At 38.9% G+C, this 72,089-nt stretch overlaps 1 protein-coding gene across 50 annotated transcripts; it reads right to left on the bottom strand.

Annotated features, from left to right (window-relative positions):
- Nucleotides 1–17,867: 17,867 nt before the first annotated feature.
- ptprc (protein tyrosine phosphatase receptor type C) lies at nucleotides 17,868–57,221 on the bottom strand. Of its 50 annotated transcripts, none has more exons than XM_047810080.1 (53): nucleotides 57,062–57,221; nucleotides 56,842–56,938; nucleotides 50,305–50,370; nucleotides 49,465–49,500; nucleotides 48,342–48,407; nucleotides 48,120–48,203; nucleotides 47,865–47,981; nucleotides 40,891–40,926; nucleotides 39,766–39,831; nucleotides 38,178–38,213; nucleotides 37,051–37,116; nucleotides 36,829–36,912; nucleotides 36,607–36,690; nucleotides 35,018–35,053; nucleotides 33,891–33,956; nucleotides 33,669–33,752; nucleotides 33,447–33,530; nucleotides 33,224–33,307; nucleotides 33,002–33,085; nucleotides 32,780–32,863; nucleotides 32,557–32,640; nucleotides 32,272–32,349; nucleotides 32,113–32,193; nucleotides 31,175–31,246; nucleotides 30,963–31,034; nucleotides 30,558–30,644; nucleotides 30,320–30,334; nucleotides 29,980–30,231; nucleotides 29,648–29,827; nucleotides 29,253–29,351; nucleotides 29,016–29,132; nucleotides 27,580–27,723; nucleotides 27,351–27,482; nucleotides 26,446–26,666; nucleotides 26,275–26,338; nucleotides 26,055–26,163; nucleotides 25,896–25,933; nucleotides 25,722–25,822; nucleotides 23,797–23,887; nucleotides 23,602–23,669; nucleotides 23,466–23,502; nucleotides 23,278–23,375; nucleotides 22,940–23,065; nucleotides 22,628–22,785; nucleotides 22,407–22,542; nucleotides 21,986–22,132; nucleotides 21,745–21,832; nucleotides 20,553–20,686; nucleotides 20,329–20,463; nucleotides 20,119–20,241; nucleotides 19,810–19,970; nucleotides 19,471–19,606; nucleotides 17,868–19,229 (listed from the first exon to the last, which is right to left on the bottom strand). In XM_047810080.1, exons 2-53 carry the CDS (start codon nucleotides 56,897–56,899, stop codon nucleotides 18,942–18,944), a joined length of 5,193 nt encoding a protein of 1,730 aa, XP_047666036.1. In that variant the 5' UTR covers nucleotides 56,900–56,938; nucleotides 57,062–57,221; the 3' UTR covers nucleotides 17,868–18,941. The 50 variants fall into 50 exon arrangements, with proteins under 50 accessions (XP_047666036.1, XP_047666037.1, XP_047666038.1 ...); XM_047810081.1 differs by having other exon boundaries at nucleotides 25,896–25,930; XM_047810082.1 differs by having other exon boundaries at nucleotides 30,963–31,031.
- Nucleotides 57,222–72,089: the final 14,868 nt, after the last annotated feature.

The raw sequence follows: 72,089 nt of genomic DNA, 5'->3' as shown, positions 1-72,089 counted from the left end.
ATGTCATTTATTTGTGCAACGTTTGACAATTCATTTGGTTCTGTCTCGCAAAATATAAACAATTTCAAAATGAAAAGCCTGAATTTAAACCACTGTCTGAGACCTTGACTAAGGATGCTGCTGTACATGGTGATGGTGATGAAGACTTACAAGAAAAAGTATGTGTCAGAGTTTTTGTCTGTTAATAACACATCACATAATGTGTCCTTATTTGGTAACATCGCTAATGAGAACATCGCGTTTAATACATAACCATAACATATTTATTTACAGAGACATATTTTTGGAAAGATTTCTGCTCAGTGAATAAAATAAAATTAAATAAAATAATCTCATGTAAGGCTTTATTCTGTTTTAACTTTATATGCACATTTTATAAACATTAAATTAAGGTTTTGGCTTCACAAGTTTTTTTTCCATTCTGTCCTTATTGGTATTTGGTGTAATTCTTAATTTCAGTTTCATGTGGGAGAAAATGGTAAATGGATTTATGTTGAAAACGAGTCAAAAACGAGTAAACATTATGCATGAGAGGTGTAAAATTGGGGCAGAGCTTAATTTATCTGACCTCAGCACCCTCTTGGCATTCATATTTGGATTTGTAGGTTTCTGAAGTTGTTTTTTTTTTCCTAACAGGGCCTGCTGTGTCTTGCATTTCCTCTCAGGAGAAGCAAAAATACATTTTCTACACAGCATCCCTTTATAAACCTGTGTGTGCTTGTTAAAACTTGTCGCACAAGCGTTCCAGACTGCAGCAGGTGGGCTCACATTCCCAAGACGGAGGTCTGTGACGAGATGTTGCTTAAGAAAACACGGTTATTTATTCGCTATGTTGACTACAGCTCATTGAAGCTCGAGATAGACGTGTGTTTGATTAAACTCTCAGGACCTGTCATATGGTCCAGATGTAGCTCCGTCTTAGTAAAAATCATCCCTTATCACTAGAAATGATCACATACAGTATACAGAGTACCATGTAGTCAGAGTATAAGGAGTTATAATGTGTTCTAATGCTTATACGTCGAATAAAGATCCTTGTCTCAAGCCGTTCTTCTAAATATATAGTAGGACAAACCTTTCACTCAGGCGAAGAGAAATCTTTGGTACGTTTAGGCACTACCAGGCTACACACTTATATCTGTATGTGCTAAGGAGGATAATTTTTGTTATCATGCTCAGCCTCATCTGTGGTTAACACAAGCTGTAATTACCTGTCATCGCATCAGGGTAAGCAATTGTTGCTTGCTTATTTTAATGAGAACGACTGCAGAGACATGCTGCAATGCATCTCTTGTATTGCATGTACAGAATTACTGTACATACATACATTTTTTTTTATTATTATTATTCTTATCTTATAGCTTGGCCCAACTACTTCGATCTGCTTCCCCATAACAATGAGATAAAGTCCAGAGGAAAAGGTGGATTCATGGTTTCAGAAAAAGGAAAGATTTGCTGGCAGGGCAATACACCAAACAGCTGTGTTTGCTCAAGCCAGCGCTCAGCAGTGTATTAGATTGCATGGTGAAGATAGCTGTTATCATCCAGTGGCTAATTCTGTTCTGTCTGCCACTTCCACTCAAAGCTGCTCACATTTGGTGTCACTCAATGGCCATTATTCAGATTTTACTCATCCTTTATGGCTGACTATACATATAATTCACTCGAATTCACTTGAAAATCTGAAACACCACCCACATAAGAAATGCACGCAAAACATGCGCAGATCAAGAAATAATAAAGAGTAAACTGAAGAGAATTTGATTTACAGTACGACACGAGGGATGTGTTTCAAAGTTCCGCCTGAACACTTGATGATTCACCAACACTACACTGTATTCTATGATGAGACTAAAGGAAACATTTACCTGAAACACATATCTTTTCATCAGCTATTAAATGTTCTACCAATTTAATGCGGCTGCCTCTTTCATTATGTTCCAGTGGCACTTCATTTGGCTGAATTGCTTTTAAACAGAACATTTGAGTTATTTCACAATTTTCTTTGATATTTCCCCATGCTCACATTACTGGCTTTCCATTGAAAATAGTTCCACACAAGCAGGTAAATGAAGTTAACCCTCTCTAGATTCCATCAAACAAGTGCTTGAAGCTACAAAGCTTCCTCACTTTGTTCTGATAAGGAGAAATATTTATTGAACAACCTACAAAATCTGTGGATGCGAACTTAATTTTCTCTAGAATTTAGGTCACTGAGCAGACAATGAATTTTAAGCATAAAGGGCAATTTGAACTCAGTGAACGTTCATTTTTCAGGCAGAATGGTAGAAATGACATATGGTAAAAGATGCCATCTGTCATGCTGTGGTTCAGTTGCTGTCTTTATAGGTCACTGAACATTAAATTGTTGTGACATAAACTAGATTGTGGTCATTGCATATTTTTTTTTAAACTAAATTCACTTTCAATAGACAGTAAAAATACAGTATCTATAAAAAGTCCACACACCCCTGTGTGTTAAAATAGCAGGGTTTTGTGATGAAAAATGTGAAACCATTATAAATCATGTCATATTGTTTCCCAACTTTAATGTAATGTAATGTTATAGTACAAGCAACAGACGGTGAAAAGAAAAGAAAAAAGTCCTAAAATAAACTGGGTGCTGAAGTGTATATGTTATAATGTGGCCATGTGACTGTGCTAAATGTTAACAAATCACATTCAAACTCAAGTTTATTAGTTATTATCATACACTTCTCATCAGTAAAGTCTTTCTGATTAATCAGACAAAAAAGATCAGATGCTTCTTTGATCTCTCATATTATGGTGAGTTCAGACTTTGTTAAGTCTGGGAAGTCATGGCCTAATGGTTAGAGAGTTTGACTCCTAACCCTAAGGTTGTGGGTTTGATTCTCAGGCCGGCAATACCACGACTGAGGTTCCCCCCACCCCCCCCCTCCAACTGCTCCCCGAGCGCCGCAGCATAAATGTCTGCCCACTGCTCCGTGTATGTGTTCACGGTGTGTGTGTGTGTGTGTGTGTGTGTGTGTGTTCACTGTTGTGTGGGTGCACTTTGGATGGGTTAAATGCAGAGAACGAATTCTGAGTATGGGTCACCGTACTTAGCCGTATGTCATGTCACTTTAATGTTAGGCAAAATTTTAAAGAAGATGATAGCATATGACCCAAGGCGAAACATGGTGGTGGTAGCATCCTACAATCCCTGCTATGCTGCTTCCCTTTAGTTTGAACTGGGGCTCGAGTCAAGACTGAGAGAACCACAGATAGCTCTGAATAGCACTCTATTTTAGCACAAAGCCACTTGGCCCTTTGTTAGACAGCTGAAGAAATGATTACAACCGAAAGTGCAAATCCAAGTCAACAAAAGAATAAAAGATCAATGGCCCAGTCAGAGCCAAGATCTAAATCCTATCGAAAACCTGTGGAACGAATAGAAGAAGAGAGAATTAAGAAGTGAGATCCCCTCTCAAATTAATAGATCTTGAGCATTTATTTTTTTTCAAAACCCTGCTATGTTAACAGGGGTGTGTAGACTTTTATTTACCACGATAGTATAGACCACTACATTATGACCAGGTGAGACATTTACTATGTGTTGAAACTTTTATTTCTATGCAAATCTTAATACTTTATTTCGCATCTTGTTTTTGAAAAAAATCCCCCAATATATAGTTCTTCCCTACAAAGAGTGCAGAAGTTCGGTTCGGTTCGCATGAACAATTTTGGGGCAGATGAATGGGATGATGTAGTGATTAGCATCACTACACTCTCTCTCTACCAATCATTAGATTTCTTTTTGACTGTGAACAAGTGGGCGTGAGTTTCTGTTTCAGTCTAAAACTGATCTCTCATCACTCAGATACTCGTTGTTATTACAGGCATTAGCATCCGAACCCATTAAAACCCGAGCGCTGTGGCATGTCTTCAACAAAAGTGTTGTCACTAGACGTGAAATGGTGTGAAAAATGCATGGCATGTTAACAGTCTGACATAATACTACATGTGCTTCCAACATGACATTTTTAAAGAAAGCCACATTAAATGAGTCATAACACTTCAACTCAACAGTCAACTACATAGAATAGAGAGAATAAAATTAGATTGCTAATTATAAATATAAAAGAAATATCAAATATAAACAAAGAAATAGTGAATGATGAAGAGGGACAGACTGCTGAAGGGCAGCTCCTCAGGTGCAGTTGGTTTGGGATGTGTCTCTGTAGAGAGCAGAGGAACTGCAGAAGGCACATGGAGATTTTCAGATGGTGCATCTCCATTTTGCCTTGTATGACCCCCTCTAAGTACAGGCCTTGAGGTTTTCTGGGGTTTAAAAATATACACCGCCACGTTCTTCATTTGCAGCGGGTTCAGACACCGGGAGAATTTCCACAACTAGGTTTCCACATAAACGTTGACGTTTTTTTCCTCTCCTCCTTTTTCTGTCACAAGTTGGATTCCAAAAATATAAGGTGTGAACAAAGTGTCCCTGTATGTTCACCCACCCTTCAGTGGATGGTTTGCCAGCGGTGTTTTTCTTTTCTGACACATTAGCATTAATTACGCTAGGTAAATTTACAGGCGTCATGCACTGTGGATGGAGGATACAGTGTGTGGGTAAAAAGGGCCCTACAGTACGGCCAAGTCAAGTCAAGTCACATGAGTTTTATTATAATTCCACCCTATAACATGTAAAATGTAAGGTATAAAATAAATCTGAAGCAATATTTAGACAGTAACAATCCGTAGTGCATCAGAAAACAATGCAGCATATACATATAGGATAGCATAAATACATATAACCATTAATCATGCTAGTCATTAAATATTTACATCTTGTTAACTCATTCTGTTCATTTACAGACTTGTGCAGTATTAAGAAAGATCAATCACATTCTCCTTTTATTTTTTTTTTTAATTCCATGTAAGTTGTTGCTATTTAAGTAACATGGGACAATTTGTAGAGCCAACACTACTAACATGCTTCATTGTTAAGGATTTATGCAGAATTGTACAGACATCATTTAAAACACACTATTATAAACTGTATGTTTCATACCACAGGCAAAGATTTTAAAAGTCTCTATGTTTCTTTTTTAATTTTTAATTTTTTTTTATTTCGATAAATCCTGTGTTAGGGTTTAGTTTAAAATTTGGGCTGCCGGTAAATAAACATCCAAAACGATCACAGAATGTTAATATTTATTAACGTACGTTTAGTCATTATACTAATTAACAGAATAAAACTGCAATATGTTGATACTTCATTATTACTGTTATTAATAAATGCATATTCTGTATGTGACTCAGGTGGCTGTTAATGTCACATACAATGCACTAAGGATTAGTGGATGTATTAATTAACTATTACAGATTACTAGAGATGGCACTGATACATATTTAATATTTTTGCCCGATCTTGCAGGATTAAAAAAAAAAAAAAAGTCCACATAATTAGTAATTAATACCTGATTATTTGCAATGTATGTGATTTTTGTGTAAATTGTGTTTAAGCCATTTTTTTTTTTACTGGGATTGTAATTGTACTTTAATCATCTCTCAGTCATCGTTAATATGAATATATTATTTATAGTAAACGATCTCCATATAGACTGTAAGGATGTGTAGAGTATTTTAACAAGTGTTTTTTTTTTTTTTACTAGCTTTAATTATTTCCTCTTGAATATACTTAGTTATTTATACAGCGTATTTTATTACACAATGTATACATAGCCCTGGATGTTTTAACACAACCAGATAGTGTAGGCAAAACCGGACAAGTTTCACTGACATACAGTACATCATCAATGCATATATATTTTAATTTTTATTAACTTTCATCATTTAAGTCCCGAAATTATGAAATGACTTCAGTATAAGAGTCTATTGAGCTTTGACTAAAAACAAAACAAAAAACATGATGCTTATATGTTTTACAGTATCTTACAAAACAGTGTTGCGTATCTTTGTTAGTCTTTTTTCTTTTGTCGACTGTATTATACAATCCCAATCTGTGCCTTTGGCTCAGTTTAGAATTGGTTCCATTAAAAGCATCAACATGATGCTTGTCTCATGCCAGTGAGAGGATCTGCGTTAAAGCAGAATTAATAAAACACTAAAATCAGCATGCAGTACCAAAGTGCAGCTGTAGCATCTAATGAGATTTAAAAGTGCTCCCATAAAGCCTCATAAATGGCGCCTACACGGGGAATTATATTCTTTCTAGGTGGAACCCGATTGGTGTTTTAGTGAGCGGAGGCAGCAGTTGTCGCTGCACTGCCTGATCACACACATAATGAGGGGTGTGTGATCAAATCTTCACACTTATTTAGGACAGTCGTCCTGCCAGGCACATCTATTCACCATCCACACAAGCATGAATTAGACCAGTACCATGTACCATTCAGTGCAGCTGAATCTGAAAGTCATTGTACACAAGAATGGCGCTTTAAGAATAAATCATTCTTCAGATTCATTTCTTTATTTATTTAATTCTGGCAAATTACAATGCCAAGCTGAAACGAGCATTTGGGGCAATAGGAGTCTGGTCTGATTTCCAAGTGATGCGTGTGATATTTTATTTTAAAAGACTGCACTTGTGTGGAAGCAAAGATTTGCTACTTAGATGTTAAATATTAGTTGTTGTGACAGGATCTGTCATAAAATTATAACCACTATTTAAATTGTAAAAAATATAAAGTAAAACAGAGACATGTAATACAGAACAAGCAGAACAGAATTTTGACCACAGGCTTTAGGTCAGGGATGTGAAAGTTTTTGAGTAAGCCATGTATTAGATATGTGTGTGAATGGTTATGAAAAAGGGAAGTGAAAAAGAGAGGGAGGGAGTGAGAGAAAAAGAGAGAAACGCATCTGTGAGAACCAAGACAGACAATACTTGACTGTATAGAGGCATGAAGTCTGGGCCTGCACTGTGTGGGCTCTGTCCAAGTTGAAAACATGTTTTGTATTAGATATGTAGCCTCTTTGTGTTTGGGAGGAAAAAAAACACTTTTTTGCATGATAATACTATGACTGGAGCTTCTCAGGAGTCACATGAAGACTTTCTCTCATAGATAGCAGACCCACACATACAGCCTGTGTATGAACGAGGGAGTGTCAGTCACGTACTGTGGAGTTCAGCAAAGTCAGTTAAAGCCTGGATTGTAAAAAGAAACAACTGAGAATAAGCAGGCTTTTATTTCACTCGACTGTCAGAACATATAGCTTTCATATACAAGTGAGATAGTGTTTAGTGTTTAAGAATTAACACTGTATCAATACTTAATCTGAGGTATTCAGCTGTGAATATAATGCTATTGATAATCCCCTGATATTCAATCTACTGCAAAATATTGGAGAAGAATTCCAATTCATTTGTTTTTGCTACACACTGAAATAATTTTGTTTGAAATCTAAAAATAAAGGTGGGATGATGGATCAGAAGTTCTGCTTTTATTTCTTCTTATTTAAAGCCAGATGTTCTAAGCATCTTAGAACATGGCGATTGTTGTTTAAACCTTTAATCGAGTGATCAAAATATACGAACACGTGACTTACAGGTGTTTCTTGACCCTGTTTAATTGCTTGTTTAAACAGTTAATAAGTCTGAAGGACTATGTATGGTTTAAACCTTGAGTTTCACCTGTGAAGACTGCATATTGGATTTAAAAGGATAAACCAACATGAAGACCAGGGAGATGTACTGTCAAAAGCCCCTAGTCTTTTGAAGACTGAAAACATTTTACACCACAAATAAAGTACAAGATTTACCAGTACAACGAACCCGTCTGTCAGTTAGCGTAAATGTTATTTTTTATAAATATTTTTATACAATATTTTATAGTTTTTATAAAACCTACGTGTCAACCTGTGAAAATAACTGTATCTATTCCAGGCAGTTGGTGGCACTGTTGTTAGTATACGGCCATCGGACAGTCATCGTTCATTCATTCATTCATTCATTCATTCATTCATTCATTCATTCATTGGAAGAGTTGTTGAGAGACTAATAATGCAACTGGTCCGCCAAATTTAACAGTTAACAAATTTAACAGAAAATTTGTAGTTCTGATGAAATGTGATAACTTTAAACAGTAAAACGTAGGTTTACGTCATAAAAATGTTAATGCACTATGTTGTTATGTTGTTTTTTTTTTTTTTATTTGTTATAGTCTCAGGAGGCTAAACCTCTCATCCCTTTCAACTCTAGCAATGCCCCTGGGTCATAAAATAGAAATCATTTATCTGGAGCAAGAAACAGAAAACCAGATTAGAATTTGAGATCAGACAGGAAAAGTTCTGGAACCAACATAAACCTTTATCCGAGTGATGGAAGTGTAGAGAAAGAAAGATATGTCAAGCTCATCTGTGGAACACGGCGGTCATGGCTTAGGCTTGCATTAAGTGGAATTTATTTAAATTTACTTTAAGACCACCATTGTTTAATACATCTATATGATACATTTTTTATCTCAAACCCAAATATCTCCGATACTTTCAGCAGCGTCTGGACAGTCATTTTAAAATCAGTGTTTGGTAGGAAAGTAAAAACACTTAATAACTGAGCTTACACGCTGCCTCGGCTCTTCTGAGGTAACATAGGTTAAGTATTTGATATATCACTAACTAAATACTTTTACAAAAAAAAAATTGTGTTCCATTAATGCAGGAATGAAATACAGCTCACTGGAAAACTAATAAAAATGATCATATTTTGTTTATTTAATTATTTTACAAATGGGTTTAAATACCGCTACAACATTTCAATAGCCTGGACTTTGACTTGTCCAAAGCCTTGATTGAGTTGTGCTTTTGCTGGTATGTTTAGGATTACTGTCCTGTTGCCTGACCCAGTTATGACCAAGCTTTAGCTGCTGGACAGATGGCGTCACATTTGCTTCTATAATTCTTTGGTTTAACAAATAGTTCACGTCAACACAATGACCTTAAGCTGTGGCAGAAAGACATGCCCAATTAATCACCCCTCGATGGCTATGTTGGATATTGGGCATGAGATATTTGCGGTGAAATGCCTGTGCATTACGGTAACAAAGAGAACCCAGAGGAGTGGCTGTGAAAAAAAAATGACATTAATATTGAGACGTGAACAGAATGCATGCCAGACTTGTGAGGTGAACCCCTGACACAATGATCTCACAGAGGCCACATTAGCTAAACATCGCCTTAAATCTAATTTCAGAGGTTTACATGGCAGTTAGGTGTTTTGGCAGAGGCACCAGAGACGCAATCAATTATCGAGAAGGGTCTGCATGGGATATTTAGTCAAATGCTCTCCTAGGTTCTGGAAAGTTCAAATGGCTTCCTGTGACTACTTAAGATTTCTGTGTTTGCTCTTTTAAGAATGATGTTAGATGGTTGGCACTGAGCTGAAACCTCTGATGAACTGGTACTAAATATTGCAGACCCTAGGTAATTTCTTTGTTCTTTGATTAGGGGTGAGGATTAAAGGTTAAAGCAAAGTGTACAATTTAGCACACAATCAGGTATATAAACACAAAAAACAGATCCGAAGAACATAGTCAACAGTATAACAGGAACAAGGACAGTCCAGAGCAGGAAACCTCATGGGCAAAGCAAATTTAAACACAATATAAAGAACAAAACCAAATAGGAAGAATTCAAAATTCAGAGAAGGCTGCCTTCTAGTGGCATGGCAGTGAATTGTCCTTAGCAAGGAGTGACGGTTATAACCAAGCATCCTGAATCTATGCTTTCTCCATGCACATTTTCCATAAAAGCTGTATTTTTATATGTTTTTTCTGAGAGTAGTGTCTAAAACATCAACATTTAATACCCAAACTGAGGCCTGCAGATCCCAGATGTAATACTGAGGGTACATGCAATAATTCAGACAGCCTGACCTTGGTATGAATCCGTTTCTTAATAATCATTCAAACAACCCTCCCCATGCAGAAATAATTTATTCTCTGAGATCATTTCTGATGTCCCTATGGCATGAACACCATCAGTCTTGTCCAACAGATTTGACTTTTACTAAACTGGCTACACATCGAATAGAATTGAATTGAAACCTTTATTGCCCCGAAGGGAATTTCTTTTGCACTCAAGGAAGCCACATTAACATCCAACATTAACTTTACAAACATAGAAGACACACAAAAAAAAAAACATAAACAACACAAACACAACAATGATAGTGACATACAATAATCAGTCCAATATCTAAAAATGAATCAATAGCTAATTAAAAACATTCTATGTACCTGTGTCTGATCTGTTCAGTAAATGAATGCTCCTCGGTACAAACAATGTAATAGCACGTTTAGTTTTTGTTGGTGGCATTCGAAATCTACATCCAGATGGGAGTAAGGAGAACTCTAGGAAAAGTGGGTGGGATGGATCATCCAGTATCCTCAATGCCAGATTGAGCGTATACTGATCTGTAAGATTGGAGATGCTTTTAACATTAGATCCAGTAATTTTTCTGCCCATTTTAGTCACCTTATCCAGCATATTCCTGTTCTGGACAGAAAGACCTCCCCCCCAAGCACTGAATGGAAAAAGTCACCACACTCTGAATAAAAGTTAAGTAAAACAATGTCAAGGTCTTTGTGTCTGCATTAAAACTACACAGTTTCCATAAGAAATAGAGCCGTTGCTGTGCTTTTGAGTATCTTGCTAGTGTGTTGGCAGACCAGTTGAGTTTATAATCAATAATAGTGCCCAGATACTTATATTCCATCACAGTCTCAATAACAGTCCCTTGAATAGTAACAGGTTGCAGTGGATGGTACTTTTTTCTAAAGTCGAACACCATTTCTTTTGATTTAGAAACCGACTGAAGCAGCATCGTCTGCAAACTTAATCAGTGAACAGTTAGAATGGTGACTGACACAATCATGTCACATAATATCATGGTAATAACTCATTCAAAATTTAGCTGTGAACTGTTTCAGTTCAAAATCTTAGAAGTTGGGTATATTTTGTATCGGTTGGTACACAAGCTTACAGTAACACTATCTGTCTTCATAAAGATAAATTCTACACATCTTTGAACAATCAGTCCAAAATCTCTCATGGTGTTTGACCAGGTTGATATCTGAGATTGAAGACATCATGATCCTCTCCTATGGGTGGTGATATTATCAGGGTTCAGAAGCCCATGGACATCCTGAATCATCATCATAGAGTAAAAATGATCAAGCAGGATACAGAACTTGTTTGTAAAAAAAAAAAATGTAGTATTCTATGTATGGTGATGTTTTTATGGTGTGCTGTAGAATACTGTACTCTCGTTACACCAGATTCAAAAGAGTCGCCTCACAGATATCCATAAACTATAGATATGTGCGATTGAGATTTAAAAGATGAATTTGAGATGAGAGATCATGAGAATTTAAGCTTTTATTTCCTGATATTTACATCTAGATGTTTTTAAATAACTTTGCACTTTTTGTGACAGACGGCAAAAGTATAGGAGCGGATAATCTTAAGGTACTTTACAGCAAGTCTCCTTTCACTGCCATCAACTGATGCGCTATTCCTTCGTCAGCCTGTTTTGTGTATGATTAATAGTATGCCGGTGGATTCTTTTTTTTTCAGGACATTCCACAGTTTTATTGGCTATGCCCAATGCGTGTGCAATGGCTCCCTCTTTTCCATCTTTTCAGCTTCAAAATGTCTGCTTTTCCCCCATAGACATCTCTCTGGTCTTCACGGTGTTTTGTCCATTTTATCAACAAATGCGGTTTTCATGCATGAAGCTCAGAGTTCAAACCATTACTAGACCTTCAGAGCTTTTCATTACCTTAAAGATCAGAATAACACGGTGCATAAGGTCAATAAAAAACACCTGTCAGTCACACGTTCTAGTATTTTTGACCATATGGAAAATCAAATCAAATGTGCCATGTGCTTTTAGTTATTTAAAGGTGGGGTCTCCGTTGTTTGAGAAATGCTTCAGAAAAAAGAGTCGGGACGACAAACTACACAAAAATCGAAACTATTTAAATAATGTGTAGCCAATGAGCAGAAAGGGGCGGGGCTTGTCAATATGGGTGGAGAGAGTGTTCAGTGTGCATGTGTGACATTAGCAGAAATCGGTTTTAACATTGACATGGAGGATAAAAACAAAGAAAGAAAGAGAAGAAAGGCTTACGATAAGGCAAGAAGTAGGACGTGTTAATATAGGATCAGCTTTCCAGCGCTGGAGAGAACTGAAGGAGCAGGAAGTTGGCCACATATTCACAGGTTGGAGTTTCCCGAGTCAATAACTCCTGAGCTAAACGCTGTTTGCTTTATTACACAGAACTAATATATGCCTTTGTCCTTTACATGATTATGCTTGTGTGTCATTTTTGCTTGTTTGTTTATCTACAATCGTATGGTTCTTCCCTTCAGCTATGATAAAGACACATTTCTTTCCATTTGTTGCCTGGGTTACGTATGTATGTGTGGGTGGAGCTATCAGTACAGGGGTGGGACCCATTTGAGTTTTTGTTTTGAGGGAGTGTTTGTTTTGGTGATTTCAAATGTCAACATTGGCTTTCAAACATCGGAGACCCCACCTTTAATCAGGAAAACAACCATCTCATCTTTGGATCTCAAACCCAAAGCTCTTCACTGTGTCACCAACAACAAAAGTATTGCCCTTGCCAATTGAATTCTTTAGGAGGGAAATGTTTATTTATATGTATGTTAATGAATGTTCAGTATTTATGCAGGATCAGCACACACAACGGAAACACAATGTTATGAAGAAGAGAGTAGAAAAAACTCGAAGTTCCTTATGAATCCTTGTAGTATCAATGATTCTCCCAGTGATTATCATACAGTACTGTACATAAAGTGGACTTCACTGGAGCCCAGTGTGCTTAACTATGTCTTACTATGAAAAACCTAGTAACCCTGTTAGCATCTTTCGTTTTTACATTGCGTAACGCTTCCCACGTGCAGTGTATAATCCATGTATCCCATGCTATCTCTGTGTGTATGTAATACTGCATGAAGGAACACGATTTCAAAACAGTAATATTCTACACTTACACTACACAAAGTTTACACAATACAACAAAAATTTGCATCTGCACAGATTATTACTTACTAAAGTTAGAGTTGAGATGAAACTGCTCAGTAATGACTAAACCCCTCCCAAAGCTGGAGCTATAATTACTGTATATAAACCTGCTGTGGGTAATTCATGCCACATATATACGTATGTATATATACACAGAGTAGAACATTTATAGACTTCAGTCACTAGCCGTATATAACTGCTGATGTATGTTTATCTGTGTCTGAGTGACCGGGCTACACCTACTGCACATACCGCTCACACAAAGCCTGGAGAGAAAGATGATATGATAATTGTATTCCTGGGTGGAGTTGAATGTGGTCTCTGAGGCCACAGATTTTTCACTGAATTACACTTGATTTATTAAAGGGAATTTCCTGCATATCTTTGGTGTTTTTTATGTACAGTGCATACTTTGTTCATAGATGCAGAAACCACAGAAGCTTAAAAGGAAAATTTACATATCTCTATGTATAAAAACGTGGAAAGGTATAAAAAGTTTCCAGTTATTTTACAAGTTTTCATTTTTGTTTTAATAGCTTTAGTAATACATGACAGGGAGTGTGGAAAAGAGGTGGGTTGGAGTGGGTGGAGAAAAGCGTCAGGAAGAATCAAAGGTACATACAGTAAGGTGTAGAAGACAGTAGTGAGAGCAGCTCTGCTGTATGGCGTAGAGTCTGTAGCAGTAAGGAAAAGACATGAGGCAGAGATGAAGATGTTGAGGTTCTCTCTAGGAGTGACGAGGATGGACAGGATTAGGAACGAGGACATCACAGTTACAGCTCAGGTTGGCTGTTTTGGGGACAAAGTGGGAAAGGATAGATTGAGATGGTTTGGACATGTACAGAGGAAGGAGATGGTTATATTGGTAGAAGGATATTGGAGATGGAGCTGCCAGGTAAGAGGTCAAGAGGAAGACCAAAGATGAGGATAGAGTTAGGTGGAAACAGATGAATTGCTGTGGTGACCTATAACGGTAAAAGCCCAAAGTAGAAGAAGAAGTAATGCATTACTTTGAACAGTATTTAAGATAGTCCAAAAACATTCACAAGTTTTTTGTGTAGAGCTTGTGTGCGGCTAAAGTAGCTTTACGTCTTAGTACTAGGTCTTAGTTTACTAGATGTATGTATTATTGTTCTCTTTAATAGTCCAGTCTTAGACAAAAAGCCAATTTTACTAACATATGAAATAAGAGACCACTTTTCAGTTTAAACCCATCACAGGGACTGCCAAAGACCCGCCCAGACGCAAGCAAGTGAGCAAGTCAGCAGAAAACTGCTCAACAGTGTACCTTAGAGAATGTATTATTATATATAATCAATATACACACTGTACAGATTTAGATGGACTGAACCCTTGCAAAGGAAGTATGGTTTACCATTTCACTGGCAGGAAAGAACCTCAGTTAATGTGTATGATGGAATGGGATGGACTAGATCCAAACATAGGTCAATCTCCTTTTTCACAGTTCCCACAGCTGAGGTACCTGAGCACAGGTAAAGGGAAAAACTCCAGGAAGGAAAACATTGTTTTTGTGCATTTGTGTGTAGATCAGGTTATTCAGTCTTTTTGAGAAGGTGTTGCAGGTCACTATATTAACTAGAGTACCTTTCATGATTGTGGGAAAACCATATGATTTGAACACAGGTTAGGAAAAGGGGAAAGTTATAAACTGTAAATTCCTCTTACAACCATGCTGACCAGGTCTACTTGGTAAACCTAATAGAGCTTCCTGGTTGTTCTGGAGCTTCTAAACAAAGCTTTGGAGAGTATATTTAACTCCCTACTTCCAAAATGGACTTATAAATAGACCATGTTCAACTCACCAAGCTCTGCTGAACAAGTTCATTTTTTTGAGAAGCTGCTTAGTCTTGTAGAAATGCCATATCTTCTGGAGGCAGTGCCAGAAATCTCTAGTGCTTTAGAGTCTCTGTGGCAAGGATGCAGGGGTGGATGTGATTTGTCCAGAGAGGCACTGGTCAAGCTTGGGGTTATGTGGTTAACTTTTTCGGAGCTCTAGAGCAATGCTTTTGGACTTGTACAATTCCCTATTTTTAAATAAAGGAGACCAAAGGGTGTGCTCCAATAACAGAAACATAGCTCTCAACCTCCTGGGAAAAAGAGTACTAAAGAGGAAGCTCAGATTCAGGAGAAACAAAATGGGTTCCACCCAGACTGTGGAACAGTGGGTGGATGTCAGCCTCCAAAAAGGGTACGTGTTGAAAATCAGCACCTCAAAATGAGTCGAGTAGTATCAAAAAAGAGCAGAGGGTAAGAATTTTAACCTAAAAAAAAAAAACAGAACAGAATTCTATATATACATACAACAAAACTGATATTCGGAGATACTTTAGAATGACACACGGACTTGTGGTCAATGAAGAGTATTTAAATTATTACATATACATAAAATCTTACAGAAACAAACATTCAGTAATATAAGTGACAGCAGGAATTCAAGCGTAACATATTCAACCATTTTACCAACACACAAGAGGATCTTGTTCTCTCTTTCTTGTCCTCAGGAGCCACCTAGTGTGTGTTGTTTGTATTACACTTATCTCCTCTGTGTAATAAATTAACCTTAATATTTGTTATTTCTATTCCTGGTCTTGTATTGGCCTAATAATATAAATTAAAGTGAATATCGTCCTCAACAGTCAGCAATCCCTTGCATTTAAATTGTAGAGGTGTTGCTTGACCAATAAGGGTTTATAGTTAAGGCTAGTTTAAAAACTGTGAGGTGACAATACAGCTTTATAGACATTTACATTCACATTTACGGCATTTAGCAGATGCTCTTATCCAGAGCGGCGTACAACAGTGCTTTTAGGTCTCCAGTGATGAAAACATTAACACTGGTTCACAGGGAAAAGTTCTAGTGTTTCAGGAAGAGGAAGTTCACCCATCGTTTGAAGATAGCCAGTGACTCAGCTGTTCAGACGTCTAGAGGAAGTTCATTCCACCACCACGGTGCCAGAACAGAGATGAGTCTTGTTGTAGACCTCCATCTTACCCTGAGAGATGGTGGGACAGGTGGAGCAGTGCTGGTAGATCTGAGGGAGCGAGGTGCGGTGTGATGAGTGATAAGATAAACATTAAAGTTACGTGCATTGTGTTTACATGAAAGAGAAATGAATGATTTTATCACCATGAGTCTGATGTAACAATTCACATTGTCTAAAAGCAGCTTTACATAATAGAAACAGAATAAAATAATTACAATTTTGAAGTTTGAAATTAAGTTTGTATTTATCTCTAACAACTTTGCCTAATGATCAAGCCTGAGGTGACGGTGGCGAGGACCTGCTCCCTGAGATGATATGAGGAAGAAACCTTGAGAGGAACCAGACTCAGAAGTGAACCTCATCCTCATTTGGGTGACACGGGACAGGAAACAATGTCAATGTAAATAATGTCATTTCTACAGTACAACGGTTTGTTTGTTGGCTTTCAGTGTGAGAAGTTTCTCTCAGAGTTTCTTACTCAGAATTACACAGAATTGTATGTGACGAAAGATACTGTAATACCTTCAGATTTTAGATGCTTATGAGCTTGGGGCATCTCAAAGAGCTGGCATGGATATAAACATTTATGGGTAGAAACTAACGTTTGGGTTAAAAACAGAAAAAAAAACAGAAATACTTATAAAAATTAACTTCCCTAAAATACCGTTCCAACATGGCAACGAAATGTTTACGTCTACTGTATCTATCTTATTCATAACTCTTATTGAAATATCTGATATCACATACTGTCTGTTTATTTAAAGCCAGTTTTTTTTCACTGGAATCTTTTCAAATCCAGTAGACACACAGTTGAAAGACTGCTACTGAAACACAGCTTTTCTGGTTTCAGACTGTCACACCGTCTCCGAGCTAGTGTTGCATCAGTCAGTTTTCATCAGCAATCATCCGACTTCGGCAGGAAGGGATTAGTGTTGGGTTTGTGGTGAACTTGGAAACGACTCTGACCTGTTAGTTCCTCAGGAGCTCTCGGGTTGCTTTATTCTACTATAAACTGTTGAGTTAAAAGGACATTATTTACATTTACATTGACATTGACATTGTTTCCTGTCCCGTGTCACCCAAATGAGGATGAGGTTCACTTCTGAGTCTGGTTCCTCTCAGGGTTTCTTCATCATATCATCTCAGGGAGTTTTTCCTCACCACCGTCACCTCAGACTCGATCATTAAAGATAGATGTTAAAGATAAATAGTAACTTAATTTTAAGCTTTAACTTTCATATTTTTATTTTATTTATCTTATGTAAAGCTGCTTTGAGACAATGTGAATTTCTTGAACCGAATTGAAAGGGACCTTTAATATGAGTGGCTGCACGACATCACCGGGTGTTGTGAGTTCTACACAATAGCTCAGTGTTTATTGGACAGTTGAGCAGATGTCCATGTGATGATCATGACGGTTCTCCATGGGGTTAAAGTTCTGTAACCAACTGACAATCACTGAAAAGGAAATGAACATGACTGACAGCTGAAACGAGTCAGATGCACCGCTACAGTAGTGTTCAGTAGTCTAATCCACGTTTAATACACTTATGGTTACTGTGTCTTTATAAATGGTAAAATATTGTAATAATTTGGACGTCTAAAATTAAATGATATTATTTGTGTTTGTATCAGACTTATACTGTACACATACGCATAAGTCACTACAGTACGTTCTTCAGTAAAATACGACTAGTTTTAAACACTAATCATGTTGCTGACCTGGATTTTGCAAAAGTCTTTGATGTTCTTACTTATGAGGAGACACTGAGAAGTAATGCAGAAAAAAAGAGATAAAAACAGAACACACAGATGTGCATATATTTCGGTAAAAGTCCCCCGTGCCACTGCATGACAGGTAGACACTTTATTTATGAATGTACTATTAATACAGACGAACCGACAATGAGTTTGTTATTGAAATAAGACGAAACACTGACAGCCATCAACTTGTTACAGTAAAATCTTCACTATACACTTTGTGTGTTTGATCACATCTGCACAGGATGTTGTCACAGCCCAAATTGAATGTTTCTGGGTTTTTCCTTTTCTTTGAAGAGAAACAAAATTGTGAGGTTCTGCATCTGGAGTGTCCTACAAACCCACATAAGCAGTACTTACATGCTAACGGTCCTGAGCTGGTTTAAAATGGTATTTTTCAATGCAAGATCGTTACATAGCGACATGTTTAACTCCTTTATTCAATTTATTCAGAAATAAAAAAAAAAAAAAAAAGAAACAAGACCATATGTATATAACATCGATATATGAATGCAATATAACAATAATATACGAATGAAAATCATACCAACCGGATAGTTTGAAGACACTATTGTAGTGCAAAGAAATCTTTGCATGACATAACTCTACATTCGCCACTTTATAACTTAGACCTGTTAACAAAATATCTCTAGATTATATATAGATATACAGTGAACATTAGCAAACTTTCCATTTACATTACATTCATGAATGCAGTTTAAAGTCAAACAAGGAACAACTAAAGCAAACTCTGAGAAACTGGTTCATAACAAAACAGTATATTTTGAATTAAATACAGACTTAATGTTAATACAGCCTAAATGTTATGCTAAACTACACCACTGCAAAGTAAAAGAAAACATGAGGTTGTTGTTTCTCACAACTGGGAATCAGCATCTTAAAGAAATCTTCGTTAATTCAATTATACTGAGTTATAGTGGAAAAACAACAAATCTCTGAAATGTAAAGTTGCATTAGGATGTTTTTACAGGGACCAGATAAGCAGTCTTAAATAGTTTTTTTTTTTTTTTTTTTTAATATTATTATTATATTTTTTAATTAATTAATTTATTTATTTATGTATTTTTTGTGGAATAAAAAGCAAGCTGCAGAAATGGCACTATGAGCAATTATAGTTAAACAGATTCGGCCTCTGCTGTAGCAGTCGGACCGTTAGGGGTGCTCTCACTAAGGCTTTTCTCTGGCTCTGTGCTGGCCTCAGTGGCTCCCTCTTCAGGCGATACTGAGCCGGTACCTTCCTTGGTACTCTCTTCGGTGTCGGTGCCTGTGCTGGGACTGATCAGTGCTGTGGATTCGTTAATAACCTGCACAGTGTCAGCAGGGGCTTCGCTGGGCTTCTTCACCTCACCGTTCTGCACCGGATACGCAACCTCCAGGGCAGCATACAGGAAATTGTACTGCTCCTGTTTTACAGAAGGACAAAGTGTTACAAACATGTAACGGTCGTACGTGTCAGTCAGCTAGTGTTCCTGCTGAATGTCATCTCTCTTTGTGAAACTAAACGAGTTCAGAATATTTATGACAAAGATTTAATTTAATATTTTAATGTGATAGGTTACAGAAATAAACAAGTTCATAGGTTAATGAGATTCTTTTAAATATGTTATGACAGACATGTGTTATTATTTAAATAAAGTTACTCACAAAGCTGGTGAGCATGCCCATGCGAGCCTTGCGCATGTCCTTGGCCACCTGGAAGATGTCCACCAGTTTCTCTGTGTCCGCACTGTCCAGAAGCTTCCACAAGGCGCAGAATATTCCAGAACGTGAGGAGCCATCACTGTGGAGGAAACATGTGAAACATATAAACACTCTATACTGAGTACTCAGTTCTGTACATGCTCATGCGATGATGTGCAAGCTCCCGAAGACCATGTTTGTGCAATACGGAAGCAGCAGAGTGGTACGTGTAAGGACGTGTGGACGCAGGAAAGCATTATCAAGCAGAGCGTTACGTACCAAACCAGTGTGTCAAACACTCACTTGCAGTGTGCCAGAATGGGCAAATTCTTGTTTTTGTTGTTGTTGTCACCGCTCTGTCTGACACTCCTCATCATGTCAACCAAATCGAGAGGGTTGTCTGGAAGCTCCTGACCCGCCCATTTCAGGAACTGGTACTGCTGCAGTGTGTGGCTGTCTTTCCTCTGCATGAGTGATGAGTAAGTCTGAGTGCATGACTGCATGACTATATCTTATACAGACTGTAGATATTTGCACTCTCATACTGTATGAGCATCAGAATGAAGAGTCCTAATAATCAGTGCAAACATAAACAACAGTAAAGCTACGCACCTTGGTGTGCTGTATTTCTAGGCACCGTCTGATGTATGTAGGGGTGTTTTCAGTCTCTTTAACCTCCACCACCATCTCCTCAAATGTTTTCTTCTCATCATGCCAATACTGGGTGCAGAACTCCTGTTAGATAACACAGTGGTCATGAGAAAGGCCCAGGTTCATTTTGAGACCTCCTCAGAGAATGTGCTTGGATTCAGTGAGACTCACCTTGTCATTCTCAGTGCAATTCGAGAGCATGAAGACAGTTTGAACCTGCTTCTGATACAGCATGTGCAGAAAGTCAGCAACCGTATCCTCCATGGGTCCCTGTGCCACAATGAAGCTACTCGGCATCCAGTATCCCTAGAAGAAGACAGACATAACACATCGTACGTGAACGTGCAGGAAAACAACTGTAGATTCTTAAGCTTTGCACATTGGAAGGTGTTTACATCCAAATAGGAGGCGTTGATGTATTTGGTGGGGACTTCATCTTCCTCATCTGAGGAATAATCCTGCTCATCGTCAGCATCACTGTCATGGCTGACTTCATCGTCCACTTTAATTGGGACTCTGTTAAAGTCGTCTGTAAAAGATAATAAAAAGAGAAATGGTGATGACCAAAAACATTCGGACAGTAGGGTTACTGTATGTTCTACGGTGTGGAGCTATAGGGGGTGGGGCATTTTACTGAATATAGGGGGTGGGGCATTTTACTGAATATAGGGGGTGGGGCATTTTAATGAATATAGGGGGTGGGGCATTTTACTGAATATAGGGGGTGGGGCATTTTACTGAATATAGGGGGTGGGGCATTTTACTGAATATAGTGGGTGGGATACTTTACTGAATATAGGGTTGGGGCATTTTTCTGAATATAGGGGGTGGGGCATTTTACTGAATATAGGGGTGGGACAATTACCTGAATATAGGGGGTGGGGCACTTTCCTGAATATAGGGGTGGGGCATTTTACTGAATATAGTGGGTGGGATACTTTACTGAATATAGGGTTGGGGCATTTTACTGAATATAGGGGGTGGGGCATTTTACTGAATATGGGGGTGGGGCACTTTACTGAATATAGGGGGTGGGGCACTTTACTGAATATAGGGGTGGGGCATTTTACTGAATATAGGGGGTGGGGCACTTTATTGACTATAGGGGGTGGGGCATTTTACTGAATATAGGAGTGGGGCACATGACTGAATATAGGGAGTGGGGCACATCACTGAATATAGGGGTGGAGCAAATCACTGAATGTAGTGGGTGGGGCAAATCACTGAATATAGTGGGTGGGGCAAATCACTGAATGTAGAGGATGGGGCAAATCACTGAATATAGGGAGTGGGGCACATCACTGAATATAGAGGGTGGAGCAAATCACTGAATATAGGGGGTGGGGCAAATCACTGAATGTAGAGGATGGGGCACATCACTGATTATAGAGGATGGGGCACATCACTGATTATAGAGGATGGGGCACATCACTGATTATAGAGGATGGGGCAATATAAGAAGCACCTGTACATATACATTGTGTGCAGGTCAAAGATGAAGAAAAAATTACACCTGAATCTCATTTTAAAGCAAAAAAAACCTCTCAGATGTCAATAAAAGCGAGTAAAGAAAAGCTTGACGCTCACATGGAATGATAGACGAGCGGTTTTTGTTCTTGTTCTCCTCGGTGCGTGCCGTGTTGGCCGACCTGTAGGTTTTGAATTTTGGAAGTTTCTGCATAAAACCAATAACAAGAAAACATATTAATGTGTTTGTGCTGAGTAACGAAATCCCACCGTTAAGTCCATAATTAATCTGTCGTGCGCAGAGTACACAGATAGAGCAGTGAAACTTTTTACACTTTCTAATAAAAGAGGAAGCACTGACCTGAAACTCCAACTCCATTAAAGACGGTTCACTTCCCTCCTTCTGTCTGAGTGTGCTGACCTCCGAGTGGAAACTCGAGAGCGCCATTTCCGTCTCGCCAAACTGACTGTATTCGATCAGCGCCGTGTGGATGAGCACATACTGGGCCTGGGATACAAGTCACTTCAGCTGAGACCATGTGCTAATTACTGTGTTAATAAATGTGTATTCATAAAATGTATAAAATAAACAACTAAAATAGAAAGAAAATCTTTAGTTATGATTTCATCATTTACTTAACGAAGTATCAGTTCTTTACTGATTACTAGACATATTAGTTAAGTGCTTTGTATGACTGTATTAATGCCTGTTAATGTCCCTGTATCATGACATGCTGCTTTACGGTAAAAGACAGAATGTTGCAGCACGCTATGTGTCTCACCTCCACTTGGACCATGAGGCATCTTTGACGGCGAAGTTTGACCACATATCCATAAATGTCCACACGTCCTTCTGCCTCCAGACTCTCAATCATGGCATCGATACAGATATAGGTCCCTGTGCGTCCAACTCCGGCACTGCACGGAATAAAGTTCAGCTTTAAAATGAAAATCACAGACTGCTTCTAATAGTTAGTCAAAATATGATCGGCTCCTATCGTACCTGCAGTGAATGACAATCGGTCCACTGAAGAAGTTTTTGAAGGAGTTGACCCTGCGGCGAAGTTTAAGGAGCAGGCCGGGATCAGATGGGACGCCATGGTCGGGCCAGCTTGTGAACTGGATGTGAGTCACTTCACGTTCTGCTGACTTCTCTTTACGCTGAAAAGCAGGACAAATCACCAACTTTAGTATGTCTGAATCGAAAAGACAATCTCTTTATTTAAAACCAAAGTGAAGCATTATATCAGGTGAATAATCCCATGATTAATATAAGAAGTGAACGTAAATTAAAAACAATTGAGAATTTGCTCACGTTCATCAGGGTCAGGTGGCGGATTATGTAATCCGGGCATTTTTCCTCTCCCTTGATTTTCACAACCAAATCATCAAAAATCTCTGTTTCTCTCTCCATCGATGGCCAATACTGAGCACATTTGTTCTGTGAAGCAAAAGAGGATCGATGAAACTTTTGAGAAAGAAATAAAACACAAGGTTTTTTTAATCTACGTGTCACGGTGGTGCAGTGACTAGTGACTAGCGCTGACACATCACGGCTCCATGAGCCTAGGTCCGGTACTGAACCCGAGAGACTCCGAGAGATGTTTTGAAGATCGCAGATTTAATATATTAACACGACCTGATGAATTATACCTTGTTTCCTTCTTCACAACGGGTTACCATGACAATAATGGAAGTCTTCTGCTCCCAGATCATCGTCCAGAAATCTCCTATCGTCTCTTCCTTGGGTCCTTCAAAACAAAACAAAACAAAAGAGTTTGTTGAATGTTGAACAAGAGGGAAAATGGTTACTGTTGGTGTTTGACAAAAGCAGCGTGTACCTTGGGCTGCGATGTATTTATTGGTTTCCTTGTAACCCTAAATAAAAAGAAATGAAGGTTATGAACATTTTCGTTTATAGAAAAAGGAATAACGAGCAGCTGACTTTAAGTTTCAGATTCACTACAGTTCTTCTACCTCAATGAAACTGCCGTTGATGTAGTCATCTGTTCCTCCGTGAGAGAGACAGACGCGATTGTAGTCATCTAAAAGCAGACGTGCAGCCAGATGTTTAGTTAAAATATACATTTTTTTTTTTTAAATGGAGAACACGATATCCGATTAAATGACAGCTCACAGTTTGGTTCGTATTTGCTTTGTCGTGAAACTTACAGGGAAGAATGTCAACGTAGCGATTCTTTGGATGGTTTTCTGATTTTTTGGCCTCTCTGACTGAGAAATTGGAGAAAATACGTGGAATGCTCTATGGAAAAAAACCATAAACACAATCTGTGAATTTTCCATATTAGAACACAATCATTAAATTCATCGGGGTCCGAATTTCACTTAATGAAAGTTTTTCCCTTTTGTTGTCAAGTCAAGTCAAGTCAAGTCAAGTCAAGTCAAGTCACCTTTACATGTGCCATGTGCCACCTTCACATGTGCCATGGTGAGTGAAATTCTTGGGAGCGAGCTCCAGAAATTGCAGAACCATTTACATACAATAGTAAAAAACATAAATAGAACAATTTACAAACAGGTTAAAAATGTGCAAAATGCTCAGTACCATTTGAAATGTGCAAATGCGAAAAATGTGGAAAGGATGCAATGTGCTCATGCAATGTACACAGTGTACTACTAGACATATATATACCCATATATATGTCCATGTGATCAAAACAGTCCTGTAGTATAGCATCTGATTGGTCCGACCAGCATTGGATTGTCCCGAGGGCGGGTGCTTCCCGTTTCAGTTTCTGCCTATAAGCAGGCAGGAGCAGAATGGACGAGTGGTCCGATTTGCCGAGAGGTGGGCGGGGGAGGGATTTTTGACTATACTAGTGAAAATTCAGATGCATCATGGGATTAGAGTGCACAATGTTTGTATTTCTGATCTGAACAAATCCACTCCATCTCCACTGTTCAACCTGGGCTGTGTTCCTCCATCCCTTTGGAACGTTACAATCATCTTAACTGGTTATAGAGGAGAGTGTTTTATATTACAGATTCTATTTTTTAGTGAAACTCCATAACGGCAAGAATTTGCGAATACGGCTGTGGATCTTAGAGGATCTTAGCCTCTGTGGAATAGAATAGAATGGAATAGCCTTTATTTTGTCACATATATGTTACAGCACAGTGAAAGTCTTTCTTCACATATCCCATCTTTAGATATATAACGTTGGAGGACTTTGTCAGCCACGATGAAGGTCCCCTGAAGCACATAGAGTTCAGAACCTTGATCAAGGGCCCAACTGTGGCAGCTTGGCAGTGCTGGGGCTCGAACCCTGATCTGCCAATCAACAACCCAGACACTGATGTGTTTGAGTTAATACATCAGATCTGTTCCGGGTGCTGTATTCAGGTGCTGCTCAGTCAGTAATAAATCGTATATATCATTTGCATTTACTACGATTAAATTGCTGGAAATTACTTTAGTAGAATGTATAATTTTCCGTTAAACAGTAATTTTGTATAAATGTTCTTCCTCGGTCCCATCATGCAGTAGTCTTCACACAGTGGCACACATAGAGGTCGTATGTGACAGCGGTGAACCACAGATAACCACCAGTGTTCCTTATCAGTTGGAATCCATGCCAATACAGCGAGAGCTCTGTGATCAGGTTACGCTGAAAAATGGCTGTTCAACTGGTATTTATGTTCTGTTTCACTAATTTAGAAGATCTTAGCATGTGTGTGTGAACACAAACAAGAAGGTATCTGATTCCTGAGGGATCCTCCAGATAAGTGAGTTACATACATTATGGATATATACTGTAAAATATAGCCTTAATGTTGTATTTCACGTTGTATTATTCTACACACAGTGATAGGAAAGAATCTGTTTTTATGTTTATGATGGAGTGTGTGATGTAAAAGGCCACCGGTGTGAGGGTAAATATTTAAAAATATTCTGTGAGTCCAGTTTATATCCACAGAACTACTGTATAAAGATCCCCCATGACTCAGGTGAACCCGTACCATCTAGGCATGGCGCTATCTCGACTTCCTCGGGTTCTGCTGTGTACTGTTACCGAGGCAGCTGAGATACTGACTCCGAATGCTCATGAAATCAAATGAAATTAGCCGAGAGTCACCTGAAATTCTTCCATGAACAGACGTCCTTCATCAGCCCTCTTCTTCTTGTACGCATCGAGCAGGTCATCAGCATTTATGGGTTCCACTCTAAGCAGCGCATCTGGGAAAAGAACATCATCAAGAAAAGAACTTCAGCAGTATGGACAAAGGTGAGATAGAGAGTTATTACTTACTTGATGGAAGAAGGTCATCCATTTCCTGTTCATTCCTGCTGTGCCAAATCAAAGCAGTGTTTATCATCACATTTTATACATCTATAATAATAAATACATAAATAATCCACACATGAGAAGGATCAGGAGACCATCTCGGCAAGGATGTGTGATACAGACCTTGACTTTTCCCTCTTTAAAAGGTAGATCTTGTACAGGACAAACAGGAGCGCGATAGACGTGACAATAATGAGAAAGCTCAGGAATCCAAGAACAGCTTTGTCATTGTCTAAAACACATCAGATATTAGATTTAGTCTGGATTTCAGATTGAATTTATTCTAATATGGATATTAGAGAAACATCAAATAGATTCATATTAATAAGGTTAAAGATCTTACATTTAGTATCAAAATGCACAAACTCCCTCTCAGTTTTATTCCCGTTACCATTTATGGCAGTGACCTGAATAAACATAAATAATAAAGCCCACTGTTAGAATAATGTCCCGACCAACAATGTTATTACTGAATAATTACTTTAGAAGTCGTGATTAAATGTCAGAATAATACCTGCACTTTATAGTGTGTTAAGTAGTAGAGGTCTTTGAATTCATATGAATATTTGCTTTCAGTTAAAGTCAAAATTGCCTGCTTTACGTTCTTCCCTTGACCATCTATGAAGAGCTCTGCTTTGACTTCTCCCCTGTCCCCGTGCCAACTTATAATACTACATGTAATTTTGTACGAATTATGAGAAGTAAGCTCAGGTGAATTGCAATTTAATTCGGGTTCTATAAAGACAGAACAAAAGGATTAGAAATACAGTATTTAAATACTATAACATTGTTTAAGCTTCAGACTTATTCACTTAGAACATGTTGAACATTTAGGTCCTACAGTCATGACTTGGGTGTAATATATGAACAGGTCCTTGTGCTGTTTGCTCATGAAGTGAATCAGACGTATGCCGAAGCATATAATACAGATAGATGAGGAGCGTTTAATCAACAGAATCTACAGAAATGAGTCGTAGCCATGGAGCATACGTCCGTTTACATTAAATTCAAGCTGAACTGATAGCAGCATGATGAGAATCTTCCTTTCTGTCTTTGTTTCCATAGATAAGCTCTATGTGTTTTTCTCTGTCTTATTTAAATGACTGTAACATACATGTGACACAATAATAAAGGGCACTGATAATATAATAGCTTGTGTATATTTCTATTATTATATGAATAAGTACATGTTGTGAATTTCCTGGTGGTGATTTGTCCTCATGTAGTCATCAGTTCAGCTTGAATATGCTGTGGTTTGTTTAAGATGCTATTTATTATATGCAACTTTATTTATGTTATAAATAACAGCTAAAGATCCTGAAGGATAACGATGTTGTTGATGTTGTGGTATTGCATATTGTCTTAGGTATTATACATAACTAACTACACCAAATGTAAGAAATCCTGTGTTATACTCACTTGTAGATAAGGTCCTCTCAATTTTGGGAACAGTGAGGAATTTTCTATAATTGTACTTTGCATTAAAAGTGCAGTTATATGTAGTAAAGGCTTCCAAATCCTTAATTTCACAGTAGTCCCCAGAACAGTTCACTAAAACAATACAAATAATTATGAATAACTGATAAGTCATGAAAAAGTCTATGATTGAAAAGAGAAATAGTTTATTTTATAAAAGAAGATTTCCTACTTTTGACTTTTTTGGATGTGTTATTGGTGCAGCTCGCTTCCAAAGTGATATCCTTGGTAATGTTTGGGCAGTTTGTGCTGCTTAAATCCCATCTTGCCTTGATGCTGCTTGCCGTTTTTTCGACAATAGTGACATTACCAATATCTATAAGAGAAAGAGTGTTAGATTAGTACATAAACAGAAGTGCATTGTTTTAACTTCCTCTCTGGGTTATACTGTATATTAGTGATTGGCCTTGAGCAATGACAACTCCTTATTCTGTTTATTAATCATTTTGTGCAAAGATAAAGGTTTTATTTACAAACTGTTAGACATGCTTGGATAAAAACTACATATAGATTTGTCTCAGTGGAAAACTGAGTCCCTGTTTCTGTTCTCTGTATAGTTTTGCTCAAACAGAACTTTATTAAGCTCGAAACCAAAAGAGAAATAAAATAGGAACTGTATGTTTGATCTGCATTAAAGGCTAATGCATTAAGGTCATGTATTAAGTCAGATCATTCATTATTTTATCTACTTGCTTGAATTAGCAATGAAAACTGATTTCGGATTTATACAAATCAGTCTATTTTTCACTTATTTGCACTGAAACCACATCTTAGAGGTGAAGGACTTCCAAATAGTATAAAATATTAAGCTTGGATTTAACTATTAACATAAAGTTTAACATACAGCTTCATATTCAAGATTTAAACTGAAACGTAAAAACTTAGTTCACACGAGTCACTAACTAAAAGTTTTGTTTTAAAGTGTTATTGTCACGGATACGCCAGGTTCTCACGACACTTCCTTCAGATTTCAATCACCGGAGTTCAGATAATCATCACCTAGGGTCACTCAACACTAATTGCTCACAGACTATTTAAGCCACGCTCTCACCTTCATTCACCGTCCAGTCTTGTATGCTATGCTTACTAACTCGACTCTCTCATTCTTCTTCTCAGTAGTGTTTCCAGATCCTGATCTGCACGTTACCAGATTCAACTCCTTATCGAGCGTGTGTTTATCGGAGCACGGACGAAGCGTCCTTCACCACGTCTCCAAGCTTTGCAGCTTTACCTCAGACCTGAACTATCAATAAACACTGGCTTTGATTTCATCTGTTCGTTCATTGTCTTCTGTACGTTACAGTTATATTATTTGGAATATTTGGATATTTTTATATTGTTAAAAATGTTTTGAAATATTGTGTCTTCGTAATCCTGTCTTAAGATTTAAACACTAGAAAGTTTATAATTGTCCTTTTCCTCATAATTTTACTGTCATTTCTCATCTCAACTCAGTAAAAGAGATGATTATTATTAGTGACTTGCACAAACCCAGGTTGTGTCTGTTGACTGTGTCATTAGAGTGAAGTGTCAGTGTGACGTGTAGTGTAAAGGGCCCGGGGACAGGAAATGGCACAAAATCTATGAGGAGCAGTTGCAAGGACTTACAGCATTCAATCTTAACTTTCGTGAGGTTGCTAGTGATTGGTCTGTTTCCGAAATTATATGTCCCCTTGCATGTATAATCTATAAAAGGTTTCAACTCTGAGGCTTTAACGATTGTGTCTGTCTCCGCCACAAAGAAAAAAGATTAAATAATTAAAACATCAAATTCATTCCCATGTGTTTCATCATGAAAGTGCAAATGAAGGCAGTGTAAGTATTTACAGAAGCTTCAGTACTTACCATTGCAGGAGTATGTGAGGTTGTTTGGGCATTGTTTAGGCTTATTAATCCAATTAAATTCATTTGGGAACTTGTTTGTAATATTAAAAACAGGCTTTACTGTAAAAGACACATATAGGATTAAATTTCATAAAAATATTCCTCCACATCCTGTGTATGTGTTATTAACATTATAGATGCAAAAGTCTCATTAATCAGATGTATTCATTAGGATCTGTAAATCTTTTTAACTGTACTGCTTATGTTATGTTTAACTGTAATGCTTATTTAGTAGACAGTATATGCATTGTAATGTGTGTGTGTGTGTGTGTGTGTGTGTGTGTGTGTGTGTGTGTGTGTGTGTGTGTGTGTGTGTGTGTGTGTTAATCATGTCCTTAGTTTAGTGGAATATATACCTGGGGGAAGTTGGAAAGGTACATAGGTTTTATTACAGACGTCTTCTTTAAAGTTCAGTTTACTATTGCTGCAGGAGTTATCCTTAGTGACGGTTATACATTCTTTTTCAAAAGTCAAATTCCACACGGTCTTGAAACACACTTGATCATTCTTCAGTGTGAAACTTACATCTGAGTCAACCGCATAAAAAAATTAATAAATACAGCTATTAAAATGTTTTAATGATGCATAATAGACACTCTGTTTTTATTTGAGTAAAGCAGTGTGCACATTCTGAATACTATTTTTATTTAGATTAAAATTCTGGAACATATAATAACTCTGAACTTACCCAATGTTCTTGTTTCCAGATGACTGTATTTTTCTTTACTGGGAGTACAGGAGGGAGTAAAACTGACAGCATATTTTTGGCAAGGCTTTAGTGATGTAAATGATATTTGGTATTTCTTCATTTCACGTTGCACTGGGATTGTTCTGGTGTTGTCCAACATAACGTTGTTCAGCGTAATGTTGTAAATGCCTTTAACATCATTTATGTTAAATCCCACTTTCCATTCATCGTTGAAGCTGTAGTTGTATTTGCCTGGAAAGAAAGGTTTTCACGTAACCGGTGAAGAAATATTCTGATCACAACTGAAAGAACTTTTGCTTTGTAATTGATGGATACTTACACGGTAAGGGTTTCACTGTAAAGAAAAAAAAAGAATGAGAAGAATTATAGTATTTATATTGAAATGAAATACAGTATACAGTATAAAGTAAATAATAAGAAGGGCAGGTGTGTGTGTGTGTGTGTGTGTGTGTGTGTGTGTGTGTGTGTGTGTGTGTGTGTGTGTGTGTGTGTGTGTGTGTGTGTGTGTGTGTGTGTGTGTGTAGACTAAGCATCTGTGTGATCCAGCATTGTGTTACCTGTTGTTGCGTTGTTCGTGAGTGTGGGTGAGGTTGTGTCCGTGGGTGAGGATGTGAGTGGGACAGAGGTGCTTTGGGTTTGGTTGTCTGCAAATTGTCGACATTGTCAGTATGCTGTGATTACAAGCTGCTAATATTCCACAATCTCCATGATCCAAATAATACAAATAACTTAATGCTTAACTTGATGCTCTTAAAGCTAAGTTACACGCAATTCAGTGTTTAGAATTGTTTTTAAATCCAACACTTTATAACAAAGTCTCAAGTGAGTATTAGATCCAGAATGGCATATTTTATTAATAAACATAATAAACATTTCTGACTGCTTGGACCTGTTGGGACACGAGCTGTTATGGCAGTGTTTTTAACTTCACAACATTTATTCTTCACAAAAGTGGTTATTACCTGTTGTAGCCATGGCTGTGCTTGAAATTGGTTGTTGCGTGGTTGAGTGCAAGTCTGATGTGTTACTGACTGCTAGAACAAGTGTAATGCATGAGCACAGCGACATGTATGTAACACAAGAAAATATCAAACATGTGTATGCACACTATATGGTGTGCATACACATTTATTTACTCTACACAACATATATTCTTCACAGAAGTGGTTATTACCTGTTGTAGCCATGGCTGTGCTTGAAATTGGTTGTTGTTGCGTGCTTGAGTGCAAGATTGTTGTGCTATTGTCTGCTAGAACAAGTGTAATGCATGAGTACAGCAACATATATGTTACAAAAGAAAATATCGAACATGCGTATGCACACTATATGGACATAAATATGTGGACACCTGACAACCACACAAAATAAGGATTTGGCCCCATTTGTAACTCAGACAACCTTCATGCTACTGAATTGAGTTCATGTGAGATTGTGTCCATCAGTGGTCCAGTTTCTCCCAAAGGTCTGGGCTCTGTGCTTTGTGTAGAAACAGGAAACTTACTGAGCATACAATTTTCTAAGCACAATTATCCTTCATAAAAAAGGAAGAAAAACACCCTCCGTTGGTGATGCAATCTTTACCCTTTACATGCTTAAGCACTCAGCAGCTCCACCTTGTGAGTTTTATTTGTCTACCGCATGGTGGCGTAGCTTTTTGTTGCTCCTAGAAGCATCCAGTTCACAATACTAGCACTTACATTTGATGGGGCAGATCTAATACAGCAGAAATGACAAGAACTGACTTGTGGCTAAGATGGATTCCTATAACACTGCCACAAAATTTGGATGGCTTGATTTTATTGACCATTTATCATTGGGAGCAGCTAAAACCTACTGATCTCAGTAAATAGGAAGGTTGTCCACATACTTTTGGCCACATAGAGTATCTATAAACACGTATCAGATAGCTTCATGATCATCAATCATGACAATAGGAAAATAATGCCTGGGCTTTGCGAACTTGGGTTTGTTTGGTTTTGAGTTGAGGGGGTGAGTGCGGGTGAGCCTGACACTGTGGTAAGGACTATAAGTAGAATAAGCAGAACACTTGAGTGATCACTTCACACAGTCACCACTTCATTCCTATTCTTCCCTATAATAGGAAGATATTACCTTCTGTATTTATGGTTGTGTTAGTTTGGTTTTGAGTTGAGTTGGTGCTTGTGGGTGAGCCTGATGTGCTTGGGAGTGTACCTAGAATAAGCAAAATACATGAGTACATCAACATGTACAATGGCATTCCTATTCTTCCCTATAATAGGAAGATTGTACCTTCTGTTGTTATGTTTGTGTTTGTTTGGTGTTGAGATGAGTTGGTGCTTGCGGGTGAGACTGGCACTGTGATAACGACTGGAACCAGAATAAGCAAAATACATGAGTATATCAACATGTACAATGGATTTGTACATAGAAATGCACCTAGAATAAGCAGGACACTTGAGTATATATTTACATGGATGTAATACAGCACATACGGTATATTTGTATATATCTATAATCACAACATTAACACTCATCACTTCATTCCTATTCTTCCTTACAATAGGAAGATTGTACCTCCTGTCTTTGTGGTTACGTTTGTTTGGTGTTGAGTTGAGGGGGTGAGTGTGGGTAAGCCTGACACACTGGTGTTTACTGCACCTAGAATTAGCAGGACACTTGAGTATATATTTACATGGATGTATTACAGCACATACGGTATATTTGTATATATCTATAATCACACCATTAACACTCATCACTTCATTCCTATTCTTCCCTTATAATTGGAAGATATTACCTTCTTTCTGTATGGTTGTGTTTGTTTGGTGTTGAGTTGAGGGGGTGAGTGTGGGTAAGCCTGACACACTGGTGTTTACTGCACCTAGAATAAGTAGAACACTTGAGTATATATTTACATGGATGTATTACAGCACATACGGTATATTTGTATATATCTATAATCACACCATTAACACTCATCACTTCATTCCTATTCTTCCCTGTAATAGGAAGATATTACCTCCTGTCTGTGTGGTTGGGTTTGTTTGGTGTTGAGTTGAGGAGGTGAGTGCGGGTGAGCCTGACACTGTGATTGGGACTGTAACTAGAATAAGTAGAACACTTGAGTATATATTTACATGGATGTAATACAGCACATACGGTATATTTGTATATATCTATAATCACAACATTAACACTCATCACTTCATTCCTATTCTTCCTTACAATAGGAAGATTGTACCTCCTGTCTTTGTGGTTACGTTTGTTTGGTGTTGAGTTGAGGGGGTGAGTGTGGGTAAGCCTGACACACTGGTGTTTACTGCACCTAGAATTAGCAGGACACTTGAGTATATATTTACATGGATGTATTACAGCACATACGGTATATTTGTATATATCTATAATCACACCATTAACACTCATCACTTCATTCCTATTCTTCCCTTATAATTGGAAGATATTACCTTCTTTCTGTATGGTTGTGTTTGTTTGGTGTTGAGTTGAGGGGGTGAGTGTGGGTAAGCCTGACACACTGGTGTTTACTGCACCTAGAATAAGTAGAACACTTGAGTATATATTTACATGGATGTATTACAGCACATACGGTATATTTGTATATATCTATAATCACACCATTAACACTCATCACTTCATTCCTATTCTTCCCTGTTATAGGAAGATATTACCTCCTGTCTGTGTGGTTGGGTTTGTTTGGTGTTGAGTTGAGGAGGTGAGTGCGGGTGAGCCTGACACTGTGATTGGGACTGTAACTAGAATAAGTAGAACACTTGAGTATATATTTACATGGATGTAATACAGCACATACTGTATATTTGTATATATCTATAATCACACCATTAACATGCATCACTTCATTCCTATTCTTCCCTGTAATAGGAAGATATTACCTTTTGTCTCCGTGTTTTGGTTTGTTTCTGGTTTAGTTGAGCTGGTGTTTGCGGGTGAGCCTGACACTGTGAGAAGCAAAATACATGAGTATATCAACATGTACAATGGATTTAAAACGTCGACACACCGCTGGTAAAATGGCAGATTTGTGTGATGTAAAACAAAATGAAGCCAAAATAAATCATGTCATGTCTTCAGTCTGATGTCACAAGCTCTTCATTTTAGAAACCCTAAACTAAAACCTTGTTGAAGCATCTTTTGGTTTTATATTGCACATCCTGACTCCCCAGTATGTTTCTGCAAAGCCCCCTTCAGATCACATCCACATTTTTCAATTGGATTTAGATTGATCTAGTTTTGGTGAAGCTTTTTCTTTGTTTATTTTATACGTGAAATTTCTATTCATCTTCAGCTTCCTAGCAAATGCCTGCTTCTTATTGGTTTGTGCCAAAATCAACTGCTATTTAGACTGGGATTTATGATTCCCTTCACATTGAGCTTAGTCTTAGTCTGAGCTGAAGCAAAACAGAAGTGAAGCATGATGCTGCCACCAGCATGCTTCACCACGGGTTGAATTATGGTCACATTAAAAGAAACATTAATGAAACTGGACAAATTCAGCACAACATGCATTTAGCTGGTGGTTTTAAACATAATGGAAATAATAAAGACTCTAGACGGACGTGAGTAATATATCTGATGTATGATGTGAGGACAGAATTCCACATCTAATGACCAATCAGTTAACTTGTCATAATAATTTTTTGGCACTAGCGTGATGTGCTACATTATAATTCTAAAACCGAGGATGACAATATTCATGAATTTGTTCATGTCCTTTAGTCCATATTAATACATTTCAATAGCTAACTAGCATGTTGTATATTATTATGTTCTGTTACATTTGGTCCATTTTAATCCCAATTAACTGGGTTTCAGAGCAACGAAACATGAGAACTGAGAACATTTTCAAAAAATGTGCATATTTCACATTTTTAATAGTTAATGTGCATGTGAAGCAATGCAATGAGTCATAATCTCTCAAATTGTTAGAGAGAGAGAGAGAGAGAGAGAGAGAGAGAGAGAGAGAGAGAGAGAGAGAGAGAGAGAGAGAGAGAGGTGTTACCTTTATCTTGGTCTGGACTGCCAGCTCCTTGGATATCTAGAAAAACATTGGAGATATAAGATATAAGATACATTAAAGCTATGAGTCTTGGCACATTGTACAAGTTTTATAGATCGTTTGGAATGTGAACAGTGCAATAACAATGTGAATACATCAGGGTGTTAGTTCTGTTCCTGGAGATTTACTCTAAGCCCTATAATATGCCTGTGGATCTGAATCAAGTGAGATCAGCTGGTCATGTGGAGGTGCAGAAGATTCTGACATGAGATGTTAAGGCAGAAACTCAAACTAATTTTAATTATTTAATAAACATCATTAAAAAAACAACATTACCTTTTCAAGCATAACTGTTTTTTAATGAAAATATATTAGTTACAAATATAACTGTGATTTTTTTTTTAAATGAAGTAAGTATTTTCTTTAAAAAAAAGAATAATAATCATTTAAAAAACAAACCTTCGTTACATAATTTAAACCTGAATATTGCATATTTTGAACAATTTATTTTATTTTACATTCCATTTGATATTTAATCAAAATCCAAATTCATATCCAGACAGATTTGTAGCTATAATAAGAGAGAAGTGGTTTAATGAATAGCTGAAATCCACACACAAGGAATAAGCAATGTATCGTTTCTATTCTGTGTCATGCTTCAGGATTCATTATGGTATCTGCTGCTGCTAACTATGATCATCATAAGCTGGAATCCTGCCTCAGACACGCAACACGGCCAAGAGCCAAAACTGACCATGCACTTGGTAAGGAAAGGAGCGATGGCTTATCATTGTCCTGTCAATCACAGAGACACTGGCCAATCGTGTGTGTCTGTGAGCTGATGTATGTGGAAGATGGAGGATAGCACTTTACTACAAATGAAGAGCATGAGCAGCAGTTCAGAAAGGTGCAGTTTCTCAGAGGAAGCATGTGTTAGGCTTCACCCTGTCTGCTATGATAGCTTCTCTGTATAGTTTTGCTCAAACAGAACTTTATTAAGCTCAAAACCAAAAGAGAGATAAAATAGAAACCGTATGTTTGAGCTGCATTAAAGGCTAATGCAAGGCTAGAAATGTGTGAAAACTCATTCCAGTCACATTGATGTTAGGCTCGATGGCTAGACTTAGCAGCTGACGTTAAGGTCATGTATTAAGTCAGATCATTCATTATTTTATCTACTTGCTTGAATTAGCAATGAAAACTGATTTCAGATTTATACAAATCAGTCTATTTTTCACTTATTTGCACTGAAACCACATCTTAAAGGTGAAGGACTTCCAAATAGTATAAAATATTAAGCTTGGATTTAACTATTAACATAAAGTTTAACATACAGCTTCATATTCAAGATTTAAACTGAAACGTAAAAACTTAGTTCACACGAGTCACTAACTAAAAGTTTTGTTTTAAAGTGTTATTTTTTTTAAATATTTTTATATTGTTGAAAATGTTTTGAAATATTTTGTGTCTTCTTAATTCTGTCTTTATTAATATAATATGCAGCACATACCGTACATTTGTATATATCTATAATCACACCATTAACACTCATCACTTCATTCCTATTCTTCCTTACAATAGGAAGATTGTACCTCCTGTCTTTGTGGTTACGTTTGTTTGGTGTTGAGTTGAGGGGGTGAGTGTGGGTAAGCCTGACACACTGGTGTTTACTGCACCTAGAATTAGCAGGACACTTGAGTATATATTTACATGGATGTATTACAGCACATACGGTATATTTGTATATATCTATAATCACAACATTAACACTCATCACTTCATTCCTATTCTTCCCTGTAATAGGAAGATATTACCTCCTGTCTGTGTGGTTGGGTTTGTTTGGTGTTGAGTTGAGGAGGTGAGTGCGGGTGAGCCTGACACTGTGATTGGGACTGTAACTAGAATAAGTAGAACACTTGAGTATATATTTACATGGATGTAATACAGCACATACTGTATATTTGTATATATCTATAATCACACCATTAACATGCATCACTTCATTCCTATTCTTCCCTGTAATAGGAAGATATTACCTTTTGTCTCCGTGTTTTGGTTTGTTTCTGGTTTAGTTGAGCTGGTGTTTGCGGGTGAGCCTGACACTGTGAGAAGCAAAATACATGAGTATATCAACATGTACAATGGATTTAAAACGTCGACACACCGCTGGTAAAATGGCAGATTTGTGTGATGTAAAACAAAATGAAGCCAAAATAAATCATGTCATGTCTTCAGTCTGATGTCACAAGCTCTTCATTTTAGAAACCCTAAACTAAAACCTTGTTGAAGCATCTTTTGGTTTTATATTGCACATCCTGACTCCCCAGTATGTTTCTGCACAGCCCCCTTCAGATCACATCCACATTTTTCAATTGGATTTAGATTGATCTAGTTTTGGTGAAGCTTTTTCTTTGTTTATTTTATACGTGAAATTTCTATTCATCTTCAGCATACTAGCAAATGCCTGCTTCTTATTGGTTTGTGCCAAAATCAACTGCTATTTAGACTGGGATTTATGATTCCCTTCACATTGAGCTTAGTCTTAGTCTGAGCTGAAGCAAAACAGAAGTGAAGCATGATGCTGCCACCAGCATGCTTCACCACGGGTTGAATTATGGTCACATTAAAAGAAACATTAATGAAACTGGACAAATTCAGCACAACATGCATTTAGCTGGTGGTTTTAAACATAATGGAAATAATAAAGACTCTAGACGGACGTGAGTAATATATCTGATGTATGATGTGAGGACAGAATTCCACATCTAATGACCAATCAGTTAACTTGTCATAATAATTTTTTGGCACTAGCGTGATGTGCTACATTATAATTCTAAAACCGAGGATGACAATATTCATGAATTTGTTCATGTCCTTTAGTCCATATTAATACATTTCAATAGCTAACTAGCATGTTGTATATTATTATGTTCTGTTACATTTGGTCCATTTTAATCCCAATTAACTGGGTTTCAGAGCAACGAAACATGAGAACTGAGAACATTTTCAAAAAATGTGCATATTTCACATTTTTAATAGTTAATGTGCATGTGAAGCAATGCAATGAGTCATAATCTCTCAAATTGTTAGAGAGAGAGAGAGAGAGAGAGAGAGAGAGAGAGAGAGAGAGAGAGAGAGAGAGAGAGAGAGAGAGAGGTGTTACCTTTATCTTGGTCTGGACTGCCAGCTCCTTGGATATCTAGAAAAACATTGGAGATATAAGATATAAGATACATTAAAGCTATGAGTCTTGGCACATTGTACAAGTTTTATAGATCGTTTGGAATGTGAACAGTGCAATAACAATGTGAATACATCAGGGTGTTAGTTCTGTTCCTGGAGATTTACTCTAAGCCCTATAATATGCCTGTGGATCTGAATCAAGTGAGATCAGCTGGTCATGTGGAGGTGCAGAAGATTCTGACATGAGATGTTAAGGCAGAAACTCAAACTAATTTTAATTATTTAATAAACATCATTAAAAAAACAACATTACCTTTTCAAGCATAACTGTTTTTTAATGAAAATATATTAGTTACAAATATAACTGTGATTTTTTTTTAAATGAAGTAAGTATTTTCTTTAAAAAAAAGAATAATAATCATTTAAAAAACAAACCTTCGTTACATAATTTAAACCTGAATATTGCATATTTTGAACAATTTATTTTATTTTACATTCCATTTGATATTTAATCAAAATCCAAATTCATATCCAGACAGATTTGTAGCTATAATAAGAGAGAAGTGGTTTAATGAATAGCTGAAATCCACACACAAGGAATAAGCAATGTATCGTTTCTATTCTGTGTCATGCTTCAGGATTCATTATGGTATCTGCTGCTGCTAACTATGATCATCATAAGCTGGAATCCTGCCTCAGACACGCAACACGGCCAAGAGCCAAAACTGACCATGCACTTGGTAAGGAAAGGAGCGATGGCTTATCATTGTCCTGTCAATCACAGAGACACTGGCCAATCGTGTGTGTCTGTGAGCTGATGTATGTGGAAGATGGAGGATAGCACTTTACTACAAATGAAGAGCATGAGCAGCAGTTCAGAAAGGTGCAGTTTCTCAGAGGAAGCATGTGTTAGGCTTCACCCTGTCTGCTATGATAGCTTCTCTGTATAGTTTTGCTCAAACAGAACTTTATTAAGCTCAAAACCAAAAGAGAGATAAAATAGAAACCGTATGTTTGAGCTGCATTAAAGGCTAATGCAAGGCTAGAAATGTGTGAAAACTCATTCCAGTCACATTGATGTTAGGCTCGATGGCTAGACTTAGCAGCTGACGTTAAGGTCATGTATTAAGTCAGATCATTCATTATTTTATCTACTTGCTTGAATTAGCAATGAAAACTGATTTCAGATTTATACAAATCAGTCTATTTTTCACTTATTTGCACTGAAACCACATCTTAGAGGTGAAGGACTTCCAAATAGTATAAAATATTAAGCTTGGATTTAACTATTAACATAAAGTTTAACATACAGCTTCATATTCAAGATTTAAACTGAAACGTAAAAAGTTAGTTCACACGAGTCACTAACTGAAAGTTTTGTTTTAAAGTGTTATTTTTTTTAAATATTTTTATATTGTTGAAAATGTTTTGAAATATTTTGTGTCTTCTTAATTCTGTCTTTATTAATATAATATGCAGCACATACCGTACATTTGTATATATCTATAATCACACCATTAACACTCATCACTTCATTCCTATTCTTCCCTGTAATAGGAAGATATTACCTTTTGTCTCCGTGTTTTGGTTTGTTTCTGGTTTAGTTGAGCTGGTGTTTGCGGGTGAGCCTGACACTGTGAGAAGCAAAATACATGAGTATATCAACATGTACAATGGATTTAAAACGTCGACACACCGCTGGTAAAATGGCAGATTTGTGTGATGTAAAACAAAATGAAGCCAAAATAAATCATGTCATGTCTTCAGTCTGATGTCACAAGCTCTTCATTTTAGAAACCCTAAACTAAAACCTTGTTGAAGCATCTTTTGGTTTTATATTGCACATCCTGACTCCCCAGTATGTTTCTGCACAGCCCCCTTCAGATCACATCCACATTTTTCAATTGGATTTAGATTGATCTAGTTTTGGTGAAGCTTTTTCTTTGTTTATTTTATACGTGAAATTTCTATTCATCTTCAGCTTCCTAGCAAATGCCTGCTTCTTATTGGTTTGTGCCAAAATCAACTGCTATTTAGACTGGGATTTATGATTCCCTTCACATTGAGCTTAGTCTTAGTCTGAGCTGAAGCAAAACAGAAGTGAAGCATGATGCTGCCACCAGCATGCTTCACCACGGGTTGAATTATGGTCACATTAAAAGAAACATTAATGAAACTGGACAAATTCAGCACAACATGCATTTAGCTGGTGGTTTTAAACATAATGGAAATAATAAAGACTCTAGACGGACGTGAGTAATATATCTGATGTATGATGTGAGGACAGAATTCCACATCTAATGACCAATCAGTTAACTTGTCATAATAATTTTTTGGCACTAGCGTGATGTGCTACATTATAATTCTAAAACCGAGGATGACAATATTCATGAATTTGTTCATGTCCTTTAGTCCATATTAATACATTTCAATAGCTAACTAGCATGTTGTATATTATTATGTTCTGTTACATTTGGTCCATTTTAATCCCAATTAACTGGGTTTCAGAGCAACGAAACATGAGAACTGAGAACATTTTCAAAAAATGTGCATATTTCACATTTTTAATAGTTAATGTGCATGTGAAGCAATGCAATGAGTCATAATCTCTCAAATTGTTAGAGAGAGAGAGAGAGAGAGAGAGAGAGAGAGAGAGAGAGAGAGAGAGAGAGAGAGAGAGAGAGAGGTGTTACCTTTATCTTGGTCTGGACTGCCAGCTCCTTGGATATCTAGAAAAACATTGGAGATATAAGATATAAGATACATTAAAGCTATGAGTCTTGGCACATTGTACAAGTTTTATAGATCGTTTGGAATGTGAACAGTGCAATAACAATGTGAATACATCAGGGTGTTAGTTCTGTTCCTGGAGATTTACTCTAAGCCCTATAATATGCCTGTGGATCTGAATCAAGTGAGATCAGCTGGTCATGTGGAGGTGCAGAAGATTCTGACATGAGATGTTAAGGCAGAAACTCAAACTAATTTTAATTATTTAATAAACATCATTAAAAAAACAACATTACCTTTTCAAGCATAACTGTTTTTTAATGAAAATATATTAGTTACAAATATAACTGTGATTTTTTTTTAAATGAAGTAAGTATTTTCTTTAAAAAAAAGAATAATAATCATTTAAAAAACAAACCTTCGTTACATAATTTAAACCTGAATATTGCATATTTTGAACAATTTATTTTATTTTACATTCCATTTGATATTTAATCAAAATCCAAATTCATATCCAGACAGATTTGTAGCTATAATAAGAGAGAAGTGGTTTAATGAATAGCTGAAATCCACACACAAGGAATAAGCAATGTATCGTTTCTATTCTGTGTCATGCTTCAGGATTCATTATGGTATCTGCTGCTGCTAACTATGATCATCATAAGCTGGAATCCTGCCTCAGACACGCAACACGGCCAAGAGCCAAAACTGACCATGCACTTGGTAAGGAAAGGAGCGATGGCTTATCATTGTCCTGTCAATCACAGAGACACTGGCCAATCGTGTGTGTCTGTGAGCTGATGTATGTGGAAGATGGAGGATAGCACTTTACTACAAATGAAGAGCATGAGCAGCAGTTCAGAAAGGTGCAGTTTCTCAGAGGAAGCATGTGTTAGGCTTCACCCTGTCTGCTATGATAGCTTCTCTGTATAGTTTTGCTCAAACAGAACTTTATTAAGCTCAAAACCAAAAGAGAGATAAAATAGAAACCGTATGTTTGAGCTGCATTAAAGGCTAATGCAAGGCTAGAAATGTGTGAAAACTCATTCCAGTCACATTGATGTTAGGCTCGATGGCTAGACTTAGCAGCTGACGTTAAGGTCATGTATTAAGTCAGATCATTCATTATTTTATCTACTTGCTTGAATTAGCAATGAAAACTGATTTCAGATTTATACAAATCAGTCTATTTTTCACTTATTTGCACTGAAACCACATCTTAGAGGTGAAGGACTTCCAAATAGTATAAAATATTAAGCTTGGATTTAACTATTAACATAAAGTTTAACATACAGCTTCATATTCAAGATTTAAAGTGAAACGTAAAAACTTAGTTCACACGAGTCACTAACTGAAAGTTTTGTTTTAAAGTGTTATTTTTTTTAAATATTTTTATATTGTTGAAAATGTTTTGAAATATTTTGTGTCTTCTTAATTCTGTCTTTATTAATATAATATGCAGCACATACCGTACATTTGTATATATCTATAATCACACCATTAACACTCATCACTTCATTCCTATTCTTTCTTACAATAGGAAGTTTGTACCTCCTGTCTTTGTGGTTACTGTCAGCGCACTCATCCGAAGCTCACCTTCGCGGCGCACTCTGGTGACGTCATTCCCTGTCGCATGACTTTTATACTCGGCACTGCTATTTAAGCACGCCGTTTATGCTGGAATCTCGCCAGATGATCTCTCGTCACTACGTCGCTTTCTTGAGTCACTCCTGCCAGCCTCCGGTCCGGGTGTTATCTGTGCCTCGCGTTTTCTATTTCCGTGTGGATTTTCCCGTCTCGGATTACCTTTTTTCCCTGTCATTCCTTACGTGAGTTTTTCTCTGCTGCCGGTTGTTTTGGTTCCGTTTTTTGCGCTCCGGTTATTGACATTTCGGATTACCCTTTTTCCTGTGTGGATTACTGCCCGTTTTCTGATTGGATTATTTTTTCCCTCCAAGACATTGCCTGGTTACATTCTGTGCATTTATGTTTTCATATATAGACATTTATTACTATCCTTTATGTTAATAAATTTTCTTTTTTTGGACCCTGACCTGCGTTTGGGTTCTCCTTCCCAGCACCCTCATCTGTGTCACTGATAGTATCATCTGGCCAATAATGAACCCAGCAGGATCTCTGGAGATGCAGTCCCAGCTCGACTCCTTGTCCAAATCCTCCGCTGCGCATGAGCGCCAACTCAAGGAGATAGCCGCATCCACCAATGAGCTCATTCGGCGCATGAGCATGCTCACCACGACACAGGCCTCCTCGCCCTTTACGAGGCCACCTGCCCAGCCCCCCCAACCCGTGGTTGAGCAGAACATAAACCCCATTCGGGAGCCACATCTGCCTCATCCCGAGCGTTTTTCTGGTGAGGCGGGACTTTGCCGTGCATTTTTGATGCAGTGCTCAGTGATCTTCGAGCTCCAACCCTCCTCCTTCCCTTCGGATCGGTCCAAGGTAGCATACGTTATCTCTTTGTTATCTGGGAAGGCCAAGATCTGGGCAACAGCAGAGTGGGAACGTCAGTCAGTCATCTGCTTCTCGTTCGATGCCTTTTCGGCTGAGCTGCGCAAGGTTTTCGACTCCACACTGCCTAAGATGGACGCCACTCGAGCCTTGTTCGAATCATCTCAGGGGTCCCGCTCAGTGGCTGAGTATGCTGTGGATTTCCGCATGGCAGCTGGGAACAGTGGCTGGAACCCCACGGCGCTCTACGACGCATTCTACCGCGGCTTGTCCCCCCAGGTGAAGGATGAACTCGCGGCCCGAGAACTCCCTCAAGAGCTTGACGACCTGGTTTGTCTGGCAACCAGGATCGATCGCCGTATCCAGGAACGAAGAGAGGAGGGTCGCCCAACTCGTTCCTGGCCTCCCAGAACCCCGAATGCCAAGCCCCCTGTCGAACCAGACAGGTCATATGGGCCTCCCAGAAACCCATATGTCAAGACCCGCTCGGAGTCTTACAGATCACACTCTCCTCCACCTCCACAGCCCATTGAGATAGGACGGCGTCTCCTGTCCGCAGCAGAGAAGGAGCGGCGCCGGGCCCACGACCTCTGTCTCTACTGTGGCAAGGCAGGACACTTTGCCTTCGCATGCCCAGCAAAAGACAGGGCTCGCCGTTGACGGAGGAGCCCGCGGCGAGCCTCTGGTGTTTAGCCTCCCCCAAGCCACTTCTCCGAGCCCGTTTCCAGATCAAGAGCCAGGAACATGATCTAGCGGTCTTCGTTGACTCTGGAGCTGACGCGGAGTTCCTTGATGAGGAGTTAGTGCGTCAGCTGGAGATCGAGACTGAACTTCTACCCGCCAGTCTCCAGGTACGGGCCCTGGATGGCCATATCCTTCACCGAGCTCGCTACCGCACCAAGCCCCTGCTGGTGTCCGTCACCAAGGAACACATGGAGTGGATCTCCTTCCTCGTTATCCCTTCGCCCCATGCACCAGTCATGTTTGGATTACCTTGGCTGCAGAAACATAACCCTCACCTGGATTGGTCCAGCGGCCGGGTCCTTGGTTGGGGGATCTACTGCCAGGCTCATTGCCTGACCACCTTGGCACCCCGCTTGTTATCAGTCAAGGAGGACCTGCCCCCCGATCTCTCTCTGGTGCCTGCTGAATACCGTGATCTGGGACAAGTGTTCAGTAAAGCCTGTGCCACTTCCCTACCACCACACAGACCTTATGACTGTGCTATCGACCTCCTGCCAGGCACTGCCCCCCCCCCGGGGGCGCCTGTTCCACCTATCCAAGCCTGAAAGGGAAGCCATGACCCAATATATACAGGAGTCCTTGGAGTCAGGCATTATCCGCCCGTCTTCATCCCCAGCCGGTGCAGGGTTTTTCTTTGTGGAGAAGAAGGATGGGACTCTACGACCCTGTATTGACTATCGGGGTCTGAACGCCATCACCATTAAAAATCGCTACCCGTTGCCTCTCATGGCCTCCGCTTTTGAGCTCCTTCAGGGGGCCACCATTTTCTCCAAGCTGGACCTTCGGAACGCCTATCACCTAGTCCGCATCCGTGAGGGCGACGAATGGAAGACCGCATTCAACACTCCCACTGGCCATTACGAGTACCGGGTGATGCCGTTTGGCCTCACCAATGCCCCAGCAGTATTCCAAGCACTGGTCAACGACGTTTTACGGGACATGTTAAACATATTTGTGTTTGTTTACTTGGACGACATCCTCATTTTTTCCCGCACACCTGAGGAACACATCCGTCACGTCCGTGCAGTGCTCCAGAGGCTTTTGCAGAACCAGTTATATGTCAAGGCTGAGAAATGTGATTTCCATGTCACGAAAACCACCTTCCTGGGTTTCATTCTGGCAGCAGGGAGTGTTCGGATGGATCCTGACAGAATCAAGGCTGTTCGGGACTGGCCCTGCCCTGGAACACGTAAGCAGCTCCAGCAGTTCTTGGGATTCGCTAATTTCTATCGGCGATTCATCCGGGGTTACAGCTCGGTTGCTGCACCCTTGCACCAGCTCACTTCTCCTCTTCTACCTTATTCTTGGGGGCCTCAAGCCGAGCAAGCCTTCAAGAAGCTGAAGCAGCTTTTTACCTCTGCCCCCATCCTCTCCTTGCCGGATTCCACGCGACAATTTGTGGTTGAGGTTGATGCATCCGATACCGGAGTTGGGGCCGTTTTGTCTCAAAGGGACGTCAAGGACAATAAACTTCACCCGTGTGCTTTCTTTTCACACCGTCTCTCCTCGCCTGAACGTAACTACACTATCGGCGAACGTGAGCTACTGGCAGTCAAACTCGCCCTGGAGGAATGGCGGCACTGGCTGGAGGGTGCGGAACTACCATTTCTGGTCTGGACTGACCATAAGAATCTCGAATATCTCCGGACTGCCAAGAGACTGAAACCCCGACAGGCTCGTTGGGCACTCTTTTTCGGCAGGTTTAACTTTGTGCTGTCTTATCGGCCGGGAACGAAGAATGGGAAGCCAGATGCTCTCTCTCGTCAGTTCTCCCCCGATCCCGTCGAGGCCGTTGCTGAACACATTCTTCCCCCCTCTGTCACTGTTCGGGCGCTTCGACTCGGGATAGAGAGAAGGGTTCAGCAAGCCGTGTCTAACCTGCCGGTCCCTACTGACTGTCCTGAAGGCAAACTTTATGTTCCTGACCAGCTCCGTTCCCAAGTTCTTCAGTGGTGCCACAACTCTCGGCTTTTCTGTCATCCCGGTTTCCCTCGGACCCTATCGGTTCTCCAGCGTCGTTTCTGGTGGCCTTCGCTCAGACATGACGCACGGGAATTTGTCACTGCCTGCCCAGTATGTGCGCAACACAAGAGCTCTCGATCTCACCCTGCTGGCCTCCTGCGGCCCCTGCCGATCCCTTGCAGACCTTGGTCCCACATCTCACTTGATTTCGTCACCGGCCTCCCTCTTTCTGATGGCTACTCCGCTATCCTCTCGGTGGTCGATCGCTTTTCCAAGCTCGTCCATTTTGTCCCCCTGACCAAACTCCCTTCAGCCAAGGAAACGGCGTTGCTCCTCCTCCAACACGTTTTCCGGCTCCATGGCATTCCTCGGAATATAGTCTCGGACAGGGGACCCCAGTTCACCTCCAATTTTTGGAAGGAATTCTGCCAGCTCTTAGGCGTCTCCATTAGCCTCTCCTCTGGGTTTCACCCCCAGTCCAATGGGCAGACGGAACGGCTCAACCAGGAGCTGGAGACGGGGCTCCGTCTCCTCTGTGCCGAGGATCATTCGTCTTGGGCCTCCAACCTTGTTTGGGTCGAGTATGCCCATAACTCTCTGCCTACTGCTGCCACGGGTCTTTCCCCTTTTCAGGCTGCCTATGGCTATCAGCCCCCATTATTCTCCACACAGGAGCTAGAAGCCTCAGTTCCCTCAGCCTTGGCCCTTGTGAGGCGCTGTCGTCGAGTCTGGAGAAGAGCCCGCCTCGCCTTGCTGAGATCTTCCCGGAGTTATGCTCGCTGGGCCAACCGCAGACGCCGCCCCGCTCCTCCTTACTGTGTCGGGCAACGGGTGTGGCTTTCCACCAAAGACCTCCCGTTGAAGATTGCATGCAGGAAGCTGGCTCCCCGTTTCATTGGACCGTTCCCTATATCTAAGGTTATCAATCCAGCTGCGGTCCGGCTCAAGCTGCCCAGAGTGTTTCGCATCCACCCCACCTTTCACGTTTCCAGGCTGAAACCTGTCCAGGCCTGTGCACTGGTTCCCTCCACCAGACCCCCTCCTCCCGCCCGGGTCATTGATGGCGGCCCTGCGTTTACTGTCCGTCGGCTCCTGCGCTCCAGACGCCGTGGGAGGGGTCTACAGTACCTGGTGGACTGGGAGGGGTACGGCCCTGAGGAACGCTCCTGGGTTCCGGCACGCCACATCTTGGACCCAGACCTCCTCTCCCAGTTCCATCGTGACCACCCCGACCAGCCTGGTGGGACGTCGTGAGACGCCCCGTGGAGGGGGGGGTACTGTCAGCGCACTCATCCGAAGCTCACCTTCGCGGCGCACTCTGGTGACGTCATTCCCTGTCGCATGACTTTTATACTCGGCACTGCTATTTAAGCACGCCGTTTATGCTGGAATCTCGCCAGATGATCTCTCGTCACTACGTCGCTTTCTTGAGTCACTCCTGCCAGCCTCCGGTCCGGGTGTTATCTGTGCCTCGCGTTTTCTATTTCCGTGTGGATTTTCCCGTCTCGGATTACCTTTTTTCCCTGTCATTCCTTACGTGAGTTTTTCTCTGCTGCCGGTTGTTTTGGTTCCGTTTTTTGCGCTCCGGTTATTGACATTTCGGATTACCCTTTTTCCTGTGTGGATTACTGCCCGTTTTCTGATTGGATTATTTTTTCCCTCCAAGACATTGCCTGGTTACATTCTGTGCATTTATGTTTTCATATATAGACATTTATTACTATCCTTTATGTTAATAAATTTTCTTTTTTTGGACCCTGACCTGCGTTTGGGTTCTCCTTCCCAGCACCCTCATCTGTGTCACTGATAGTTACGTTTGTTTGGTGTTGAGTTGAGGGGGTGAGTGTGGGTAAGCCTGACACACTGGTGTTTACTGCACCTAGAATTAGCAGGACACTTGAGTATATATTTACATGGATGTATTACAGCACATACGGTATATTTGTATATATCTATAATCACAACATTAACACTCATCACTTCATTCTTATTCTTCCCTGTAATAGGAAGATATTACCTCCTGTCTGTGTGGTTGGGTTTGTTTGGTGTTGAGTTGAGGAGGTGAGTGCGGGTGAGCCTGACACTGTGATTGGGACTGTAACTAGAATAAGTAGAACACTTGAGTATATATTTACATGGATGTAATACAGCACATACTGTATATTTGTATATATCTATAATCACACCATTAACATGCATCACTTCATTCCTATTCTTCCCTGTAATAGGAAGATATTACCTTTTGTCTCCGTGTTTTGGTTTGTTTCTGGTTTAGTTGAGCTGGTGTTTGCGGGTGAGCCTGACACTGTGAGAAGCAAAATACATGAGTATATCAACATGTACAATGGATTTAAAACGTCGACACACCGCTGGTAAAATGGCAGATTTGTGTGATGTAAAACAAAATGAAGCCAAAATAAATCATGTCATGTCTTCAGTCTGATGTCACAAGCTCTTCATTTTAGAAACCCTAAACTAAAACCTTGTTGAAGCATCTTTTGGTTTTATATTGCACATCCTGACTCCCCAGTATGTTTCTGCACAGCCCCCTTCAGATCACATCCACATTTTTCAATTGGATTTAGATTGATCTAGTTTTGGTGAAGCTTTTTCTTTGTTTATTTTATACGTGAAATTTCTATTCATCTTCAGCATACTAGCAAATGCCTGCTTCTTATTGGTTTGTGCCAAAATCAACTGCTATTTAGACTGGGATTTATGATTCCCTTCACATTGAGCTTAGTCTTAGTCTGAGCTGAAGCAAAACAGAAGTGAAGCATGATGCTGCCACCAGCATGCTTCACCACGGGTTGAATTATGGTCACATTAAAAGAAACATTAATGAAACTGGACAAATTCAGCACAACATGCATTTAGCTGGTGGTTTTAAACATAATGGAAATAATAAAGACTCTAGACGGACGTGAGTAATATATCTGATGTATGATGTGAGGACAGAATTCCACATCTAATGACCAATCAGTTAACTTGTCATAATAATTTTTTGGCACTAGCGTGATGTGCTACATTATAATTCTAAAACCGAGGATGACAATATTCATGAATTTGTTCATGTCCTTTAGTCCATATTAATACATTTCAATAGCTAACTAGCATGTTGTATATTATTATGTTCTGTTACATTTGGTCCATTTTAATCCCAATTAACTGGGTTTCAGAGCAACGAAACATGAGAACTGAGAACATTTTCAAAAAATGTGCATATTTCACATTTTTAATAGTTAATGTGCATGTGAAGCAATGCAATGAGTCATAATCTCTCAAATTGTTAGAGAGAGAGAGAGAGAGAGAGAGAGAGAGAGAGAGAGAGAGAGAGAGAGAGAGAGAGAGAGAGGTGTTACCTTTATCTTGGTCTGGACTGCCAGCTCCTTGGATATCTAGAAAAACATTGGAGATATAAGATATAAGATACATTAAAGCTATGAGTCTTGGCACATTGTACAAGTTTTATAGATCGTTTGGAATGTGAACAGTGCAATAACAATGTGAATACATCAGGGTGTTAGTTCTGTTCCTGGAGATTTACTCTAAGCCCTATAATATGCCTGTGGATCTGAATCAAGTGAGATCAGCTGGTCATGTGGAGGTGCAGAAGATTCTGACATGAGATGTTAAGGCAGAAACTCAAACTAATTTTAATTATTTAATAAACATCATTAAAAAAACAACATTACCTTTTCAAGCATAACTGTTTTTTAATGAAAATATATTAGTTACAAATATAACTGTGATTTTTTTTTTAATGAAGTAAGTATTTTCTTTAAAAAAAAGAATAATAATCATTTAAAAAACAAACCTTCGTTACATAATTTAAACCTGAATATTGCATATTTTGAACAATTTATTTTATTTTACATTCCATTTGATATTTAATCAAAATCCAAATTCATATCCAGACAGATTTGTAGCTATAATAAGAGAGAAGTGGTTTAATGAATAGCTGAAATCCACACATAAGGAATAAGCAATGTATCGTTTCTATTCTGCGTCATGCTTCAGGATTCATTATGGTATCTGCTGCCGCTGACTATGTTCATCATAAGCTGGAATCCAAAGTGTGGGTCATTTAGATTAAAGGTGCAGGTGGGATATTGGCTGAAAGTGAGAGTTGGTGAAAGTTTTTGTTGAGTGCAGGACTGATCAGAATGTGTGTGATGATGATGATGATGACCCTTTGTTACCTGGAGTCTGACTTGTTTTAGTTTCCTGAGTTGTGTCTGAAGGTTGAGCGATGACAGGGGTCTGGCCTGTATGACCAAATCATTTTATTACCCACATAAGTAGGAGAATTGTGTTTCTCTTTACAGTTACAACACAAAGCAATTCTAAAAGGGACAAGTTCACATCGCAGAAACATTTCAGCACTATTTAAAAAATCTATTTCACACAATTATATATCACAGCATTTTTTATTCAAGGTTTTGACATTTTCAGTCATAGGATGTAATATAGAAGAAAAACGATGTCAGGGAAAAAAGTAATAGTGTGTGTGTGTGTGTGTGTGTGTGTGTGTGTGTGTGTGTGTGTGTGTGTGTGTGTGTGTGTGTGTGCTTGAGTCTGTGCCTGTGTGTGCTCGTGTGTGTGTGTGTATGAGTCTGTGCCTGTGTGTGCACGTGTGTGTGTGTGTGCTTGAGCCTGTGCCTGTGTGTGTGTGTGTGTGTGTGTGTGTGTGTGTGTGTGTGTGTGTGTGTGTGTGTGTGTGTGTGTGTGTGTGTGTGTGAGTGCGGGTGTGTTTGTATGTGTTTATGTGTGCGTGTGTGTGTGTGTGTGTGTGTGTGTGTGTGTGTGTGTGTGTGTGTGTGTGTGTGTGTGTGTGTGTTTGCACAAGTGTGTATTAGCCTAAAGGTGTCTGTGTGCCTCTGTATGCACATATGTATGTGCATGTATGTGTAAAGGTGTATGTATGTACAGTATGCGTAAGTGTGTGTGTTATATTTGATGTATACATCTTCTAAGAATATTCCTGTCCAGTTCTTTATCAAAAGTTATCAAATGGAGGCTCATCATTGACAGTAGCTTATGAATAGCACGGCCAGGTTGCTATAGCAACGCAGAGTGAACAAAAGCTATTTCAGTTTTTTAACCACAGTTTCCTGTGAGCTCTAAAACCTTACCCCTCTTTCCCCAGATGAGAACATTTTGCTTTCTTCTATTTTCTTCTGCTTCGTCTGCTTCATAAAGTTTAGAATGTGTATAATGTGTTTTCAGGAATTAGTATCTTTATTAATAATAGTTTTAATGGTTCCAGTAATACTCAGGAAAAACACAAATGTTGTGTTCTGGATATACAAAATCTATTGTCACTGTCACAGATCAAATCCACTATGTGTTTATAACATAACTGGTGGAGTATAGAGTACAAAGTATAAAGTATAGAGTGCAGAGTATAGAGTACAGAGTTTAGAGTATAGAGTACATAGTATAGATTATAGAGTGTAGAGTATAGAGTACAGAGTGTAGAGTATAGAGTACATAGTATAGATTATAGAGTGTAGAGTAAAGAGTACAGAGTATAGAGTACAGAGTGTATAGAGTACATAGTATAGAGTGTAGAGTATAGAGTACAGAGTATAGAATACAGAGTATAGAGTATAGAGTACAGAGTATAGAGTACAGAGTGTAGAGTACAGAGTGTAGAGTACAGAGTGTAGAGTACAGAGTATAGAATACAGAGTATAGAGTGTAGAGTATAGAGTACAGAGTGTAGAGTACAGAGTGTAGAGTACAGAGTGTAGAGTACAGAGTATAGAGTACAGAGTATAGAGTGTAGAGTACAGAGTATAGAGTACAGAGTGTAGAGTATAGAGTACAGATTACAGAGTATAGAGTACAGAGTATAGAGTACAGAGTGTAGAGTATAGAGTACAGAGTGTAGAGTATAGAGTGTAGAGTACAGAGTATAGAGTACAGAGTATAGAGTACAGATTACAGAGTATAGAGTACAGAGTGTAGAGTATAGAGTATAGAGTACAGAGTATAGAGTACAGAGTATAGAGTACAGATTACAGAGTATAAAGTACATATTACAGAGTATAGAGTACAGAGTACAGAGTATAGAGTACAGAGTATAGAGTACAGATTACAGAGTATAGAGTACAGAGTATAGAGTACAGAGTACAGATTACAGAGTATAGAGTACATATTACAGAGTATAGAGTACAGAGTATAGAGTACAGAGTATAGAGCAGGGGTCGGCAACCTTAAACACTCAAAGAGCCATTTGGACCCATTTCCCACAGAAAAAAAGAACACAGGGAGCCACAAAACCCTTTTGACATCTAAAATGAAAATAAAACTGAATATATCGTTTTTTACCTTTATGGAAAGTATATAAAAACTGTGTTGAATGTAAATATAAATGTGTTGCATTTATGAAATGAATGAACTTCTACTGAGTAAACAAAATTTTTATAATATTTCTGCAGGCAAACAAAAATATTTTGAACAGTTTGAACTAACCTTAACAAAAAAGATGCTAAGGTTGAAGGTTAATTTCAAATAAAATGTACAATATCTAATTGCGTCCTCTTCGTATTCGTGACCAGGGCTCTCAAGTTTTGAAGACAGCCAAGCGTGACATCTCCAACCCCCCCGCAACCCAAATTTTTTTCATTGGTTGTTGCATTAAATCTTACCCATATACAATAGTGCTATTTTCTGATTGGCTATTGTGTAGCCTCGTTTTTTGATTGGCTGATAAGTGTCAGGCTCGACTAAGAACTCCAGCAGAGACGCACTTGAGTCCTGCGCGGTTCCATAGAGACAGCGGTGCGGACTGATACATTTTGGGCGCTGCGGCTTATTAAATATATGATAAAAAGTTTTTCTGCGTGAGATATACAATGTGTGGCGGGAGAGCGTGACAAAAGTCCCAAATGCGTGACTGTCACTCTCAATGTGTGACACTTGACAGCCCTGCATGACATCAAAATTTTAACTTGCCAGCTGCAGCAAACCAAAAATGCGTCTGCTTCTGTGTGTCGGATTTCGCAAGTTGGCAGTTACGACTCATATTTTGAGCGACAAAAAAATTAAACACGCTTTATTTTAATTTTACATAATCATCATAATCTTAGGATTTAGAATTACATTTTTTTTTAAATCTAACTAAAGAAAATAAAATAAATTTAAATTAAATATTTATTTTCCAAATATACAGGGAGGGATGAAAGAGCCACTTGTGGCTCCGGAGCCACGGGTTGCTGACCCCTGGTATAGATTATAGAGTACAGAGTATAGAGTATAGAGTGTAGAGTATAGAGTGTAGAGTATAGAGTATAGAGTACAGAGTATAGAGTACAGAGTATAGAGTACAGAGTATAGAGTACAGAGTACAGAGTATAGAGTACAGAGTATAGAGTACAGAGTATAGAGTACAGAGTGTAGAGTATAGAGTACAGAGTGTAGAGTACAGAGTATAGAGTACAGAGTGTAGAGTATAGAGTACAGAGTGTAGAGTACAGAGTACAGAGTATAGAGTATAGAGTGTAGAGTACAGAGTATAGAGTGTAGAGTATAGAGTATAGAGTATAGAGTACAGAGTATAGAGTACAGAGTATAGAGTACAGAGTACAGAGTATAGAGTGTAGAGTATAGAGTGTAGAGTATAGAGTATAGAGTATAGAGTATAGAGTGTAGAGTATAGAGTATAGAGTGTAGAGTGTAGAGTATAGAGTATAGAGTGTAGAGTATAGAGTATAGAGTATAGAGTATAGAGTGTAGAGTATAGAGTATAGAGTGTAGAGTGTAGAGTATAGAGTATAGAGTATAGAGTATAGAGTATAGAGTATAGAGTATAGAGTATAGAGTATAGAGTGTAGAGTACAGAGTATAGAGTAGTATAGTGCACAGAAATAATAAAGCAGAACTAAGATTTGCAGAACGCCTTTTGACAGTCTTTCTCTTTTCCGGATGTGGCTTTACTCAACTCACTTCACAGCTTAAACTGCACACACACTGCCAACACATTTTTCTGATGTTCCACCCACTTAATGGAACATTATTATGTTCTTACTTCTTACTATGTTCTCACACACTTCATCCTGCTTTAGGATCATAAATAAGTAAATAAATGATGACATATATTATAAAATTAGTCCTTTGTCAAGCACAGAAACAAATGATTTACGAGTCTGCAGTATAAGTGACATCCACAATAATGTCAGAATCCTCATAACAATATGATAATAATATAATAATAACAACAATGTTTTGGGTTTTTTTTAAATCTGATAGTAATGTTGTTTAAATCAAAGATTTGCTTAAGGAAGGGGTTTCAGCCATTTTAAAAAAGTTCAGCCATGTTGAAAAAGGTCACTCGCGAGCCTGTGGCTTACAGATTAATTTACTGAACTTTATGAACTGCATAAATAAATCATTTCATAATTATACAGAGAAAAATCCCATGAACAGAGCTTATTGATGTGTTAGATAGGAAACATGATAGGCACTATGATTAAACAAAAATCTGCTTTAATGTCACTAGTCAAATAAATAGAAATAATAAATAACATACTGCATGCGTTCTGTAAGCGGTAAAGGGTTAAATTCTTAAAATACTATCATATTAGACTAAGGCTCAGAATATTCTGAAATTAAAGTCTGCACAAACATTATTCAGTGTGTCCACATACAGTAGGGCTCAGTGACACGATTGGGGTTTATTATTGTAAAACTGGTTTAACTGATCAGCTGATGATTGTATTATTCAAAGAAAGAAAGAAAGAAAGAAAGAAAGAAAGAAAGAAAGAAAGAAAGAAAGAAAGAAATGTGTGTTACACCACAACATTGCAGTTCACGTTAGAGCTATTAAGGACTTTTACTGGCTGCAGTAAATACAGTAAATAAAATTACAATAAATAAAAAAATAAATAAATGAATAAATAAATCAATAATATTTTCAGCTTTATTATTATTATTATTATTATTATTATTATTAGTAGTAGTAGTAGTAGTAGTAGTAGCATATTATTATTATTATTATTATTATTATTATTATTATTATTATTATTATTATTATTATTATATGTTGAAATCACTGTGGTTATAGTGTACATTGTCTATTTTTATCTTTCTGTACAAAGAGCAATATCTGATATTTAACATAACACTTCCATAACCGGACGGATGATGTGCATGACTCCATCCTCTTCCTCATTCCTACACTCCCACACATGAAAGTGTAATATAAATGATTTGTCCATTATTACTATCATTACATCCGTCCGTTATTTTAACACACACTTGTGGTCAGTAGGAGAGCTGTTTAGAAACACAATTACTGGCGTCTAATACTGGGCACGATGTTCTGCATTTAACATTTAATATCCGAAAAATAAATCTGATAAATTCTTGTGTCTCATTTATAAAAAATACAAAAAGACTCATTTCTTATTATTATTATTATTATTATTATTATTATTATTATTATTATTATTATTAATAATAATAATAATAATAATAATAATAATAATAATAATAATAACAGAGGTTCTAATTCATCATGCACTACATATTATTAAGCTGATAGAATCCTATAATAAAGCATATTAGTAGTAGAGACATTTCGTGTGTGTGTGAAATGTGCTCTAGTTGTATAAGTCTTATCAGGTTTGTACACATGATGCACTGTTCAGCTCTAATGATCATTCCGGCATGTGGCTTTAAGTCTCCATTTCCTAAACACTACACATCCATCACAGACAACAGGTTCACTGCTTCATATATTCGCTCCACAACTTACAGGCAAATGGTTTAAAGGGTTACAAATTGCTTTTTTTATTTCACTGAATTTTTTTATTTAAACTACTGAGCTTGCGATTCATAAGACGAGACACCGAGTGAGAATGAGGAAGTGGCCTCGGGCCTGCAAGGAGACGCCACATTACAGAAGCAGACCGTATCGTGAAAAATACACCAAAAAGGAAGCATAGCTGTGCTCAAGCCTATATGTTCAAGACCAAAAACATATCGCTACTCAAAGGAGCTTTAAATCAGAAAAGGCTGTTATTCAGAGGGAGCATGTAAGATCAGGCCGAGACGCTGAATCCACACACACTTACTGTACACACCGATCAAGAAGCCATTAAGCATCAATCACATTGTTTCAACCAGAGCCTCGGTGGACACACCCAAAAAATTCACACATCAGTTCTCAGTAACATACACAGATCTCTCATACACACTCACACACAATCACACACACACTTGTTCATCAAAGGCAAATCTTCATCAGGACACAATTACTATAAAATGTTTTATGATCTAACAATATAACACGAAGCGAGACATCAAGGAAGAGCGTTTCAGTCCAACACCGTCCGTCATCCCCATATTTATCACCATACTATATAATTTCATATTTACACCGCTCATTATTTCTTACTATAATTACACAGATTTATCTAGGCATCAATCCGGTCCAAAGAGTGTCAAGTATTTGAAAAATAAAGGCCTCATTCGATTACACTTTCACTCTCAAGAAATCATTTCCATCCATTTTACAGACCGACAGATCGCAAGAAGAAGAAGAAGAAGATGATGAAACCATTCATTATTTTGAAGTCATACCGTCATGACCAACCTTCAACAAAACCTAATATACTTAGGTACATAATATAAAGTGACATTTATGTAGTAAAAGATCACCGTGTCATAATCTAGCTTGAAAATAACTTCCTGAATAAAAACATGCTACTATAGAAAACTTTTCTACTCACATATCACTAATCCTGCCAGGACCAGCAGTACGAACATTAGTCCAGGGACTTTTGCCATAATGGAGTGTAAAGGGCCTCTTCTAAGACACCATAAGTCCTGTTGGAAACAAACATTTAGTTAAAACAGCCGATAACTGATCTGAGTTTAAAAATGTGGATATTTTTGTTCTAAAAATTATTTTTTTTTAAATTCTGTTTTAATGATTATTCTTGTACTTACTCTTTCTTTTGTTTTATCTAATCAGTCGTCACAGTTTCCTGTGTGTTTTCTGCCCTGGCGTCCTCAAGCTTGCGCTTGGCTTGACAGACAGAGCGATGTCAGGAACAATCTCACCTTCAGCTATGCACTAAAGGCGTCTTAACAGGAAGTTGCATTTTCAGCTACGCCACAATCTCTCTCACTTTGCCCTCATTTGTCAAAGGCTAAGTAACAAAGCTGTAAGAACATCATGTTTCTACTCTATACATCTTCATGTCATTTATCCACAACGAACTGCCTTGTATTATCCTACAGAAATTCTGTAAACTATCATCAAAATTTTGAATATAATGAGAATGATGAGAACTTTGTATTCAGGGGTCAGTGGCGCAGTTTTACCGTTAAAGTCGGGGGGAAAAAATGACAATTTATATGATTATTAAAGCATTTGGGGTGTGTGATGAATTACATGAGCTGCTCATGCTTTGAATATGATGACAGCTAGGAATTTGAATACAGCACAAGCTGCTGAGAGACCGAATGGCTAAGTTTAGCTAACACCATCAGCTAGCTAAAGTTATTCTATTTTCGAATAAACTGGTTAGTTAGTCAGTTTACTTGTTCTCTGTCTGCTTATACTAGCATAGAGAGCTAGCGATATCACTTATTACTCACCTTAGCTGCTGAACTAGTCATATTGATATACATTCTATCTTTACTAGCTAACAATTAGCACTAACAAGAAGCCTACACTGTAAACAATCGCAAACACTGTTATTTAATTCAAACTGGCAACTTTGAGATTCAGAAACCCTTCTATTAACACCTTTTTTTAGCTGTGTAATGTTAACTAGCATACAAATAAGCATGCCCAGCACCACAAAATATAGCAGTAGCTTGCTAATTACTGAGGTAAGGCTAGTTACTTTTAGCGGTCAGACTAACGGAAAGAAAACACAAGCATGCTAAACAAACACCCAGTATTTCATACAAGAAGATTTATATAAAAGACAAACATGATGCTAACTTTCAAATAGTTCCTTGAGTCAGGACATTAGAGGCTACTTGTGAGGACTGTGTGTGAATAGAGTTATGAAGGAACGACATCCACCAAACTTGGCATACTAACACTGTGGGGATTTGTCATCATCAGATGAACTGTAGACGATCCTCATCAGGACCTTCAGAGAAACAAGGTTTTTATTTATTTACTAATTATATAATACAGTATATACAGTATATAAACATCAACAGGACCTGCTTTAGTGTAATGCGTTTATAACTTATTATAACTTTATTATTGTAAATTCAAATGTTTTTGGTTTTAAAATACCTGGATTAGCTCTGATCACTTAACACGGGAACTGTGCAGAGTGTTTATAGTGAAATATGCAAATTTATTACAGTGATTTTATTTAAATGACCTGCTATTGAGAGGAACAGCCTAGATATAAGCGATTAAAAAAAAAACAAAAAAAAAAACAACGAGTGATCAGGTCATAATGAACAAACATAATAATGGAGGATTGATTTGGGTTTCATGCAGAAAAATGTGAGATGACTCCAGTTTGGTGACCTCTAACCCTGTAGATTATTCAGTGCTGATGCACGTGAGGTTTAAATCATTTCTAATAATGTTATTTCCTTAAATTCTGTTTAGTTCAGTCATCTATTTCAATCACTTAACTCTCTCTCTCTCTCTCTCTCTCTCTCTCTCTCTCTCTCTCTCTCTCTCTCTCTCTCTCCCACTCTCTCTGTACTACACTCTGTACAATTCAGATTATTCATGTTTTTCTCAGTGAACCAAACATCTCAGTCACTTGTCTGGTATCACTGCAGCAGGATTTCGGTCCTGGTTTCATGAACACAACTCATTATCTTGTCCTTTGTAGAGTTTGCTGCAAGCTACCACTTCCTCACTGTTTTTTTTTTTTTTTTTTTTCTCCTCTCTTTCTGGTTTCCCGCCTTGTTTGAGGAAGTCACAAAACAAAGCAGATTCATACGAGAACTCACTACTACACCATCTTAGCTTCGAGATGCAACTTTAGAATGTCCGTCTCTTACACTTCCATAAACTACACCGATTATTAGGGTTTAGTTTAGTTTTTTAACAAGTTACAGATGTCTCCGATTTAGCAGTTGTGATGTGCCGAACAAGGTGACATATGAGCTCATGGTTTTAAACAGGCTCCAAGTTGTGAAACATTTCCTGTTCTTTTATTACCCATAATCTCTCACACAAGATATAACAGTGAAGAACATATGCTGAGATTAATATGAACTTGTGTGACTTTTTTTTTTTTTTTTAATAAAATTTGCTGTTAGAAATATGAGCTAAAAATAGCGTGATTGGACTTCCTGCAGAAGAAGGAACTTTGTGAGAATAAAACACAGCAGGTCGCATTATTACAGGAAAATAACCATGATGTGGCCAACATTGATTATTTCCCGATAACTGCATGTCCTGAACCAATAGATAACATTTTTTTATTATTAATGAACAACAGAGTGCATATTTTGTATGTTTACTATAATAGTGCAACCAGTTACTTCCTGTTAGCCTGTATATCAGCTATATAATCATTTCATACCGCCCTCTTCCTGTCTCTATCTTGAAGTTTTAAAGCTAACTTTCGAGCTTTTCTCTTGGGATAGATTACAAAACCCTGACACTGGAGTCTCCTTCCGTATCTACTAGATAATATATCACATTATCTTTGTCATAACCATCAGATTAATCTGAACAGTGGGGAAGAAAGTACACGACACTTATGCAGAATGTATGAATACATTTAGAATATAAACAATTATAAAAACACTTGCTAGCCGTTTGACTTGTGTGTGCATGTTTTTTCCCCACACAGGGAAGAAGTACAAAGAAATAATCTTGTAAATGTCACTTTCATAAGAACGAGTTGGTTGTGCAGAAAGCAATACACCCTTCCTGAGCACTTCACACAATGCAACGTGAACTGTGTCATTAAAACTATAAATGGCATCGTGCTTTGTGGGCTGATGAAACCAAAATCGAGATTTTTTTTTTGTTCCTGTACATCATCATCATGCGAAAAGAGATCTGCAAACAAACTGCAAGCCCACTGAATAGTTTGGAGGTGGATCTGAGACGCTTTAGAGCTGTTAGCTTTGTGATTTATGTCATCATGAGTTCCCCTACGTCCCAGGATATTTTAGCCCAAAGCCTCCTTGCCTCTGTCAGGAAGTTAAGACTTCGCCTTGGCTTTTAATAAGACGATAATACGTTTGGGTAAAGAATCAAACCAGCAAAATAATTTGCAGTGCATTTTCTATCTTAACCTGTTGGTCTGAATGCAAAGAAAGTTTACATGCACAAAACTAAAAATATATAAAATAAAGGATATTAAAATCTTATGTATGAAGGAGTGGACCAAACTCTCTAACTATAATTATTTAGACATTACAGAAAGGGAATCAGTGCTGATGTTTTCTCAGAAACAAATCCACTGATTCTGATCACATGATAACTTCTGATGTTTGTCTTCATCTTGTCACAAAGGCTGGCAGCTCAAATCCAGACTGAGATGTTCAGTGGTGCACAAACATTGTGGCTGTCAAGTATTGTCGTGGTTTCTAATCTACAGACTAAGCGTACGTCACTAAAAGCGTATTATAACCCTACAGATGGACGAAAAAGGATAAAACTCCATTAAACCGAGGCTTTTTTGTAAGAATATACAGTACACGTCTCAGCCTGATTTAATAAAATAAAGCTGATTTAAAAAAAAAAAATACAATCCGTTTCCCTTACGTTTTTTTTTTCCTTTCTGTTAATAGCAACGTTATGTTTAAAAGCAAACTGTGATGTGTGGCTTGATATATATCTGATATATACTCATATACTCCGAGGGTGTAGGCTGCACTGCCATGCTTGCTTCAACAAACTGGTTTCAGTCTACAGAATGCACCGAGTTGCAGGAAGTGATTTTAGAGCTCTTTATAGTGCAGGATGATTAGAAACAAGCAACATGACAGTTGACACAGAACAGCTTTGTAGACGTGAGCTTCCCTTTGACTGCGATGGTGCTGTATATAACGACTGCAAAGCATTTCTCTCTTTCTCTCTCTCTCTCTCTCTCTCTCTCTCTCTCTCTCTCTCTCACGTACATGTCTTGTGAGACATGACAATCCTATTCGCTTGATTATTATAACTATTACTTTTTCACCAGTGAGCAACTTAATAGCTTAAAATCATTAGAACAGCAACCTTACAGTCATGTGACTCGGTCTGTAGCTAATATTAAAGTGTTCTGTATGTCACATCCGCCATATTTTACATCTTCATTTATCTCAATCTGTGCACTGTTTTCTTCCCATTCACTCTCTTATCGTGGTCTGTGTTTCCTGTTTTTGTTTCCTTGTTGTCATGGTAATTAACATCACTCTTTTCTAATTAGCCCTTTTTTCCTCTGTGGATTTCAAATCAAATCTAAATCAAATGTTACTTGTCACATACACGTACACACAGGGTACGACATGCAGTGAAATGCTATTTGCATCTGTCCGGAATATAAGCATAAAAAAAGGAATGCAATTTAGGATAAAAAATAATCCAAAACCAAAAGTACATAGATAAATAAAAAAGTATAAATTATATTTTAAAAAAAACAATATAAAATATGAAAATATGATTTTAATGATTGCCCTTAAAGTTTCCAGGTGTAGTACGGTGTGTAAATAGTGTATATAGTGTATAAAGTGGCACTGTGCTGTGACAGTCCAGAGTTAAAGTGTTCAGTGCAAAGAAAGGTGTGCATAAAAACAGTGTAGATGGAGAGAGAGGTCTAGTACTACAGTAGATCCTGGATGTTTCTTGATTTAGACTCCGAATGGCCTGAGGGAAGAAGCTTCTACTCATTCTCTCTGTGTTTGCGTTCAAGGAGCGGAAGCGTTTCCCAAAAGAGTCCATTGTTGGAATAGCTGAGATCTTTTAAAATCTTCCTGGCTCTGGTCCGGCACCGTGTGCTGTAGATGTCCTGCAGGTCAGGGACCTCGGTGTAGATGGTATGTTCAGCTGTACGCACTACCCTCTGGAGGGCTCGCCTGTCCTGCATGGTGCTGTTCTCGAACCAGAAAGTGATGCTACCCATCAGGACACTCTCAATGGTGCAGGTGTAGAAAGTCTTTAGCACCTGAGAGGGTAGTGTGAAGTCCCTTAAGCGTCTCAGATGGTACAGACACTGCCGGGCCTTCTTCACCAGGGTGTTGATGTGACAGGACCGAGACAGGTCCTGGGAGATGTGAACACCTAGGTAGCGGAAACTGTCCACTCTCTCCACTGGGGTCCCGTTGATGTTTAGTGGTTGGTATGACCACTCCTGCTTCGTGCTGAAGTCCACTTGACGTTCAGGAGAAGATTGTGAGAAGATTGTTCTCCTGGCACCATCTCTCCAGGTTTTTAGTCTCCTGTAGGTCGGCCGTCTCGTCGTTGTTGGAGATCAGGCCCACCACAACGGTGTCGTCAGCAAACTTGATGGTGGTGGAGTTGGAAGTGGCCACACAGTCATATGTGTACAGTGAGAACAACAGGGGGCTCAGAACACAACCCTGGGGAGCTCCAGTGCTGAGGGTGAGGGTGGATGAGGTGTGTATGCCCACCCGTACGGCTTGTGGATTGTCTGTCAGGAAGTTGGAGATCCATTGGCACAGCGGCAGTCCCAGGACCTCCAACCTAGAGGTGAGCATGGAAGGAATTATGGTGTTAAACGCTGAACTGTAGTCCACAAACAGCATTTTCGCATAATTCCCTTTTCTGCAGTCCAGGTGGCTCATTTATACACTTTATTTTCTCTGGGTGTTAAAGTAGTGTATGTGAACCTGTTGGAATTCTGAATTTTAAACCTTTTTGACAGCAGATTTCTTTGGATTTCCATCATAAACCTTTTGAGCTGATGGAAGGCAGTGGCAGCATGTGACTTATCACACTGATGCACCAGATAACCACCTGGAAGCAGCTACATTTAGCAGAGAGAACATCAGGTCCAGCCCAGAGGGTTGCCCCATGCTTCTCACACAATGGAATTTCCCCAGTCATAGCCAGTGAACACATCTGTGTTAGACAGCTTGGTTCACATTCATCACACATCCCTTTTTCATATATTATGCTCACACAGTTGTAGCTTCACATGACGTTTAGAAATAGACCTGCTCATTACTGCTTACTGGGCAAACTAGACTTGGTTTGCCAAACAGAGTGTCCCTTTGTTGGGTCTTGATTTCTTATTGCATTTTGGTAAAGGTACAGGCCTCTGCAGGCTGGCATGTGGTCTGTCCAGGCTTCCATACTGTAGAAGGTTCCTGGATGCTGTATTTTGGCCTTTGATCCTTTCATTCTTGGGTTTGAGTTTGTGGTCATGTCTCTCGAGAACCTGCTCCTCTGCCTCACCCACCCAGTCTGCACCAGCCAGGCCACAGGGAGCTCTATTTCCAGCCCTGCAGCAGCCACAGAGAGATGTCCTTCCTGCCCACATGCACATTTTCAACCGTGTCTCACTGACCTTGTATCAGCTCTTGACTTCTTGGCCATTTGGGAACCTGTCCTAGTTGCAGAGATGAAGCTGCAGCCCTGTAATGTACAGTCTACAGCTGAAGAGAGACCTGTACGTCAATATCTTATTACTGATGCATTAAAGGTGCAAATTTGGAAAACTGACATCCGGTCTGGAATGCTTGTGTAGGTTTGGATCTGACTACTTGAGAGTCAGATCACTGCAGATCCTGGAGACGGAGCTGGGAATGAAGGATCACTGAAATAATAAGCCCTAGAGGTTAGAGACTCAATTTTACAGCAATAACAACAACAAAAAGACTAGTTATGTAACACGTCTTAAAATGTACCAAAACATTAACCCCATCATGAGTCAGGGAAAGAAAAGGGAAAGAAATGTCCTGACACACTGACTATTTCTTAACAAAAAGCTTTCAAGCCATCCCATGACTGGGCACTTTTCTGAGCACAGTAAAGGATTAACAAGCGTTTACTTCAAAACTGAATTTCCACAGATGTTCCTGCAGCTCCAGAATTCTAGCAGACATCTGCATGTCTTAAGAGGACTCTGTCACATCTGCCCTGACTCTGTGCATAATCTGTACACCGCCTGCCGTGTTGTCCCCTTGACTTTACTCACATGGTCATGATGGTTCATTAGTCCCACCTATTTCTCATTAGCCCTTGTTAGTTTGTTCCTCATTTCACCTTCAGTATGAGTTTCTCTCAGATTAGAAACCTGCTCTCAAAAGGTCTTTATTCCTTTTATTATTATTATTATTATTATTATTATTATTATTATTATTATTATTATTATTATTATTATTATCATTATTAATCACTCCATCACTCCCTGATAGCATGGTTATTCATTAAGTTAGTTTCCGTAGTCTAGTTTCTTATCGTTTATTCATTTACAGCATCTATTTCATGGTTTATAATAGAAATCTCAACAATATCATTTATTTTGATAGAAACATTATTATTATTATTATTATTATTATTATTATTATTATTATTATTATTATTATTATCTAATGTAGACTAATATCACTATGAGCAGATGAGCTAGCGCAAGCTTCATCATAATCAAAACAGCAACGTTAGTAACATTTTATCAAAGATTGAGAAGAAATCCTAAGTATCATCATCATCATCATCATCATCATCATCATCACTCAACATGGTTCCCACATTTAAGTCTTTTCACAGTTTGAACAGCTAACATCAGAGTGTGTGTGAATGCTTTACTCTGACAGCTGGACAGCTGTTTACAAACTGAACTGATTAGCCTCATGTCAATTCCTCTATGACACATAACTTTCCGACAACTCGATCAAAGCCTGATGTTCACCATCAGACACTCGCGGGAATTCACAAGGCTTTAGACATCATTGCTGCTGCTTTGGCTCCTTATCTTGTCTTCCTGACGCCATTTCTGTGCGCATGGCTACAGAAAGCTTCACAATGTCATTTCGGTGGAATCATTTCAAGTTTCCCCGAAGCATTGTTTGGAAAAACACGACATTTAATCTTCATCTGGCAACAAAATACACTTTTTTTTTAACATTTGTATTTTAAACACTTAATGTTCAGCTTCATCACACAGGAGGCCTTTCTCAAATTGCCCCAAAAGCCAAGATCCGTTAGTAATAAGAGGATAAAACGTAAGTTCTCTACTATATATAGAGAGAGAGCTTCTGCTATCGTCTGCTACACACACCCACACACACACACACACACACACACACACACACACTCTCTCACACACACACACACACACACACACACACACACACACACACACACACACACACACACACACACACACACACACACACACAGATATAGGAAAAGCAGAAGCCCTTATCAAAACATCTTTCAGATGAAGAGTCTTTGATCTCCCTTAATAACACACACACCTATAAACCTCACAAACGTGTCTCCTGTCTATATGTGTACTTCCTGTACAGTTGAGTCAGAATCTTAATCCTGAAAAAGCCATAAATCTGCAGTACACAGTAAAGACAGAGGCTGTAGGTATGTGTTGTGTGAAACAGTAACACGTTCACCGTGGGTTAATTTACAAAATCCAGAGTATCTTTATATCTTTATAACATAAAGAGAAAAAAAAGATGCCACAGGAAGCTGGTTTTACTGGGAAATTTCAGTATATAAAACTTTTCTAAACTTCTCATTTTTGCCGTCTCTTCTGCTTTACAGTAATATGGTTGGGGTGACAGCAGCCCCACCCTCTGCCGCTGCACCATTTGCAAGTTTCGTCTTTGTGCCGTGCTGTTGGAGGCAGTCATCATTTGCAAGAAGAGAAACAGTGACATCATCGGCTGAGGCGAGAGTTTCGCTTCCTTCTGCAGCCGTCCAGCTCTGTAGAGTACAATCTTCCTGTCTCTCTGTGTATTTGCTTACTACTCAAGTCCCCCAGTTCCAGTACATGGCATTTGTCATGTAAAAGAGAAGTGAGTTTTGATATGATTTTATAGATTCATGCCCCAAGATAGAGAGAAAACCAGGACAGAGTATGATTTACAACAGGGACTGAGCGCTGCATTGGTCTGGGCTGTGTTCCATTTCTGTCTCTTAACACACCCTGGTCACGGTTCCCTTTCCATTTTTCCATGTGGGAATCCCAAAACGTCAGCTAATGGGTCATTCGAACGCCTTAAGCGCTCTAATGAAGTTTGCTAGTCGACCCGTCCAAGGCGTAAAGTATCAAAGCACTTAAATCTGATGCACAAACAAAACAAAAAAATGCACAAAACCTGGTATTTCTGCACGTTAATTACCCCGTTGTATTCTTTTTCTACTTAGCAAGGGATAATGGTTAGCTTAGCTGGAAGGAAGCAGACAGTCCAGAATGCTTTGGCTTGCTATCAACCTCCTGCAAACCCTTCACTACAAACCCCCCCCCCTCTCTCTCTCTCTCTCCTCCTCTACTCTCCTCCCTCTCTCTCTCCTCTCTCTCACTCTCCTCCTCTCATCGTCCCTCTCTCCTCCTCTTTCTCTCTCACTCTCTCCTTCTCTCTCTCTCTCACACTCTCTCTCTCTTCTCCCCCCCTCTATTCCCATCTTCTCTATCTCTCTCTCTCTCTCTTCTCCTCTCACTTTCTCTCTTCTCCTCTCTCTCTCTCCGCTCTCTCTCTTCTCTCCTCACTTCCTCTCTCTCTCTCACTCTCTCTCTCCTTCTCTCTCTCTCTCTCACACACACTCTCTCTCTCTCTCACTCTCGCTCGCTCTCTCTCTCTCTCTCTCTCTCTCTCTCTCTCTCTCTGTGTGTGTGTTCAGTAAGTTAAAGACAGATTTGAAACAGAAGGCAGGTTCAGATTGTTTTTGAGGGAAAATTGCACTTCACCACTGGATGGCAGTCTGCAACCATTTCTACATTAAATGTCTCTCACTCTAAGCCTTTAGGATTTCTGCCCCTTTCCTTTGGAATGGTGAATTAAAGTCCCCAGTAATACACACACACACACACACACACACACACACACACACACACACACACACACACACACACACACACACACACACACACACACACACACACACACACACACACACACACACACACACACACACACACACTATAATAAAGACACAAGACTAAGAATTAAATATTTGTATTTAAGACATCTTGAACAGACTCTTCTTGTGCGTCCTCCACCCTTAGATATAAAATAAAACAGATGTACTATAAAGAAGATGTGATGTAAAAGATGATTCGTGCACATCTCATCGTGATGAATGGACATGACACACAAGTCCACTGACTGCTGCATGAATTCAGCCCAAACGGTTTGGCCTTACGAGTCATTGTATGGGGACATTAGAAGAAAGGAATGGGACAACTTCAGATGATATAAGCTATGAAAGGTTTCCATGACTAACTGGTCATTCTCCTGCATTCCACTTCCTGCCACAGAGTTGGATTAGCAACGGAGGTTGCCATGGCACTGGCTTACGGACGGGTGGCAAATTAACGTAACAAACACATGTCATTGTGCACCAGCAGAAAGGGGGAATGAAGCAGCATAGCAGTCTGCCAGAACCTGGAAACCAAGGACACCTGTTCAAAAGCTTTGCTTTGAAATATATCCTCGCTGCGGTGTGTGACAAAAAACTACAGCTTGCAATTAAAATTCCAGATCAAGGGATACAAGGATGCAAGCCATTCATTTGACAGCAACCAGACCAGGTCCATTTCATGTGCAGCTCATAGTGAACATGCCTCCTGAACAGAGCTGACCGCTGCCAGGTGTCCTGCTGTCAATAACGCTACAGAGGTGGAGGAGAACAATGGAAGAGACACATCCATAATGAGAGAGAAATCCAGGAGGCCGACCATCACAAGGCATGCAGTGTGATTTAGAGTTCTCGTTTTAATTATGCACACACTCCGTACCCTCTTTTCACAGGTTTCACTACAATTTTGCCAGACAAACAGTAGACCATAGATAGTGTAGCGTTCTCCACAGAGACGCGTGTCCATCACCTGTCCATCAGCAGGTCCGGGTTATTCCTTCACTTCTTTCCAGCACGTACCCTCGTCTTCATTTGCTCTGCTGTGTTCATGACAAATATTTCATATCTCTTTTATATGTCTGCCATATATATTTCAGGTATTTTTATCTTCCATATTTTATATGTGTAGCTATAGCATCAGGTGAGGAACGCTAAGGTCATGCGGTACGTTAAAACAGTTTTTATTTATTCACTGTCGAAACCTTTCCAGCTTCAATCAGGCTTCATTCGGGCATCTCGACTTCATCAGCAGCTGCGTCATCACTAAAGCCTAGTTTACATTAAAAGTTGTGTTCAAATTGACAGAAACTACTAAAGTCTACCTTTTGCGAAGAACGATCCGATTCGGCGTGTCGTGCTGTGCTGCCTCGACCACAGCAGACAAATGGAGCAATTTAAAGAGGAGGTTCTGTTGTTCGGTGTGGCTACGTAAGCTCCCTAGATTGTCCTGTGGGATTTGGAAAGAGTCTGTGCATCAAGTGATGTAGTAGAGCAAGGAGCCTCAGCAGCCTAATGAGGATCTATGGCCTTTTTTTTACTCACACACATTTACTGGATGGATATGTGTGCCCTTTAGAAAGCCTAGAATGGTCCCTGGTAACATTTCTCACGTTAGAACATACCATTGTTGAGCATTGTGTGTATATATACACAGCATTTCTAATATACACTTTGGGTTTTAAAGTATAAACCCTATAAACATTGCACCAACACAATCTTGTCCTCGTCTGTTTTACAGTGAGCAGGTGAGGAACAAGAGAATTTTAACAATCCAACGAGTCAGTTTAAGACCCAAGTTGCAATTTTTATAGTTTGTTATTCAGCATATTGTCCTTTATAATGCAGGATATTTAAATGAGCCTTTACACACACACTGTAAATATTCTGTCCGATTTCACACGCTCAGCTGTGGGTGTCGTGGCTTTGGCGTGATCCCAAAAAGAGAATGAATTTTGCTCAAATTAATGCAAGCCTGTGTTTCCACCTGACACATCACAGGTTCAGCAGATTGCTTTAACATATTGCAAGTCATATCACAGCCGCAGTGTGTAGTAGTATAATCACAATAAGCTGTCTCTTCCGTGTAGTCAGGATATGATCAGAAAGCAGATCTCAGCAGCGCTGCGCCATGACGCACAGCATCTATTAACGTCTTATTAATGCTCCCGGATCGCAGCATCACGAGAAACATACAAACGTACACGTGCTCTTGTGTTCAGACGGTGCATATTCAAGCAGAAATATTTAGCCACATTTAGCACATGATGATAAGGAGGGTTAAATTTGTACTTCTGATATGTTTTCCCTTGAGAGGCTGCAAATGTGGATTTTGGTGACTCCCCAAGAGACGTGGTTCTCAAAGCTGGCCACACACTGGGTGCCTTCATCTCACACACAGTTCTGCAGTCATGTTCAGCTCACACAAGTGACGATGGAACAGATATCTCTCCGTCTGGCAGCTCCTTCTCTTTCCCTGCTGCGAGTCTGAAACCGAATCAAATCATTAGGAGTTTCACAGCGTTCAGTGCGTCACTGCGCTCCCTTTCACATGTACAGCGAGAAAATAAAACAGAGGATCCTTTAATGGGTCATCATGGTGTTTGGTGCAGAAGAAAACGAGGCATATCTAATGTGTGTGTGACAGAATGGCAGGGGGAGGAATTCACTCAGATCAGTTTATAATACTTTTGTGGAAAACAAATACAGTGAAAAAAAACATATTATTATTATTATTATTATTATTATTATTATTATTATTATTATTATTATTAATACTACTACTAGTACTACTACTACTACTACTAATAATAACAATAATAATAATAATAATTGTAATAATAATAATATTAATTGTAATAATAATAATAATAATAATAATAATAATAATAATAATAATAATAATAATAGTAATAATAATAATAATAATAAAAAGAAGAAGAAGAAGAAAATCTCCTACATGCCCTATCAGTTTCACTGTCGTTACTGAATAATTCAGAATATTCAGTGAATAATATGTTTGAACATAAATAATTCAACAGAACACACTAGTGGTTTAAATCAGTAGCCAGCAAATATTTTGACTTTGGATTTTAATTCCACATTAAAGCTGAAAATTCTCTGCGCTGGTGGTCTGTCCGTCTGTCCGTCTATCTTTCTTTCGCTTTCCAAGAAGGAGGGAAAAATAAAAGCTATCATATTTTCTGCATTATCAAATATTTCTCCCTCCCTCAGTTTGCTCCGTCACCTGGCAAAGCCACCTTCTCTCCCCCCCCTGTCCGTCTCCTCCAGCTTTAACCCTGTGTGTCCAAGCTAATGAGGAGTTTGCGCTGGAAGCTTCCAAAAGAAGCCGCGACGCCGCTCCATCGAACATACATCATGCCGGTCATTAGCCGAGAATCGGTCGAGACCTTTGGCCAGTGCATCGTGGAGAGGGGGTCGGTTAGAGAGAGAGAGAGAGAGAGAGAGAGAGAGAGAGAGAGAGAGAGAGAGAGAGAGAGAGAGAGAGAGAGAGAGAGAGAGAGAGAAACAGGATCTGTCACTCATTGTCACTTAAAGTGAGAATTTATCAGGGCCTTTGCCTGGGCACACATGAATAATGAATGTGGTTTTGGAGCTTCACCTACCGTCCCCGTGTACTAATGGGGCCAGAGAGCAGCAGTAGAAGACTTCCTGTGTGCTGGGAGACAGTGGTCTTACTCTGAGAGAGGATTCACACTGAGAAGCTCTCCAAGCTCACACTGTCTCTGTCATTCCACGCTGCAGACGTGGGAAGAATTCACACACGACTCAACAAATCCAGTCTTTTGAGGTTCCTTGTTAAAGCGGTTAATGTGATTTCATGCCTCTTACACAAACATTCAGATTTACACAAAAGCCCACAAACTCTTTAGTCTCTTACGGGAATAAGATGAGTGTGTTACCAGGACTGACTTTATATGATCTGATACGATAATAAAAAAAAAAGGTGTTAAATACCTGGTTTAAAAATAGCTCTGTTTTTTATTCCCACTTCCTCTTATGTGTAACATTATTTTTTTTTTAGGTTGTAACTAACTAACAGCAGCCCTTACAAACAAAAACAGCTGAAAGTTAGATATCGTACTCTGTGAACCACTTTGATATGCACAAAAATGGAGGAGAGACGGGAAAAAGAAACAAGTCAAACAAACAAGCACGCCTTTTTCTGAGCTCCTGCACTTTCTCACATGGCAGGGCTCAGAGAAGTTTTGGATAATTACAAACACCACAGAGAGCTCGTCTTCCGTCGCCATCTGAGTATGACAAGCTGCAAAGCGAGAACGCAAGAAACAAACAAACATAAGAAACAACAAAGGTGGTTTCCAGCTAACAGCTCGGTGATGCTGAGGTCTAATCAGCCAGATTTTCGAGTCTGCCTTCAGCAACGCATCGGAAAACGTACGATCCTTCTGATCATGAGACGGAGGGACTCCCTCCTACCTCGGATCATAGGTCAATCCCCAAAGCGATTCCAAAACACTGTCGCAGAGACGCTACCATAAACGTATAGGTTCGGATATTTCTCACCATCTGTTACGGGTCAGCGGGAAGCGGCTTTAGCTACAGAGGACTGAGAAGAAAGTCAGTCTCCGCTTTACGATGAAAAGGTTTACAACCAGAAACTTAAACAACCCGGAGATTAGCACACTGCTGATTAATTTACTGCTCAGTCCAAAGGAGTTTTCCAAAAATCCATCATTCTCTCCACCGGTTCACACGCGAGAAATCGAACTTAGTGTATAAATGTTTCATGTGCTTTGTGTAACAGAATGCTTGTAACAAAGAAATTCAAAATGCTATTGATTTGCATTTCATTACCTATAAAATGGTTTTGATAAAATGTCTTTCTCCAGTAAATTGGCACTTCTTTGTGCTTCCTCATTTTGCCAGAGTAACAACAGCGAGTCTTTCCTACATAATGCTTGATGAGATCGGAGAATAGAGAGCGAGATGCTCCTCATTACAGAC

This window comes from Tachysurus fulvidraco, chromosome 2, assembly GCF_022655615.1.
Source record: "Tachysurus fulvidraco isolate hzauxx_2018 chromosome 2, HZAU_PFXX_2.0, whole genome shotgun sequence".
NCBI lineage: Eukaryota > Metazoa > Chordata > Actinopteri > Siluriformes > Bagridae > Tachysurus > Tachysurus fulvidraco.
This window is presented reverse-complemented; position numbering and strand designations above follow the sequence as displayed.

Bases quoted from the DNA above. Each gene is read 5' to 3' on its own strand.
- ptprc (XM_047810080.1), bottom strand. From the start codon at position 56,899: ATGGCAAAAGTCCCTGGACTAATGTTCGTACTGCTGGTCCTGGCAGGA. The intron at 29,133-29,252 runs GTAAGTACTGAA...TGGCGGAGACAG, and splicing joins CCTCACATACTCCTGCAATG to ACACAATCGTTAAAGCCTCA. The intron at 27,724-29,015 runs GTAAGTCCTTGC...TTTCTCTTATAG, and splicing joins GAAAGTTAAGATTGAATGCT to ATATTGGTAATGTCACTATT.